The sequence below is a fragment of the Crocuta crocuta genome, unplaced genomic scaffold (assembly GCF_008692635.1).
Source record: "Crocuta crocuta isolate KB4526 unplaced genomic scaffold, BGI_CrCroc_1.0 scaffold546, whole genome shotgun sequence".
Classification (NCBI taxonomy): domain Eukaryota; kingdom Metazoa; phylum Chordata; class Mammalia; order Carnivora; family Hyaenidae; genus Crocuta; species Crocuta crocuta.
Window position 1 is genome coordinate 4,715,743 of NW_027527441.1, and position 67,241 is coordinate 4,782,983.

Below are 67,241 nucleotides of genomic sequence, written 5' to 3' on the forward strand. Positions count from 1 at the left end.
AAACATTGCTCAGCTAGTCATTCACCTCTTACAGCTAGGCTAGCTCAAATTTTGAGAAGGGCAGATGAAACATCATCTTTGCAGATTCTAGAGGAAGAAACTAAGGCCTGTCAAAGTATTCTCCCTTCATTTGTTGAAGCTTTTGAAAGAAAACAAGAATGTTCTCTTGAACAAATCTTGATTTCAAGAGAACTATTGGTAGAAAAAAACCTGTGGAAAAATTGCAGACACAAATTAAAACCGTGTGCTGTTGACTCCTTGGTAGAACTCCAGATGATGATGGAAACTATTCAATTCGTTGAAAACAAAAAAAGGCTCTTAGGAGGTGAACCAACATACCGAAGCTTGCTTTGGTATGATGAAACACTGTACAGTGAGCTGCTTGGTGGCCCACGTGGATTTCAACAACAATCCAACTTCTATCCTGCTTTTCAAGGAAGATTGAAATATAATGCATTCTGTGAGTTACAAAACTATCATGATCAGTTAATTGAATTATTTGAAGAAACCAAAAGGGAAAACAATTCATACTATACATTCTTAAAATACAAACGACAGATTAATGAGTGTGAAGCAATAATGAAGCATTGTTCTGATTGCTTTGACTTTTCTCTTTCAGTCCCATTTACCTGTGGAGTTAACTTTGGAGATAGTTTAGGAGACCTAGAAGCCTTAAGAAAAAGTACTTTAAAGCTGATTGGTATGAATGGGGACTCTCCTAAAGTTGATTCCTATCCAGGAAAACAAGACCATTTGTGGATTATCATAGAAATGATCACCTCAAAAGTTAATTTTATTAAGAGCAGTGAGGCAGTAAGTATTAAAATCTCTCTTTATGGTCTGGAACATATCTTTTTTGATGCTGCAAAAAGCCTTATTTGGAAAGAGGAGAGGCAATCTTTCAGCAAAAAATCTTCAGGAAAGAAGAATAAAGAAATGCTACTCAAAATGAATCAGTATGCTTTTTCTAGGTTGAAAAAGATATATGATACGTTGTCTAAGGATTTAAGCAGTGAACAAATTTCTAATATTGGGCTTGAGGATATGGAGATTGCTTCCAGAAAGTCAGATGATCTAATAAACAAAGCACCAATTACCCTAGAAAACTGTGGGTTTAATAGTACTTTGCTTTCACACCCAGATATCTGTTGTATTAGTGAAATATTAGATCAAGCTGAATTTGCAGACTCTAAGAAATTACAGGAACTCACTTTGAGATGTACCGAACATCTAGAAATTTTAAAAAAATACTTTCAGATACTGCAAGAAGAGAACATAGATAACATTTTTATCACAGAAGAAAACGTTTTGGACATGGTGAAAAACCACAACCATGGGGCCATAATTTTAAAGCCTGAAGCTGTTGAAACCTATATTGAAATCGTCATGCTTTCAGAAACTGTTCACTTTCTTAAAAACTCAATGGCAAAGAAACTAGACAAACAGAGATTTCGAGGTATGCTTTGGTTTGATTTGTCACTTCTTCCTGAGCTGGTTCACTGCCAGGAAAAAATGGCTTCTTTTTCATTTCTTAAGGGTAACTCAACAGATTGCCTTTGGAAAGTCATAGAGACTGCTATTTCTGAACTTAAGAAAGATCTGGATATTATTTACAAATATAGTGAGGCTGTTAATTGCTCATATGCTCTTCATTTGCTCTCAAGAGAACTTCACGAACTTACAGAAATACAAAAACTTGTAAAGAAGTCTCAGTATTCCGTTTCCACGTATATTGACTTTGTGCCATACATAGCCTCCATAAATTATGGAAGCACTATGACAGAGTTGGAATACAGCCACAACCAGTTTTCTACACTGCTCAAAAATATAATGGCTGCCCCTCGGAAAGATTTAGGGAAAATGGCCCATATTATGAAAGTCATGAAAACTATTGAACATATGAAGATAATATGTACTAAAAATGCTGAATTAACCATTTCCTTTATTCTGTGCCAAATGCTACATAACAGAAAGAAGACTTCCCAACCACAGGGAAAAGAAAAGACAAATGGGCATGTAAAACCTAGTAAGAGTATCAGTAAATCTAGTATTTATATGAAGGTGCCCTCACTTTCAGAGTGCATAATGAAAACTGTTTCAAATTCTTCTAAAAAGCGATCTATCACTGTAGACAAATGTGAAGACCCTCAGGAACAAGAGAAAGACACTACTGTTTCCAGCTGTAAAAAACAAAAGGTAAAAAATGTTTTAAAACGAGTCTATGTAAGTATTATTTTTGAAAACAAGTGTATTCTTCAAACAAGTAGTTTGCAGATTGATAAAAATGGAGAATGCTTTAAATGTTACCCTGCAAAATGAATTTACTAACTAAAGAACTGGATTAGGGGTGTCTGGCTGGCTTAGTCAGTGGAGCATTCACTGACCGTGAAGCCCCATAATAGGCATAGACTTTACTTTTTTAAAAAATTGGATTTAACAGTTTTTATTATCTTTATAAAGTAGTATGATTCTATATATGAGAAATACCTTGCAAATATTTACTTTTAAACTTACAATTAAATTTTTGTAATTTATAAAGCATTTCTTGGAAGAATATAAATTTATATAACTTTTTAAGGAGTAGTCCAATGTGAATGTGATTAAGTTAGTAATTTATTAGGTAGCTCAATAATATATAATATATTGTATATAATAAGGCTCTACTTAATGTAGTAAGTATTAAAAATTGGCTAATGGAACCTGTATTCTTGACCATTATCATCCACATGGAAAAATAGGACAGATTTTTTTTTTTAACTTTAGAGAGAGCATGCATGGGAGGGAGAGGGTCAGAGGGAGGGAGGAAGGGAAAAAGAGAGACAGAATCTCAAGCAGGCTCCACACTGATGTGGGGCTCAATTTCACTACCATGAGCTCATCATGACCTGAGCCAAAAAAGAGTCAGATGCTCAACCAACTGAGCCACCCAGCCACCCCAGGACAGATATTTTTAAATAGATGATTATGAAGGAGTTACAAGAAGTCCTACATAAACAAGTTTTATTTAACAAATTACAGAAAATATTTATTTTATACCTGACACTGTTCTAACGATTGCACAAATATTAACTCTTTATTCTTCACAAAATCTTTATGATGTAGGTACTGTTATTACCTTATGTAAAGGTATGAAAACAGACACATGGAAAGGTTAAATCACTTTCCTAGGATTACAAAGTTAGTAAATGGGTGAGCTCAGATATAAAATCAGGCACTCTAGCTCCAGCACCCATAATAAACTGATACTTGCCTCTACTCTACCCTCAGAGGCTTCTCTTAAGATAATTTTTTGTGAATTTCAGTTCAGAAGAGAAACCCATTTACAAAATGAAAAGTAGGATTTTTTTTCTCAGCTTACTGTTATTGTATTTGTTAAACCAGTTCTGGAAACCAGGAAACCAATCATTTATTTCACTGTGTTTATAGGAAACAACCAGTTTGTAAACCAGTTTGTAAGCATACTTCCAAAACAACAGTAATACTCCACATCAAGAGTAAAATGAGAATGATACTTTAAAAGGTGTTGTAAGTACTGAGAAGAAAAGCAACAAAAGAAACGTTTTTTTTAATTTCATGGAAGAGCATAAGCCAAAGCCTTGCCTTAGATTAGGAAAAATTGGTATCTGATGCAGGTTAAAATGAAGAGGGGTATCTAAGTTATGGAAAATAATACGAGCAAAGACACAATGTTTATTGACATTATTTGAGAAATGAGTTTCAAATTAAGTAACAAAAATTTAATGGACAAGTAGTAAGCTAAAGATGGAGAAGAATATTGTTTCAGATTATAGAATGTCTTTTATATAGGCAAAAGGAGTTTGAACTTTGTATGTATTGAAGGGTAATGTCCTGTGAAATGTGTTTTTTCAGTGATTTAAAGGGTAGAGATTCTGAGCACAGTTAGAAGTAGCAAGTCATCCAAGGCTTAGAAGAGAGTGCTGTTTTGCAGACTAAGAAAGTCTAGGGGTGCATGGTTGACTCAGTGTGTGAAGCATCCAACTCTTGATTTCGGATGAGGTAATGATCTCACGGTTCATGAGATTGAGCCCCATGTCAAGCTGTGCACTGGCAGCACAGAGCCAGTTTGGGATTTTCTCTGTCCCTCTCTCTGCCGCTTCCCTGCATGTATACTCTTTCTCTCTCTAAATAAATAAAATTTTTTAAGAAGTCCATATCTGATAATTATTTAACAATAGAGCTTAAAAACTAGTCTACTAAAAAGAATATATATTTTTTTAAAAATCAGTGATAAATGGGCCCCAAGATTTGTTATAAGATATGGGGATAAAAAATATTATAAATTGTTTATATCAAAAAGTTTCTCCAAACATTTAAGACATAGGGAAGTCCAGGGGCACCTGGGTGGCTCAGTCTAAGCATCCATCTTCGGCTCAGGTCATGATTTCGTAGTTCATGGGTTCGAGCCCCACGTCGGGCTCTGTGCTGACAGCTGGCTCAGAGCCTGGAGCCTATTTCAGATTCTGTGTCTCCCTCTCTCTCTCAGACCCTCCCCTGCTCACGCTATCTGTCTCTCTCAGATATAAATAAAAAATTAAAAACAAAAAAAGACTCAGGGAAGTCCAGCAGAATCACTGGTTTTTGAAGGGAGGAGGATCATTAATGAATGTTTTAGACAGTGCATTTTAGATGATGACAGAACAAGCCATTGTAAGTAGTGTAATGAAAATATATTTGTATTGTATTTTATAACATTACCAATGTCTTTGTAACTTTGTAACTTTTAAACATAGGTTGACATGAAAGATGTCACAAAAATCAACAGAGAAAAGGCAGCATTCAAGGATTCCAGGTAGGTTGCCAGCAGCCCTATATGAAGAAAAACCAAACAGAACAAAGCACATGTTAAGGAACACCTCTATTTATATACCTCATTGGATCATACATGTAACTCAGTGGACAAGAGTACAGTTAGGAGTAATATAAGGTTTCAGATTATACAGTGCTTTAAGATTTAAGGAGTTTGAACTTCATTCTGTAAGTATTAAAGGGTAATGTCCTGTGAAATGTATTTTTTCAGTGATTTAAGGCTAAGGAAGTTCTGAGTAGAGATAGAAGTAGTAAGTTAAAGAAGAGTGATTTTTTTAAAGAGGAAGAAAGTAAAATTCATACTTGACAGATATTACTTAAAGAATTGATGGGGATTGGTAACTGGTTGAATAAAAAGAGATAAAATAGGAAGTGATTAGATTGAATTTTTTAAACTTGTGTTACAGACCAATCAGATTTCAAAATTGATTAAAAGATAGAAATTGCTAACTTACATTACTAAGTGGGAACTTGACCATAAACAAGCATATGTACATACAGTACTGTTTCATGAAAGGATGCTTTAACACATAGGAAGAATAGGATTTCAAAATAAAGGCTAGTTCTTTAAATTATTTTTATGAAAAACTCACTGCGTTGTTTATATTTTTTCATTTTGACATGAAATGACCCCACTCAACATGTGGACCATCTCTTATTTCATTCAGCTCTGTAAGGTTTTCCATTTATAACAAGCTTCATTTTTTCCTTTTTTTCTGTTTTATGAAAGAGAATGAGTAATATGGAATAGAAAAGATGAACATTCTCATTTCTGTTTTACTTCGTTTTGCTTTTTTCAATACACATTTTTTTTAAATATTTTTTAAAATTTATTTCTAGGAGAGAGAGAGAGAGAGACAGCGTGAGCAGGGGAGGGTCAGAGAGAGAGGGAGTCACAGACTCTGAAACGGGCTCCAGGCTCTGTGCTGACTGCACAGAGCCCGATGCGGGGCTCAAACCCACGAACCGCGAGATCATGACCTAAGCGAAAGTTGGACGCTTAACCGACTAAGCCACCCAGGCGCCCCTTTCAATACACGTTTTATTTACATTTCTAGAATAGTTTTCTAGACTTTTTAAATAGTTGTGTAGTGGCATAAAGATGAATAGGTTTGTAAAGGGTTAACATAAACCACCTCTATAATCATCTTAGTTTTGGTAACTAACTATAGGTGGTATTTGCTACTCAGAGAATCAAACTTTGTCTCACATAGCAGAAAATAAGTTCAAAGATAAGGTTAATATAGGGTGCTGTCTTCATGGAAGAAGATCCTCAAATAGAGTGTATAAAAGAGTGACCATACAGGCTGCTCTCAATCTGTAGGGTTGAGACATCAGTGAAACATCATTGGAGTGTGATGTGTGTCCAAAGTGTACTCTGCAGAACATCAAAGTATGACATGGGATTGGATGATGGTGTAGGTTGTCATTCAAATGCCTTTGGGAGAGGCTGAATTAAGGAAAATATAGGGCTTTTAGCTTCATGAGTTGGATATATAGATTACAGGCCAATAATTAATTTCTCTTGACTGGGGAGGAATAATTACTTTTTTCTTCTCAACATGTTCTTTTCCACATGCAGTCGAAAGAATTTGATGAGACACCAAAAAATATAATTATCCTGGGGACTTATATTAACTATCTGACTCTAGACATTGCCCTAGAGAATGCTTCCTTGAGCCTGCTTGAAATTATCTAAATTTAGGCATAAATGTCAAGGATATTAAATTGGCATGATATTCTGGAGGTCTGTGTTTCCTATTCACGACCTCAAACAGACAAAATACCTTAGTAGCTCCTGATAACAACAGGTGGTTTTGGGGCAGGAGCAGGGCACAGCTGGTAGTTCCATCAGTTACATATAACCATTTACAAGTGAAGAAAACCATCAACAGTTGGATCTATATATATGCAAAACTACAGGAAAAATATTGGATATAGTTACCTACTTCTAAACGCCTCTGTCAGGAATTGTCCAATGCATGAAATAATTACAACATTGACCACACTGTATATATTTCAAAATGTATTAGAAATACATTTGAAATGTGGACTATATCACCTTCAGCAGGAAAAGTATCTAAATTCAAAGCAAAGGAGTAATACACATGTACTGCTGCTTATAGAGAAAATGTAAATCTTAAGAATTCTTCTAAATTAAAAAATTCAAATACACGTTTATATTAAAATTGGGGACTCTGTATATTTCAAGTTGTTTGTGTATATGTGTTACACTTAATAGGACTACAAGATCTCATCGTGAAAGTGAAATAGGACCAAGTTCATCTGACAATCTGAAAAGAAACCATGTATCTCCAAAAAAGGTTGAAATGGAAAGATCACTATCTGGCTCACTTTTACCTTTAAAGAACTTAAAAGACACTTGCACATCAAAGTCAAAGGGCAAAATAGACTTAACTAATATTTCATCCGATACTTCAGAAGACTTCACTGGACAACAGGGAAACTTAAATAGCATGAAGAAAAGGGATGTGAATTTTAGTGCTACTGAAGCAATGAGTGATAATAAAGATTGTTGTTTTGCAAGTTGTAAACAAAAAAGTGTAGATGGCGTCTTTAGGGACATCCCTACAAATTTAGAAACCAGTAACACTGTTTTTGAACTTCAAGATAATGACATATTAAATTCATCTATTAAAAATTCTGCATGCACCAATCCTTCAGAATCCAAATTCATCCAGGACAAATTTCCTGTTCTGCAAGTAAATAAAACACAGCCTGCAAAAACTGAGTTAAAAGAAAAATACATGAAGGATACATTGAGTCCCAATACTATACCTGTTGGAGCATCTGGGGACATAACCCTCAATGTAAATCAAACCGCAGAACACTCTTTTTCTGAACAGACTAATGAACATTCAAAAGTCATAACTGAGAATGCTGCAGCATGTAGGAATGAACTTCCACAGTCTGCATGTACCCCAATATATAACTCTTCTCAGCATCCATTTGGAACTTCATATCCTTACTACGCATTGTGTGTTTATCATTACAGCAACAGCAGTGGCAGCTCCATTACCCAGACATACCAGGGGATAACATCGTATGATGTACAGCCACCTCCTGCCATGTTGACTGCAATTGCAAGTAACGTCCAAAGTGCACATTATAATCTTTTGTACTCTCAATATTTTGGTTACTTTTCTGGGGAGCCACAAGCAAATGACTTTGTGCCAGTGAATGGGTATTTTCAATCTCAAATGCCTGTTTCTTACAATTTTCAGCCGCCGACTTTTTCACAGTATGCCCCCCATCAAGCGTTCCCACAAGCTGTATACCCTTATCCTCCTGACTCAGGTGTGCTTCCACAAGTTCCTTGGACTTACGGTGAGTTTTATAAGTTTTAATGCTCACTTTATTGAGTTTTTACTTTTATCTTTGTACATTTATGTAAATGGAACTTACAACAGATGGTGATATATATAGCAGTCATTTTTCTGTGCAGATTTGTAGACTTATTCCTATCTTAGGCAGTTCAATTATGTGGTCACATGGGAATCTAGTCGTCAAAGACTAGTAATATCACAAATAATGTCCTTTAGTAAAACCCAACTTTGGGAAATAGTTAAGTAAGTTATAGTTAATCCATACTGCAAAATACAATGCAACAATCACAGAGTTTATAAATATTTTTAGGGGCGCCTGGGTGGCTTAGTCGTTTGAGCGTCCGACTTTCGCTCAGGTCATGATCTTGCGGTTCGTGGGTTCGAGCCCCGCGTCGGGCTCTGTGCTGACTGCCAGCTCAGAGCCTGGAGCCTCTTTCGGTCTGTGACTCCCTCTCTCTCTGACCCTCCCCTGCTCATGCTGTCTCTCTCTCTCCTAGAAATAAATAAAACATAAAAATAAATCAATAAATAAATATTTTTAATGACAGTTTTAAAAACCATGTCATATAAATTTTCCTGTGAAAATAAAGAAATGACTAGGGGCGCCTGGGTGGCTCAGTCGGTTAAGCATCTAAGTAGATTTTGGCTCCGGTCATGATCCCAGGGTTGTGGAATCTAGCCCCATGTCGGGCACCATGCTGACAGTATAGAGCCTGCTTGAGATTTTCTCTCTCCGTCTCTCTGCCTCTTCCCCACTCATGGCCATACTTGCTCTGTCTCAAAAATAAATAAGCTTTAAAAAATGCCTAGAAATACTGAAATGAAATGCACCAACATTTTAATTTGTCTGCTTCTGGGTAATAAAATCAGGATTGTGGAGAGTGCTTTTTATATTTCCCAGATTTCCTACTCTGAAAATACATTGATAAGTAGAGGAAAAAAGTAAAAAACCAGTTTGGAAAAGAGATTTCAATCTGATAATGCAACCTTTCTCTTGGTTTGATTTTGTTTCTGTTTTTTTGTTTTTTGTTTGTTTGGGTTTTTTTGTTTGTTTTTTGTTTTTGAGAGAGTGAGCTCTGGGTAGAGGGGCAGAGAGAGAGAGAGAATCTTAAGCAGGCTTCATGCTCAGCATGGAACACGACACTGGGCTGGATCCCATGACCCTCAGATCATAAGCTGAGCCAAAATCAAGAGTTGGGACGTTTTATCACCTGAGCCACCTAGTCGTCCCTCTTTCTCTTGGTATTCTAATATAATATTTGGGCATAAGTGAATGAAACAACTTAGTAATTTGCCACTAGAAATTGAATTTTTTTTCTTTTAAGCACAATTCTGTTTATAAAATGTCATAATTAGGGGTACCTGATTGGCTCAGTGGGTTTAGCGTCCAACTTCGACTCAGGTCACGATCTCAAGGTTCTCATGAGTTTGAGCCCCACATTGGGCTCTGTGCTGACATCTTGGAACCTGGAGCCTGCTTCAGATTCCTTGTCTCCCTCCCTCTCTGCCCCTTCCCCACTCACGCTCTGCCTCTCTCAAAAATAAACCAAAAAAAAAAGTTTTTAATGTCATTATTAGAACATAAATTTTTTAATGAATTTAAAATTTATATATACCAGTATTAAATCAAACTTTAAAAACAATGATTAATAATTCTGCAAAAACTAAATTATCCACTAACACCCCAATATTCTACCATCAGAGGTAATGTATATCATAAGTAAAGTTAACCATGTTTTAAGGTCTTAAATAGAGAAATTTTTTCAAATTAAAAAGTTATTTCTCAGGGCTCCTGGCTGGCTAGTCAGAAGAGCATGCAGCTCTTGATCCCAAGGACATGAATTCAAGCCCCATGTTGGGTGTGTAGAGGTTACTAAAAATAAATAAACTTCAAAAAACTGATGATAGGGGCACCTGGGCGGCTCGTTTGGTTAAGTATCTGACTCTTGATTTTGGCTGAGGTCATGATCTTATGGTTTGTGAGATGAAGCCCTGAGTCTGGCTCTGTGCTGACAGCACAGAGTCTGCTTAGGATTCTCTGTCTCTCTCCCTCTCTCTCTGCTCCTCCCCCCTGTGCCCTTTCTCTCTCAAAATAAACTTAACAAAAATAAAAGAAAAAAATTTTTTAAACTCTGACCACAATACTACATTGGAGTTACCACTGACAATCTATGACCCATAGGATAAAATCCAAATATTTTAGCTTGGAATGCAGGGTCCTTCACAGTGTATGCAGCCTCATCTCCCACCACTTCCACCTTTGTGTTGAGACCAAATTGAACTTCTTAACCATTCTCCCATGTGACTGTTCCTCTTGTACTATTTGTACATGTTTCTCACATGATATGGCATGGGAGTATTATTTGGTATTATAATCATCTGTGCGTCTTTCCCTTCCCACCTGGCCCACCAAATGAATTTAAACAGGACTGTAAATTGTTCACCTAAAACAGAACCTGAAGAGAAACTATAAAGGAGAGGAGAAAGAAATAGGAGTGGAAGTGGGGAAGTATATGACTGCCCTTCCCCCCCCCTTTTTTTTAAATGTATTTTGAGAGAAAGTGCACCCACACAGGGGAGGGGCACAGAGAGAGGGAGAGAGAGAATCCCAGGCAGGTTCTACACCATCATCACACAGCCGGACACAGAGCTCCATCCCATGTGAGATCGTGACCCAAGCCAAAATGAAGAGTCAGTGCTCACTGGTCTGAGCCACCCAGGCACCCCATGTACTTTTTCCTTTTTGATTAACTTGATACACTCCTACTGCTATAATGATAAACATGCAAAACATAATAGCTGTGGCAAACCTATTATTAAAGTAGGAACTTTTCATTTCAGAAGTAGAAAATCTTGAATTTCATAAAGGTTCTCAGTTTGAGCTTCTGTGTGTTCTTTTAAAAAAAAATTTTTTTTAATATTTATTTTTGAGACAGAGCATGAGTGGGGAGGGACAGAGAGAGAGGTAACACAGAATCCAAACCAGGCTCCAGGCTCTGAGCTGTCAGCACATAGCCCAATGCGAGGCTTGAACCCAAGGACCATGAGATCATGACCTAAGCCGAAGTCGGGTGCTCAACTGACTGAGCCTCCCCAGTGCCCCAAGCTTTCTTGTGTTCTTAATAATTAAGCTGTTTTTGATGATTAAAAAGATATCTCTGGAATCAAGTCCAGTTTTGATTCTCAGAAACCTTCATTGTTAACCTCCTTGGTTATCTTAATCAAGTGAAAATTTAAAAAAAGAAACAGTTTATCTACCTATTGTATTATTCAAAAGTAACTCTAAAAGTATTAGGCAATAAACACATCACTCAGTTCTCATGAGTGCAAATAATCTATGGAGTTCACCTTTCAGGCTTTCAGGAACTACCTCCTTCTAAAGGTATGAAAAGCCTGTGACTTATTTATTGATGTTTTTGCTCATGATGCTTGTATTCAGCACCATAAATTGAACTACGGGAAGGGGCTAAGTGAGCCCTGGGTGTGAGGCACAGGACTCCTTTACTCCATTTAAATCTCCGAGAATATCTAAGAGGGATGTAGAGATATTACTGTTCTTTTACAGATAAGGAAAGTACTCCTTGGAGAGCCTTAAATAACCTTTTCAGGATCCCATGGCTATTAAAGAGCAGATGTGCAGTTTGAACTCTTAATATCTTGGTTCTAACTTAACTCAGGTCTTCCACTATACTATTATGTGCCATTAGTCAGCAGGGTTAACTTATCTCAAATCTTTGTGGTTTGTTTTTTCCAGTTCCATGGCAACAAGAACCCTTTCAGCCAGGACAGTGAAAAAAAGTCTTCTGCCTACTGAAATAAAGGGGATTTAACAAGTTTTTCCAAGCATTTTTTACTTACATTTTTTTATATTTATAAATGTGGTAGGAAATATAAACCATATAGTCCTTTATAAAATGTTTAAATGTAACAGTGTATCATATAATGCAATTGGAAGTCAATTTCTAACATCTAAAATACCAAAATTATTTCCATGCAATATTTTAGTGAACTGTACTAGGCTATTTTCAATACCTATACTTTCAACAGGATAATGTTTCAATATTAGAAGCATTAACAATATTTTGAAATTTATATTTTGAAGTGTTCCTATGACAACTGTTAGCAGCTTATATAAAGGTTCTTTTGAGATTATTCTAATGTAGAGAGTAAATGTAACATTTAACATGATTAAAATTAAGCAATAGTAGTAAAATTTTTAAAATAAGATTTTTGTAAAATTTGATATTTTTTGATACATTGTTTATGGTAACATTGTGCTATTTAACTTAGACTAAAGGATTTTTTTTTACTTGAATTGGTTGATCAGACCAATAATTTTATAATTCTTGATAGTTAATGTGATTTACAATTCTGTGTCTAATGGGACAAATTCCTTTAATTTCAATATTGTCTAATTCTTACTTACAAAGTATATTTTAATAGGGAACTTGGTTTGCATATTTTAAGTGTTTATCCTTGACTAGAGATTTTTTAAGTTTTTATATTTGAAGTAGTTTTATATCGTATTGAAATTAAAGCACATTTAACACCTTTTCTAGTGAGCCCTTTCCACAAGACTATTTCTTTGTATTGTATTTCACAATTCAAACTTTTTTAACGTGATTTTTTGTAGCAAGTAATAAGAAATAATTTCTTTAGCTAAAGCCATTAGTGTAGTTGTATTTTAGTGATTTAAATAATGCAGCACTTAGAAGTTTTTTAATTCTATAGTCATAGATTTTTTTCTTTTTCCAGCATTCCACAAAAGCAAAAAATGTCTCAGTAATAATCGTCATAGAACAGGAGTGTAGTGTATAACTACGGTCTTCAGCACTCTCTCTGCCCACTGACACCCATTCCTGTTTTCTGTAAGATTCCAGCTAGAAAGATCCTCTCAACCCAACCTAGTGCTAGTGGGCCCAAAAAATGTGCCATGAAATTTACATTGGCTAAATCTAAACAGATAGCTAGCAGTGCCTTAGTGTTTTCTCAAACTTTCTATGTTAGCAAACTTTTATGCTATCTAGCACAGGCCTCCAAAAAGAGTACAATTCAGCCAAATTTTTTGTAGAATAACTAATTTTTCAATTTAGAAAAACACTAAGAACTCCCAGGATAAGCCCTTAACTCACAGTAACCAAATAGGATAGAATTCAGAATACTTAGTGTTCTTCTGTAACAAACAAATCTGTAAAAGGGAAAACTCCAGCCAAGACTGCAACTGAAAGAAATAAGGAATCTGGAGACTACAGAATTAAAGCACTATCAAAATAACACAGGTGGGGGGATGGGTGTCCATATAGTTGTTTTATTTGAAAATAGTCTAAAAATCCAAACTCCTGAATAGGTATTAGAACAGTCATACCAACTGTTACTCAAAAAATGACTTTGTCTCAGTGATTTGGTTTATGCTTGGTTATGGAAAGATGTTACAAATTCATTATTAAAAATGTCTCTATTAGGTAAATGAGAAGTTAAATGTTTAAAGGATGCTTTCTTGAAGCAACGTTCAGATTCTTTTGATACTGTCTGGTGATATTTTTATTTCATGATTTTTAATTTCTTCCAAAAAAAATGAAAAACCTGTATCGAAATATTCAGTTACATTTTAAAATCTGCACTTTGAAACAGAACATGAGAGACTGGAGCATTTTCTTTTTTCCCCCTCTCAAATATGTGTTTTGGTCCTAAAAGTAAAAGAACAAATTAAAATTTGAGCAAACATTATAAACAAACAAAAACCTTTGCTTATTTGTCAATAGTATTGTTTTGGAACTTAAGAGTTACTGAATAAACTGAATTTCTTCTAGTTTCAGTGTGTTTTTTTTCTTTTGTGTTTCTTGACTAATGAGCAAATACATGAATGGTTCTTGCTTTACACATACCCATAATGTGAAAAACAGCCCACAGAGAACTGACTGAATTAGATGACCAAAATGCTGGAGCCCTCCGTCCACTGCAGTTGGTTTTGCCTTCATCTCCTTCATTCCTTTCCCCTCACTCTACGAACTTCCTTACTGCCTGGAGTTTTATAGGACAAACCAGAGTCCCTGCCTTCATGTGGTTCTCATGCTATTCAAGAGACACAAGTAATAAACGTGTAAGTCATCCCTTTCACATCATGAGAAGTAATATGGAAAAAGCAAAGTAATGGAATAGAGAATGACTGGATGATACATATGTAAGCTGAGATGTTCAGTGAGGCAATCAAACTAACTTCTATGTTCTTATGTTTTAATTATATCACTCTGCCTTCCAATGATGTAAAAGTGCCTCTACAACTTAAGTTCTGAATCCAGCTAAAGATAAGACTGTACCTGCATTTCCCTAATGAGAAGATTCCCAAAGGAATTTTTAGTGAACTTAAACAAATATATAAACTTTTTAAAGATATCGATACATGTTTAAATACCAATTGGATGTTATATTAAAAAATTTAAAATGCTTTTTAAACTCATTTTGTATAACAATTTTCATTGTATCCTGTCATGTATCTTTGACATCAATGCCTTTGCCATCATTAGAGCCTTTTTGAGCCCTATGACAGAATTTTCCAAGGCAAATCATCCTTAGTGACAAGTTGTTTGAGGTGTATGCTTTTTAAATCTGTGTACATATCAAAATTACATGTCACTGTGGCCATTTCAGACTAATTTCTTCCCCCAAGACATTGTTTAAGGTAATGACTTAAGGCTCCATACATACTCCTTTCGATGGGTGTATTCTTAGGAGAAAAAATGTGTTTAGGTATAGGCAGTATTTTAAAACTAATCTTTTTTTTACAGGCATAGTTTGATTTCGATTTTGACAATACTGACAGTGCTTGAGTACCATGATAAACTCCCAGTTTTTCATGCAGCTTGAAAAATAGATTGTGGAGGAAGATAATTAAATTATCTTTATAAGACAAACACTATTTAAAATTCTGATGCATATAATTGTAAGAGCAGTGACTATAGATTCCTAGTAGCTAATGACAAGAAACTGAGAAGTTGTTGCCTAGTAATGCAATGTGGAAATAAGATTTAAAAGAACTCATTAGAGATTAAGACAGGAAAACTTTGTAAAGCTATAAATCCTACTCATTTCTTGAGGTTTAAACTCTGCTGTCTGCTTTATTGTTATTATCTTATTTCTGAATCTGGTAACCATTAAAGAACCCCTCTGGTTCTTTAATTTGTTAAGAAGCTTCCTCTGAAATATTCCGTGGAACTCTTAATTTCATAATATACTGCATTCTAATTTGTCACAGGAAGCTGCATATATCTTGGGATTTGTAACTCCTTTCATTTTTAAAATGTATCTTCCTTTATTTGATAAGAATAACACTTGTCTATGACAGATTCATTTTTTTATGTGAAAATAATTGTTTTGGGAAAACTAGTCAATTGAACACGTTTGGTTAAAGATTCCATTTACATTTAGTCAACATTACTGATCATATGACTTGTGCTAAAGGTATGCTATTATGTTTTGTATGTGCATCAACTAATCTTTATATCAATCCCATGGAGGAAAGCATTGCTTATTTTATAATGCATTCATTCCGAAGACCCGTCAAGATATTTTCATATCTCGAGTCATCTTTGTGAACATCGGTTAAAATTTTCCAGTATTGTTGGGTTAAAAGAATATAAGATCTGTCTTAAATTCCTTTTCTTTGACATGTTACTTGCTTTTTTAATTCCAGACATCAATTTGTGTACCTAATTCATAATCCCTTCTTTTAAATTTTGAATTATAGAATATGCAAAAGGCATTACAGTAATTTTAGATTTTTGCACATTCGATTAAAAAATAATTGCTCTTTGTGCATACATTCTAGTCCTTTGGCTAATATTATGTTAGTTCTGTTAAGAAGTGAGTGGGTTTTTCATGTTGGAAGTTCTGCTAAATCAAGTAACTGATGACTTCTAATCCACTGATTCCCAACCAAGATGTTTTGAAACCATGTCTGAATATTAATGAAAATATTACACTACTAAATTGTAAAGTTAAAAAATGGTTAGGGTGATAAGTTTTGTTGTGTATTTCACAATTTAAAAAATAAAAAGGAAGAGTCCTGCCAGGAATACTTTAACCAGGGATGTGTTCTATAGGGTATGTCTGTACTTCCTTCCACTCCTGTGGTAAACCAAGGGTTCTGCCAACGGATAATGCCAAGGTACTGTGCTAGATTGAGATCTTGTCAAGGATGTAAAGTCTCTCGTTCCTCTTTGTCAACTTAAGTCATTCCATTGGAGATTGATGGTGTGATGTGTATCCCTCCTACTTCCCCATATTGCATACACCCACACAGATAATGTCTGTGGAGTGCTTTAGGTTATAATGCATTCACGTATGTCTCCTCTGTCTAAAGACCTCTGTCAGTTGAGCGTCCGACTCTTGATTTTGGCTCAGGTCATGACCCAGAGTTGTGGGATCAAGCCCCGCATCAGGCTCTGTGCTACGAGTGGAGCCTGCTTGAGATTCTCTCTGCCCTTCCCCCCCTTTCTAAAAATAAATATAAAGACCTCTCAACTTTTCAACATGTATAACTCAAAAAACATTGTTCAAGACTCATCTTCCAGTTGCCTTACTCTTACAAGTATTCCTAAACCCCAGTAGCATGAATTATATAGTCTTCCTCTTTAAGACCTATTAACACCAAGTAGAAGGGCATTTTTCACAGTATTTACCGCACTTTGTTTTAATGGCTGGTTTCTTTCATGCCTCTCCCACTCTTACAAAGACTGTTAGCTCCTTCCACACCAGAAATGTCTCATTGAGAGAAAGAATGAAATCTGGCCATGTGTAGCAACATGGATGGACCTAACACCTTGAGGGTGTTAGGCTGAGCGAAATAAGTCAAGCAGAGAAGGACAAATATCATATGTTTGCACGTATAGGAGGATTAGGAGGAACTTAACTGAGGAACAAGGGGGAGAAGAAGGGGGAAATGGTGGGGGAAAGGAAGAGAGGCAAACCATGAGAGACTCTTGAATGCTGACAAAAACTGAGGACTGATGGATGTGGGGGGGAGGGGGGATGGGCATGGAGGAGGGCACTTGGAGAAATGGCAGTCCTACAATATTTGTCTTTTTTTTACTTACTTCACTTAGCATAATGCCCTCAAGGTCCATTCATGTTGTAGCATGTGTCACAATTTCCTTCTTAAGGCTGAGCAGGATTCCATTTTATGTAATACTTCATTTCATTTATCCGTTCATTCCTTGAACATTTGGGTTGCTTCCATTTTTTTGGCTATGATGAATAATACTGCTGTGAATATTGGTGCACAAATATCTCTTCAAGACTGTTTTTAATTGTTTGGATGTATACCCAGAAGTGATACTGGTAAATCACATTGTAATTCTATTTTTAATTTTCCAAGGAACTACCGTAATGTTTTCCATAGTGGCTCTACTATTTTATACTCCAGTGCAAGAGGATTTCAATTTCTCCATATCCTCACCAACACTTGTTATTGCTGGGTTATTTCTTATAGTAGCCATCCTCATGGATATGAGATGATATATCATTGTGGTTTTGATTTGCATTTCCCCAAAGCTGCTGCTCGGCTTGTAATACCCCAAATTCACTATACATACTACGTATGTGTATGTATATATCTTGATATATTTTCAGCCAGTTGAATATTGGGAAAAATATGTCCCCCACACTTGATGTATACAAAAGTCTTACGACATTCCAAATGCATAGACAGAACATTATGGTGTCAAAAATAGGATAGGTGTGTTGATATCACAGCTAATGCTCAACGTGAAACTTTTTCTCGTATTTGTCCTAAAGGGTTTTTTTCCACATTTATCTTTCATGTAGGCCTTGGTTTTCCTGTAATGTCATGAGTCCCATGCCAGATGGGAGCATATTGAAGAAAATTATAGATACACGAGATAACCACCATGTACAAAGCTACTGTTTATTAAAACCATTTTGTTTGGTGATCAGAAAGCCATGTTTTAAGCATTTTATACTCAAAACACGGTAGCTTCTTGTTTGTACATGAGTAATTGGTAATATTTTAGGAAATTGGAAATTTGGGGTTGGCATGTGCATTTTTCCTATTTAAAGAATTGGGAAATGGGTTCCCGTTGATGCAGTATGACCTTGTTTTCAGGTAGAGGTTACTGATTTTACCTCTATTTGAATCTGAAGAACAACAAAAAAAGTTTCTGAAACAGTCACAAACTTTCAGAAAAGTTGAAAAAACTTTTGGACTGTTTAAGGTTAAGTTACTGACTTGATGCTTCACCACTCCTGAATACTTCAGTGTGTGTTTCCTACAAAGAAGGAAATTCTCCTACGTAACAGTACAATCATTAAAATCAGGAAACTAACACCAATACCTTATTACCATCTAGTTCTTAGATACCATGTAATTCTCACCATTTGACCCGATAGTGGGTCTTAACAGCAAAAGACTACAAAGTTAGAACCACATATTGTATTTCATGGCCAGATCTCTTTAGTCTGGAGTGTTTCATCAGGGTTTCCTTGATATTTATATCTTGACACATTTGAAATTTATAAATTAATTTTACAGAGTCCCTCAGTTTGAGTTCGTGTGGTGTTTCCCCATGATTACATCTTTGGCTAGACCCTGGCTTTTCACATACTAAGAACTAATAAGCTAAAATGTAGACATAGGAGTAAGAAATGATTTAAGACCCAAAAATCACAAAAAAGGAAAACAAAAATGGATTTGACAACTGTTTCTATTCAAAGAACTTCACAGAGAGATGACAGACTGAGGGAAGTTACTTGACACAAGTAAATCTAGGGATTAACGTATAGAACATACTTCTGGGAGTCAAACAAAACAAGAATATTGAGCCTGCTGCGATTTGAATAGGCAAATCACAAAGGAAATCCAAATGACTAACAAATGTGTAATGAGATGTTCAAACTAACTAGTGGAGGGAAAATGCAAATTACAATCAAATACCACTTCATACTTATCAACATTGCAAAAAAAATAAAAAGATGGATAATATCATTAAGGAAATGGATAAAGTGCATTCATACAGTGGAATACTATATATTAACATTTAGAAGTGGGCTGCCCAAGTCGCTCAGTTGGTTAAGTGACCAAATCTTGACTTCAGCTCAGATCATGTGAGAGAGCCCTGTGTCTGGCTTTGCAATGACAACATGGAGCTTGCCTGGGATTCTCTCACTCCCTCTCCCTCTGCCCCTTCGTCACTCACACTTGCTCTGTCTCTCTTAAAATAAATACACTTTTTAAAATGTTAAAAGACATTAAATACAGTAATGGTCCTCTTTTAGTGAAGTTGGAAGTAAATGCATAGCACAATACGAATATGCACGTAAGACATAATACTGTATCACTTACATGGATAATATAAGGATATATGTCAAATACATTAAAAGATACTTTTCAAAGGAGAGAAATGAGATCCTATATCCAGGATGAAAGGGGAAATACAAGGATTTCACACAGACATGTTGACAATGTACTGTAAAATAAAAGGATTAAGTATACCTGTGCGTCCAGGAATCAAAAGAAAGTGGGGAGCTAATTTCCACAGCAAACTATGAAAGGATATAAATTATATCCATGAATTTAAAAAAGTATGTAACTATAGCAACTTTAACTATTTTTTAAAGTGTTAATAATAAGTTAAATATAGTTGTAACCAAGACAGTAAATTGTCATAAGTTCACCCATCAAAAGATGTATTAAGATAGGGGCACCTGGCTGGCTTAGTCGGTTGAGCGTCCGACTTTCGCTTAGGTCATGATCTCGCGTTTCGTGGGTTCTAGCCGCGCGTCAGGCTCTGTGCTGACTGCCAGCTCAGAGCCTGGAGCTTGTTTCAGAGTCTGTCACTCCCTCTCTCTCTGACCCTCCCCTGCTCACGCTGTCTCTCTCTCTCTCTCCCCTAGAAATAAATAAATAAATTTAAAAAATTTTTAAAAAGATGTATTAAGATAAAAACTTACTGTGTTGCACTGTTCCGTAACTGATTCCGTGACAGTAAATGGGTATATTGCAATTCATTTCAATTCTGACACTTAGCACAACCCTTACAACTAAAGTGCAAAGTCCTTCACAAGACTATCCCAACTTCCAGCTGCAGCCACAAATTTCAAGCGTACCCCAAGCAGGCTACAAATTCAGAGATCCCACAATCCTTTCAGGCTCAAAAATTTGCTTGAACAGCTCACAAAATTCACAGAAACACTGAGGTTACAATTATAGTTTGGTGACAAAGGATACAGTTAGGAACAACCAAACTGGGAAGTGTGCAGAGCAAGTTCCTTGCCAGCAGATGGGTATCCAGAGCTGCTCTGCCCTCTCTCCTTGTGGCATCCGGGCACCTCCTCCCTGCACATCGATGTGCTCACCAACTTGGAAGCTCTACAGAGTTTCAATACCCAGAGTTGTTTTGGGGGTTTCATTACAGAGCCATTTTAATCAAATCATTGGTTACATGGTGGAGCTCATTCTGAAGCTCCAACCTCCTCTGAGGTCAGGCTGGCCCAAAGTTGGCTAATCTGTCATGCGACATGTCTTTTGGGTGATCAGCTCCCTGTAGCTATTTGGGGGCCAACCATGAGTCACCTCATTAGTGTAACAAATATACTCTGATCACCCAGGAAATTCCAAGGATTTGGGAAGCTTTATGCCATGAACCAGGGACAAAGACCAGATCTATTCATATCTGATATGCAGGCACTCTCATACACTGTGGAAATGGTAAGTGGTACAATCTCTATAGAGCAGAAGTTGTTGATTCCTAAGGAAACTACACTACATATGCCTTTGTAACCAGTAACCCTACTTTCAGGAATTAAAAAAATTATTGTTTCGGTTTGTTTTTTTAATTGTTTATTTCTGAGAGAGAGAGACAGACAGGGTGAGCAGGGGAGGGTTAGAGAGAGAGGGAGACACAGAATCTGAAGCAGGCTCCAGGATATGAGCTAGCTGTCAGCACAGAGCCCGACCTGGGGCTCGAACCCACGAACTGTGAGATCATGACCTGAGCCGAAGTCGGAGGCTTAACCGACTGAGCCACCCAGGCGCCCCTAAAAAAATTATTGTTAAATAAGCACCATACCCACACTGAAATGAAGAGTGGGGAAAGGCGAAACTAGAGTAACTTGAACACAGCACTTTGGCTTATAAAAAATTCTTTTTTTTTTTTTTTACAAATAGTTTATTGTCAAATTAGTTTCCACATAACACCCAGTGCTCATCTCCANTATAAACAATTCTAAAAGGTATTTGATTGAATCTAAGATGTCATCGACTGTAGGATGGGACTTGATTTCAGATGTTATGGTATGGGAAAAAAAACAGTACCTTAGAATCAATGGAATATGATGTAATATGGGAAAATGCATATTAGAGTTAGATCAATAATCCAGATAACTCAAGAGTATTAGAATAAGCACCAAAAGCTTCCTCGAGTGTCAAGGTGAGGGCTCTTCCGAGGTTTATGATCAATAATAGTAGGGTGTATGTGTATTTTGGGGAACAACGATTATTGTTTAATTGGTATCGGATTACTTTTTAGGAGTGATGAAAAAACTCTGGAGGTGAGAGTGGTAAGAGTTGCCTGATATTGTGAATGGACCTACTGCCATGGAATTGTACGCTTAAAAATGATTATAATGGGGCTACCTGACTGACTCAGTCCATAGAGTATGCGGCTCTTGATCTCAAGGCTTTGAGTTCAAGCCCCACAATGGGCAAAGAGCTTACTTTTTTTTTTAATATAATTTATTGTCAAGTTAGCTAACATACAGTGTATATAGTGTGCTCAAAGAGCCTGCTTTAAAAACAAAACAAAACAAAATCAGGGGCACTTGGGTGGCTCAGTCAGTTAAACGTAGAACTCTTGATTTTGGCTCAGTTTGTGACTTCAGAGTTAATGGAATCGAGCCCTGCGTTGGGCTCCCCGGTGATAGCACGGAGCCTGCTGGCAATTCTCTCTCCCTCTTTCTCTGCCCCTCCCTCCCCTCATGCACCTGCATTCTCTCTCTCTCTTTCTCTCTCAAAAATAAGCATTTTGAAAAACAGACAAAAAACACTCTAAAATGGTTTAAATGGTAAATCATATATTTTACCACAATAACAAAAATCACCAAAAAAATTGTATTTGCAAGGAGATCTACAGAAATTATTTGGGTATATGAAATAAACAATAAAATATCCTTGTAATCTTGGGGCAGAGGAGTGTCTTTAAACAGCCTTAAGCAACTTACTGACCTGATCTAGGCTCTGGCTACCTAGCTTCCTTTCTCAGCTCCAACCGAGTGACCTGGGGCCTGATTTTCTCTACCTCAGGATCCTCATCTCCTTAATTAGAACAGTAATCATAGCACTTACCTCACAGGGTTGTAATGAAGGGAACAAATGAGGTAGTAATTTAAGTACTTAGAATACTGCCTGAAATGAATATCCTTACTAAAACAAAATAATGTTTAAATTTTTGCATCCAAGTAACATTCTTTGTAAATATTTGAAACATGCATATCAGACAGTCTGTAAATCAGTAATAAGGAAGTGAAAAGCCCGATAAAATAATAAACACTCAAGGGGCGCCTGGGTGGCTCAGTCAGTTAAGCTTCCAGCTTTGGCTCAGGTCATGATCTCACAGTCTGTGAGTTGGAGCTCATCGTCAGGCTCCATGCTGACAGCTCACAGCCTGGAGGCTGCTTCAGATTCTGTGTCTCCCTCTCTCTGCCCCTCCCCCTGCTTGCGCTCTGCTCCTGTCTCTCAAAAACAAACATTAAAAAAACAATAATAATGAACACTGAAATCACATACACAATCTAAATGTCAAAAAATATGAAAAATTGCTCAACTTCACTAATTGTCAAAAAAATCATGATTTTCCACCTATCATTTAGTCAAAGCATAAAATGAGTAGTATCTGTATGTATCAGCTAGGTTTGCATTTAGCTGTAACAAAACCCCCAAGTGAAGCTTAAACAAATATGAAGGCTGTTTTTTGGTTTTTGTTTTTTTAGAATAAGTTTGGAAGTAGGCAGTCCAGAGCTGCTATTCCGGTTTCACATTGCCATTAGGAACCCAAGTTCTTTTTATCTTTCTTCTTAGCTGTCCCTAATGTGTGGTCTTTCATCTCTTGCTTTTTTCTAGTGGCTTCAAAATGGCTGTTCTATCTCCTCCAATGAGTTTCAGGCAAGAGCATTTTGAGTTTACTCCTTATGAGCTTTCCTAGGCAGCCCCTCTCAGCTATTACTCTCTTTTGCCAAAATTACACCACACACCCACTCCTAGGTATTTTTTTTTTTTTTAGGCAGGGCATTTTTTTACTCAAAACAGAATTGTACAGTGGGTATTAGCTAGACTACAGCAATCTCTGCTATACCAGTGTTAGCTAGAATGAAAACTATCGTATCAAAATCATAATAAGAACTGTGATCCTTTTATTAATAGTTTATTAATGGTGATGTGTAGTTTTTAAATTTAAATAGAGCATTTCCAACTTGACTTTATCTTTTGAATTTCATCATAATTGATGGAGATTCTGACCCAGAATTCCCTGTGCCAATTTCCACAATACCACCTTCACATTCCAATCATCAGAAAGTCTTTTATAACTAGAAGTAAAGATACTTACTTAAGCTTTTGAGAATTATGATGGCTTACAAGAATCTTTTTTAGAACAATACAATGTATAACTTTACATGTAGCATATAACTTCCCGGATATATTACAAAATATAGATATAAATGATTCATATTAAAACCATTTAAATAAAGAAAATTATCAATATTTATATATTTTAAAAGAACTTAATCAGTTGTGTAAGAAAAAAAATCTAACATGTAATCTTTTTTTTAAGTTGGTTTATTTTGAGAGAGAGAGAGAGAGCAGGCGGGGAAGAGGCAGAAAGGAGGGGGAGAGATTGAGAATCCCAGGCAGCCTTAGTGCTCAGCACAAAGCCTGACACAAGGCTCTGAATCCATGAACCATGAAATCATGACCTGAGCCAAATGCAAGAGTCAGATGCCCAACTGGCTGAGCCACCCAAGTGCCCTATATCTAACGTAATTTTTTTTAATGTTTGTTTATTTTTGAGACAGAGAGACAAAGTGCAAGCTAGAGAGGGGCAGAGCAAAAAGGAGACACAGAATCTGAAACAGGCTCCAGACTCTGAGCTGTCAGCACAGAGGCCAATGCGGGGCTCAAAGTCCAGAACCCCAAGATCATGACCTAGGCCAAAGTCAGACGCTTAACCAACTGAGCCACCCAGGCGCCTTGAACATGTAATTTTAAGCCAATGGATCTGCTGAAGTCAATGATTTTAAAATTCTTTGATCAAAAGGAAAAAGGTAGGAATTCCTGGGTAGCTCAGTTGGTTAAGTGAACAACTCCAGTTCAGGTCATGGTTTTGGGGTTCATGAACCCGAGCCCCACATCGGGCTCTGTGCTAACAGCTCAGAGCCTGGAGCTTGCTTCAGATTCTTTTTTTTTTTTTTNGGCGCCCCTTTCAGATTCTGTGTCCTCCTCTCTCTCTGTCCCTCCTCCTTCCCCCTTCTCTCTCTCTCTTGAAAATGAATAAACATTATAAAAACCGTTTAGGGGCACCTGGGTGGTTCAGTCAGTTGAGTGTCCAACTTTGGCTCAGGAAAGGATCACCTGCAAAGTTTTTCCTCTTCTTCAGGCAACTTCAAGGTTTTGCCCGAGGAAACGTTTCAAACCTCAGTTTAAATACCACCTTCCNTTTTTTTTGGTAAAATTTTTTAAGTTTATTTATTTATTCTGAAGGAGAGAGAGAGACAGGAGTGGGGAAGGGGAAGGGACAGCTAGAGAGAGAGAATCCAGAGCAGGCCCTATGCCGTCAGCACAGAGCCCAACATAGGACTCGAACTCACCAACCTGTGAGATCATGACCTGAGCCAAGATCAGGAAGTGGACGCTTAACCGACTGAACCACCCAGGTACCCCCAAATGCCACCTTCCTAAAGTTTTCTGTAACTGCTGCCCAGCGGGGAAATGGCAATTAATATGTCGCTCCCTTAAGTACTATTGGATAGGCACTTGTAAAATGTTTCTTCACAACTTGAAAAGGTAGACCTTACTGAGCCTTTCAAACAGATGAGGACTCTGAGGCTGGGGGCACTTGAGTGACTGCCCAAGCCCACAGCTATGAAGTTGGCAAAGCCAAGATTGGAAACTTGCATCTTCTCTTACTTGAGTTGAGAGGAGGTAGTACGTGCCTTCTACGGAGTCAGTATGGCTGTTTAGCGCCTGCCATACAAGGGAGCTGGCAGTTAGCAGTTGCTCAATAAATATTTGTTGAATGTACAAATCATTAGAACTCAGAAAACAATGCAGTAAATGCAGTAAAGAATGCCGGAGCTGGAAGGGACACAGATTGTTGTCATACAAAAAATTCATGAAAGGGAGGCTTGGAGATGGTAGAGTCCACAGCTACTTAGTGGCAGAGATAAGACTAGAAAGAATTCATTTATACACCCAATAAATATTGAATGCTTGCTATGGGAGAGTGCTAGACTCTGGGGAGACCCTGCTGCCGAGGAAAGGCACAGTTTTCCCAATTCCTCTCCAGAGCGCTGAAACAGCCCTGCAGGAGACTAAGGGGAATCTAAGTTCCCAGAGAAAAAGATGTGAGGTAAGAACCGGGAGAGATTGGTCCGGACCCCAAGTGGGGAAGGAAGATAGAGAAGGGAGGAGGGGAAAAGAAGAGCCAACTTTGGCCCCCACGGGCCGTTTGTCCGCCGAGCCACACGGGGGCGCTGCACCCTCCGCGCCCCTAGCCCCGCCGGCGCCGCCTGCTCGCCTGTTCCCGGCGGAAATGCCCAGGCGATGACGGAAACCCAGAGGGAGGGGAGAGAAAGAGCCAGAGAGGGGGCGAGAGAGCCGGGAGGAACCTGCGGGCGGGAGGCGGCGGCGGCGGCGGCGGCGGGGNAGCTGGACCAGTGGGTCGAGCAGCTGAACGAGTGTAAACAGCTTAATGAGAACCAAGTGCGGACGCTGTGCGAGAAGGTAAGAGAGAAAAGGAGAAATGTGGGAGCGCTTGGCTGGGTGGGGGCGGCCTGTCCGCGCTGTGCCCCGCGTAGCCGGTCCGGGTCCCCGCGGGGCTGCGTCTCCCGGCTGGACGTCCACCTGGGCGGCGGGACGGGCCCTTGCACGACCAGCCCTGAGGGGGCCTCCCTGGGCGCCGCCGCCTCCCCTCTGGGCCCACCCTGCGGCCCCATCCGGAAGCTCACTTCGCTGGCCTGAGGGGTCCGGTGTAGGTGGGCGGGGAAACGTGGCACCGGGAATCCACGCCCTAGATTTTATTGGGGTCACCGACGCCCTGGTGGGGATTACTGACTTTACCATTTCACGTGAAGACTGGCGATCTCGGCGATTTAGAATGCGGGCAAATTAATGTCATGCAGTCTCTTATTTGAAAATGCACCGAAAGTTAATCTGGGTGGTGATAATATTAATGAACTTGTTAACAGACGGAAGATTCTTCTCAGGTAAATCGGGGCCTTCAAAAGTCACTAACCTGGGATGTGTCACGCATTTGTTTGTAGAGGGGTGGGTGTAATGGCAGGCTGATATTTTAAATAGAGGTTGACTGTGGTTGAAACAGATGGTGACTGGTCTTCGCACAGAGTGGCTCTTGGAAGCAAAATGTTTATTGTCAAAAACAAGACCGCGTCTAAAGTTTGGCAACAGTGATTACTTGAAATGATAAATGGGTACATGTTTTGGTGCACAGTAGTCCTTTTCAAAAAGTTATTTCCGTTCTAATTCTGTCTAAAGTGTTTTGGGTTTGTTTTTTGGTTTGGTTTGGTTTTTTTCCTACCCAAAGAATAATGAAATATGCAGGTGATTAACTGCTGACAGTAGTTCTTGATTGGGTGACCTTGGCAACTTTCCGAATTCTGTATTCATTGTTTTCTTAACCACTGGGATTTCTTCGCACTCTGCATCTTACTTTAAAGTCTGGAATTTTTCTCATTCAGTTTTTGTAATCTGGACTAAATATTCACACATTTTTATGTAGAAAAGCCCTAATGCTGTTGGATTTGTATTTTTAAGGCATAATCTATAAGAGTTGTTTGATCATTTGTGTTTGGAAATTGGGATGCCTCGGAAATGCATTGGAGAAGGAAATAATAGGACACTCTTAAAATGGTGCAACTTAGGGATGGAGGAGTAATAGCTAATATTAATCTAGAATAGTGTTTTTAACAAGCAGTGTTGCCAAGGACTGTTATATATTAAATAACTATAACTCTCTCTTTTTTTTCTTTTTTTTTTTTTTTTTAGTTTATTTCTAGGAGAGAGAGAGANCCACCCAGGCGCCCCTAAATAACTATAACTCTTAACACAGGAGAATTTCTGTAAATAGAATTGCCAACCCAACGGTGTTTTTTTTTTTCTTTCTGAAACAAACATTACCTCTAGCTTCAAGTCGACATTGTTTTCTTGTTTGATAACCTATAATTTCGTGAGTCTTAAAATTTACGCTTTAAATTGCACTCTCAAGGCTGAGTGTTAAAATTCAATTTTGAAATACCTAGTTTTGAAATTAGTTGAGTCGGTTAACCCTGATGTGAGTATTAGATACAGACTTGAAGTTGTGAACCAAGTTGGTGTTGACTCCGTTTTTCCCTTTGACTCTCAAATAATTTTAAGATACATTCTTAGCGAAGAGTATTGTACCACTCCTCAAACACAGTTAAGTTGCTTTTTAAATTTTTTTTTCAATTTTATTTATTTAAGTAATTTCTACGTGCAGCGTGGGACTCCAACCAACCCGAGATCAAGAGCTGCAGGCTCCCCTGAGCCAGCCAGGCGCCCCTCAATCAGCTTCAGTCTTAATCGCTTGAGGAAGCTTTCTGTATTTCTTAAGAGAAATTATCTGTAATTTAGCACTTAAATAAATTGGACTACAAGTCCCTAGAACCTTATAGGTATATTTAAGCTTATATGTTCCTCTTTAAAAATTTTTTTTTTATTTAGAGAGAGAATGAGCACGTGGGCAAGAGGGAGGGGTAGGGGAGAGAGAGAGGAAGAGAGAACCCCAGGCAGGCTCCCTGTTGTCATCATAAGCTCAGTATGGGGCTTAATCCATGAACCGTGAGCTCATGACCTGAGCCATAATCAGAAGTCAGATGCAGAACTGACTGAGCCACCCAGCTGCCCCCCTACTTAAAAAAAAAAGTGTGCATATCCACTAAACCTGAATTTTTAAGTGAAAATATCCCAGCCATTTATCTTTGGCCTCTAGCCCTTAGATGGAATTGCCAGTGGAATGGAGAAGTGTAATAGAATATTTCTTTCTCACCACCTTTTTGAGCAGTGCTTAGTTTTACAACCCTTTGCTAGCCACTGTGGTATTTCTTGGTGGCATATGTATTCTGTCTTCTAACCTTAGTCTTTGGTTTCCACTTTATATCTCTACCCCTAACAATGGACTCTGGTAGTCAGCATATATGAGTTTAAACCCAGTCTCTTTGACCCTCTAATTCTTTTTTTGTAAGACAGGAGTAATATTAAGATACTACCTGTATAAAATACTGACAAGCGATAAGCCCTCAGTGAGTCTTAGAAAAAGCCAAATAAAAATGGCCATTTTATCTTGTTTTATTTTTTGTTTATGTTTATTTTTGAGAGAAAGAGTGGAGAGAGAGAGAGAGAGAGACAGAATCGGAAGCAGGCTCCCAACTGGGGCTTCAAAGTCAGAAGTTTAACTGACCAACCCACCCAGTTTCCCCGTTTTATTGTGTTTTAAATCTGTCATCTCATTTTCTTTTGGGAAAAGAGGCAAATTAAATAGCTGTGTTGATGTGACTTCTCTATGGAGAATGTACTTCTAAAGAGGTTTTATGTATGGTGGTTGTATATAACCCTGAAGAGTATAGTTTCAGTATTTCATGGAGTCCCTGTTATCTGAAGCACAAAGTACAAGGATTAGTAACAATTTTGTGAAGTAACTTTAAATTTCTTGCCTGGCCTACTTAATACTTCCTCTGCCTTTCCAGGTCAAGAATGGTAGACATAAAGAAAGAATATAAAAGAAAAATAAAATGTTAAACCTAGTTATAAACATCATCTATTTGTTCAAATCTTTGTGACTATCTGGGGTTTTTTTATTTAATAACCGGATTTTTGGGGAGTCTAATGAAAAGACTACTCTATAGGACATTGCATTATATGGTGGTGATTTTTTCCCCTAAAATTAAATTCCTGTTCTAATTCAGGTTGCCTAAAAACTGAAGGAGTCAGCTGGAATTGAAACCAAAGTGGGACTGGTAAAAGCCCTATTTTGAGATAGTGGCAAAAGTAAGATCCATCCATCCTAATGCCAAATGGGGAAGAACTACAGAAAATATGAGTATGAATGGACTGGCCTTTCAAGTTCATTTCTGTGTAGAAAAAAATTAATGGCATAAAATAATAAGTAAGGTACATCTTCTGAGAGGACTGGCCCTTAAATTAAACAGTCCAGCTTTTGAAGCTAATTGCAGATTTGACTAATGTGTATAGAGAATCTGTTCTGTGATTCATTTCTGCAACAGCAGTGTGTACAGTAATTTTAAAAGATAGTGTGCCTGGAGAGCCAGTCTGGCGCTGTTCAGGACATTGTGTGACTAGAACTATTTTTAACTCTTGGTAGCATCTCAGGAAGAGAAACTTTTTAGGCTCTTTTACCCAGTAAACTTTATTTTATACTGAAGAACCTTGGCAATGATACTATAAGTAGGTAAGGAGATTTAGCTGTGTGCTAGCAGATCTTTATTCTGATGATTACAGAGTGCCTCCTTGGAAAAATTCTGAGGCTTGGGGTACCCCGTTGGCTCAGTCAGTTAAGTGTGGGACTCTTGGTTTCGGCTTAGGTCATGATCTCCCCACTCGTGAAATCAAGCCCCACAGAACACAGGCTGTGTGCTGACAGCAGGGAGCCTCCTTGAAATTCTGTCTCCCTGTCTTTGCCCCTCCCTCTCTCTTTCAAAATAAGTAAACTTTTTTTTTAATTTTTGAGATTTATGTGGGAGTGTAAATATGTAAATTTTGTGTTAGACTAATGGATATGTTTCTGGGTTGTGGCTTCAGCCTTGAAATAAACAAATATCAAGAGGTTATTACTTACCTCATTAATGTGAAATAGCATACTTAAATTCCTGAATGCTTAAAACCATCTCAGTGAAGATTAGAGTCTTGTAAAAATGAATGATTTTTGTGAGCCAAGAAAAATCTTTTGGATTACTTTTTTCTTTGAAAGCTTGTAGCTAAAAAGTTGTGGTTTTAGTAACCAGAAACCCTAACTGGTGCTTCATTTTAACTTACCTTAAGCTTTGGTGGTCCATTTGATAGAGTCTAAAATGCAGTGATGTAAAAAGTAGCTCCTTCCCTTCTAACTGTAACACAGAATGACCTGATTACAGTGGAATATGAGGTTAAAACCCAGTTTTGCTGACTTGAACCAGTCGTCATTTTCCATGCTTACCTAAGCCAACCTCTCATAGCAGGCAGGTAGAGAAACCACACCAAACTAGATTAGCACGAACTGCTAATGATTAGAAAGCACACTTTTTAAAATCAGTTCATTTCTCAACTTTATATGATGTGTAAAATCATATCTGTAGGTAGATAAAATGAAAATGTGTACAGTATATATATTTTTTTCACATGGAGTAGTTTTCTTTGTCATAGATGCCTTTTATTCTAATTTGAAAAGTTTGCAGGAATTTTTTTTCTTCACAGTCTTTTCTTCGAGATAAATACTATGAAGGACTTGCTCAATGAAGTCCTTCTTTGGTAAAAGGAAACCAAATACCAGAAGTTGAAGATAAAATTAATGCCAAAACAATCACTGTGTTTTAAACTATATAAACTATATCTATTTTCTGAACTTAGTTTTTCTAAGAATGACATTAAAGTCATAGAACTAATCTATTGCGTGTAGGAATTTGAGTCTACTTTAAATAGGAATTTGAATTGTTTTGAACTGATTTCCTTATAGTTTTGATTCTCCTTCATGTAAATGTAGTTGAATGTAAACCTAATCTTGGTTCTTTAAAATGGCTTGTATAAAGAGAGATATTTTCTTCCACACTATTCCTTTACTAATGATTAAGTCTTGTCTACGCTTCCTGTACCTTACTTTTCAAGTCTCCATTTCTTTAATAATTGTAATAGTCTAGAGAATGAGGTCAGTTTATTATAGATTTGGTTTCTTTTCTATGGAATGGTGGGGAGCTTAAGCTTAGACTTGGTTTGCTGTCTCTTGTAGTCTGGGACAGTTTATTGTGCCTTGCAAACTGCCCTTTGATGGAAATAACTTTTTTGAGCAGAAGAATGAAATGATAATCTTGAGGTGCAATCTGTGGTAATTGACTTGTGCTACAATAGCACTGTGATACGGTACAATGAAAGCATGCAGAGTTCCATTGAAGATCTGTTAAATAATATTTTATACAAAGGCATCACTTTATTTTGGGAATGGGATGGAAGGTGAGAGAGATTGTGCCCTTACCTGTTCCATCTCACATGAAACATTGCTTGACTATTTAGCATATAGTTTTTTAATGTACCAAAGTAATAAATGGCCTATACTTTAATTTTGCTCTTTCCATTTCATAGAGAGGGAAATGCTTAAAAAGTGTCATCTACCATTGAAAGATTTCCCACCTGACCTGGACAAGGAGCAGAGTCGGCTCTGCAGTCTTGCCTTTGCTTTAGTAGCAAGAGACAGAATGGTCGAGTAAATGCTGTCATTGTGTTTTTACACCGTAGATTCAGCAAATTTTAGTTGCGCTCCTATGTGCCAGATGCTGTTCAAAGTGCTGGAGATTCAGTGGTGAACAGAAGCAGGGACTGATGATAAACAGATTTAGTAGAATGCCAGACAGTGATTCTTGGTAGGAAGAAAAGCAAAGGATAGAGAGTGATGGGTTTGAGCTTTTAACAGAGTAGTCAGAGAAAGCCTTGCAAATTATTCATTAGGTGGTTTACTTTTGTGATGTGAGAGTGTATTGCAGGAGTTCGAGGGCGCAGTTCCCAAAACTACCCTCGTGAGACACCACTTGCATGTCCAGTGGGTTCCACAGCCGCTCTCTCAGGGTCAGTAATTCACAGGAAGGCCTTGCAGAATATGCTTGTGATTGCAGGGGAAGAATACAGATTAAAATCAGCCAGAGGAAGAGACACACAGGGCAGATGCCTTCCATCTCCAGGGGCAGAACTGGCACTGTGTCACCCAAAGCCCTCATTGTAAGTCACTTTGTTAGACTGTCCAGTGGTCAAAGCCCCCAGGCAAAGACCCTCTCATGAAGCAGGACATTCTGGGGCCTAACAGTCACCTCCCAGTAGGCAAGAGCCCATGCCAGGCCTCTCTTTGGGAAAGGTTCTAACATACACAGGTTTTTACTTCATAACAAGTTTTAGGTGACAAGAACTTGTAACATAATTAAGGTGGGAAAATGCCAAAATACATGAAGAAAGCAAGGTAGATGTATCAGAATCAGAGTGTGTAAGATGTGAGGTTATTTTCCCGCAAATTGAGTTGGTATATTCTTTGTTGTAATTTCATAACATTTTCTTTTCTTGACTCTTTAAACTCTATGAAAATGCAGAATGTTGACCATTTAATGTTTAAAGTAATATTCTTTCCCTATTCTTGTAATTTTTACTGGACATTTTAGCATTTTTGCACAAAGTGTACATAAGAAACACTTGGAAAAGAAATTTTTAAAAAATCAGATTCCTTAATTCCATCCCAGAAAGTGTGTCTTGGCAGGTGCAGATCTGCATCTGCATTTTAAAAATTCTTGTTTTTTGTTTTTTAAGTTTATTTGGGTGGGGGGTTGTGGCTCAGAGAATCCAAAGCAAGCTTCAGACTGACTAACAAACCATGAGATCATGACCTGAGCCAAAGCGGGATCCTTAACTGACTGAACCACCCAGGCACCCCTGCATTTTTAAAAATGTTTATTTTTGAGAAATTGAGCGAGTGCGAGTGGGGGAAGGGCATAGAGATGGAGAATCCGAAGGAAGCCTCCACACTGTCAGCACACAGACTTGAGTTCTTATGTTTGGATCGGCTACCAACATGTTTTCCTTTGTGTTTTCAATGTTGCAAGGTGTCTCTGAGAGCTGCTTTACTGTGATATTTTTGCCAGTGTCACTTCCTCTGGAATATCTTCATTTTTCATCAGAATCACTTTCCTCATATATATCAATAAGTTTCCTTATTTATTTATGTCTCTGAGTCTATTTATTTCCTGGCTGTGTATCTAGAGCCTCTCCAGCAGCAGCAGTATCCATATCCTGCAGCCATTTCTTCTACGTATTTTTATTTGAATTTCATTTTAAGTTTTACCACTTTTCATTTCTTTGCTGAATTTTCATCATTGTTGACCAGATCCCTCTCTTTGAGTATCCATTTTTGTAAAATGTCATATGAGTTCTGCTAGAAGATAAGGAGGCGACGTCGCTGTACACTTTGCTGTCTGGGTGTATACACATAACAAATGTGCTGACCCATCCCTAAAAGTTTTGAAAGAAGTGATGTGATTGGTTATTGATCACGATGCTGCATCTCTTGTTTATATAGTAACTTGTATACCAGCAGCAAAATAATAATAAGCTTATTTACTTATTTTGAGAGAGAGAGAGAACACATAAGCAGGGAAGGGAGAGAGAGAGAGAGAGAGAGAAAGACCGACCCAAGCAGGCTCCTCATTGTCAGCAAAGAGCCTAGTGCAGGGCTTGAACATACCATGACATGACCTGAGCCAAAATCAAGTTGGATGCTTAACCAACTGGGCCACCCAGGCACCCTGCAAAAAAAAATTTTTTTTAAGTAGGTTTCACACCCAGTGCAGAGCCCAGCGTGAAGCTTCAACTCATGACCCTGAAATCAAGAGTCGGCTGTTTAACTGACTGAGCCACCCAGGCACCCCAGCAGCAAAATTTTTAATTACAGTAAATATAACTGTGATAACTTAAATTTGAACCTTGTTATTGGGGGTCTAATTTAACCAAACCTTGGTGACTGAAATTCATGCATATAGGAACTAATACAAAGTGAGAATTGTCTATATTAAAGAGAAATGATTGGTTAGGATTCAAATCCACTAAAAAAAAAACTTTGTTCTAACTCCATTGGGCTACAGCAGTATTTCATACATTTTCATCACCCCAGAAAAGAATAGGCCCATTAGCAGTTACTCCTCATTTTCCCCTTCCCCCATCCCTTGGCAGCCACTAATTTACTTTCTCTATAGAGTGTCTTCATTTTATATAAATGAAATCATCCAATATGTAGTCTTTTGTGTCTGGCTTTTTTTAAGTTAGCATAAAATTTTCAAGATTCTTCCATGTTTTAGCATATATCAATACATCATTCATTTTATTGGCTGAATAAAATTCTGTCATATGGACATAGCTCTGTGGTTTTCATAATTAAGTTATTGCCATCTGGATTTTTTTGAAGTTCAAAATTTTTTCAGATTTAAAAAGTAATACATAGTTTTAAAAAATTTAAACATAGAAATGTAGGGGAAACACAAATGCTCTTCACTGTTGCACCCACCTTCCCCTTCCACTTCCCTCCTACCTCGGAGACGTAGTTTTCCAGACCTTGTTGTTGATAGGCAAAAAACATTTGGGGGGGAGGGGGGTGTTTGGGGTATAATGTTATTAAAATGTGATCATAGGTATAACATCGTAAATTTTTTTTACTGAGCAATATACCATGACCTATATACATACTCATGACCTATATACATACACATACATCATTATTTTTATTTCGACAGAGTATATGACTTATTTTTTTATGTGTTTCCAGGCTTGAAATTGCTTGGTGTACACACAAATTGTTGCTGAACTTAAAGAAAAAGTTCATTTCCTTTTACTTAAAAAAGAAAAATCAGCTGTCATTTATCATTTATGGAAGAAGCTTGTAACTATATGGCTAAAGCCAAAAACACAAGAAATAGCAAGTGTGGTGAGGGTGTAGAAAGGAACCCTTGTGCACTGTTGATGGGAGTGTAATTGATGCAACCACTATGGAAAACAGTATGGAGTTTCCTCAGAAAATTAAAACTAGAATCGTCATATGATCCAGTAATTCCATTATTGAATATTTACCCAAAGAAAACAGAAACACTAATTCAAAAAGATATATGCACCCCTGTATTTATTGCAGCATCATTTATAATAGCCAAAACAGGAAAGCAGCTAAAGTATCTATCAATAGATGAATAGTAAAGATGTACGGTATATCTACAATGGAGTATTACCCAGCCATTAAAAAGAATGAAATCTTGCCATTTGCAACAACATGAATGGACCTAGAGGGTAATGCTAAGTGAAATAAGACAAAAACAAATACTATATGATTTCACTCATATGTGGAATTTAAGAAACAACCCAAAAAATGAGACAAAAACAGACTCTTAAATACAGAGAACAAACTGGGGTGCCTGGGTGGCTCAGTCAGTTAAGCATCTGACTTTGGCTCAGGTCATAGATCCCACAGTTCTTGGGTTTGAACCCCACGTCAGGCTCTGTGCTGACAGCTCAGAGCCTGGAGCCTGCTTCCAGTTCTGTGTCCCCCTTTCTGCCTGCCCTTCCCCCACTTCTGCTCTGTCTCTCTCAAAAATAAACATTAAAAAAAATTAACAAAAAAAGAACAAAGTGATGATTACCAGAGGGATGGGTTAAGGGCATGGGTGAAAGAGATGAGGGGAACTAAGAGTATACTGAACATTGAGAGATGTGTAGAATTGTTGAATCATTCTGTTATACACCTGAAACTAATATAGCACTATGTATTAATATACCACTATATATTTGAATAAAAAATAGGTCAAATGTCATTTATGGAAGAACCTTGTAACTAAAGGAGGACAGGCACCCTGCTTATATTAACTTAGCTCTGTAGGATTTTTAACTTCATGTAATCTCTCTTTCATAGATCAGTCTGTTCTATAGCCTTCTTCAGATGGATTTACCTATAATGTTGTAGAGCAGATTATTTATGTGTAAATAGAGGGGAAAAATTTTGTGTACTGACTCTACCAAAACCAAATAGAGTAGCTTTCCATTAATATGGCTCTGGTGATGGGCACCAGCCCAAAAATAGAAATAGAATGTCTCGTGTTGGGCAGGGATTTTAGTACATTTACGTATTATGCATTCCTAAAACAGGTAGGAGGAAAAATATTTTGTTCATCCTATTTTATATAAATGTCATTCCAAATTTTTGTTTTTTCTGTTCTCTTCCTAAGATAGATTTGGTTCATAGCAGCAAGAAAGAATAGGTCTTAAAGGGGTGAGAAAGGAAACAAGTTTCAGTGGATGGGCATACAGCATTACGTGCAGCAGTAACAGCTTCCTGCCAAGTGACATTTACCATCCCCATAGTTATTCACTTTACAGGTTTAAACTTGGTCTTATCCATGTCCTAGAGATAATTAAAGTTTGGGTGCTAAGTCACATTAAAAATCACTCGTGAGGGGCACCCGGGTGGCTCATTCGGTTAAGCATCTAACTCTTTATTTCGGCTCAGCTCATGATCTCATGGGTTCGTGGGTACGACCCCTGCACTGGGCTTTGTGCTCTGGCAGTATGGAGCCTGCTTGAGATTCTCTCTCCCCCTCTCTTTCTGCCCCTCCCCTGCGTGTGCGTGCTCTTTCTCTCAAAATAAATAAATAAACATAAAAACAAAAATCACTCATGAGAGTTACATATACAGTCACAAGGTGTATAAAGAGTTGACACAGCAGTCCTGAGACTGCTGTCTGTAGAAAAGCCTCATTTCAGGGTTGTTGTTGTATAGTGCCTGGGAACTTGAATTTGGGGAGAGTCCCCACCATCTCACTATGCCTAAGCTTTGTGTGGAAACGGTATGATTTATACTGAGCGCATGCTTTCTTCACTTTGGTGTATGCTTGGCATAGGGTACCTATGTGACCAGCTCCCAAGTACAGATCCTGAGCACTGAATCTAATGAACTTCCCTGGTAGACAGCATTTCACACTTATTGTCACAGCTGATTGCTTCAGGCATTCAGTGCACTCTGGGCTGGGAGGGGTGTCATAGAAGCTTGCACCTGATTTACTCAGGACTTTGCCCCCGTGTGCCTTTTCCCTTTGCTGATTTCACTTTGTATGCTTATGTTGTAATAAATCATAGCCATACGTGTGACTGTGTATTAAGTTCTTTTGGTCATCTTTGTGAATCACCACCAAACCTGGGGATGGTATCAGGGGGCCCTGACACACAAAGGTTTTTACACAGAGAAGTTTAAATATCAGGTGACCTGTACACTTCTGCCAGTCCAACACATAATTTCTCTGAAGGCAAGCCAAAGTGATCTTCTAACAATATGATCACTTGGTGAGCCAGGAATCCTGAAGAAAGGGTGTGAGTTAAAAATCAAGAGTTTTAAAAAACATCAGGGAATCTGTCCAATGGAGATAAAAATTGGGAGGTGGGATGGATATCACACTGACCTGAGAAGTACTTTCTTCACTATTAACGAAGTTAGAGGCTCAGGGAGTATTATTGTGAAACATAGACACATTCTGTATCATATCTCAACTCACCCAGGTAATTTTGTGAAACCTTTGCTGGGTTAAGATACCCATATATCCTTAAAAGAACAATTGAATAAGATAATACTTGTATTTTGGTGCTTTTTATTTCTTTTTTTAAATTTATTTTTATTTTATTTTATTTAATCTACATCCAAGGTAGTTAGCATATAGTGCAACACTGATTTCAGAAGTAGATTCCTTAATGCCCCTTACCCATTTAGCCCATCCGCCCTCCCACAACCCCTCCAGCAACCCTTCTGTTCATCATATTTAAGAGACTCTTGTTTTGCCCCCTCCCTGTTTTTATATTATTTTTGCTTCCTTTCTCTTATGTTCATCTGTTTTGTAAAAAGTCCTCATATGAGTGAAGTCACATGATATTTGTCTTTCTCTGACTAATTTTACTTAGCATAATACCCTCTAGTTCCATAGTGCTTTTTATATCTATATTTAAAGTAAGACAGTAAATGATAAGGGTTGCATATCAAAAAATTCCTTTTTAGAGTTGGAACCATCGACCGAGTATTGATTTTTTTTCTTTAATAATAGTAATAAATAGAAGACATCAGCTCCGAATGAAGATTTTTAATGATTTGTGCTATTCAGTGTGATTTTTCTTTTCCTGAACAAAATTGGAAAGCTGTCTCATGGAGTATACTTCAGAAAAAGGTGGTTTCATTTGTGATTTTAGACATTTTTGAGCTGTCAGACCCCATGTAGGAGATGATTGACAATTTAAAATTTCCTTCAGTTGTAACTGGAATTACACCATTTAGTGACTCTACCCTCATTCTACTCACATGCCAGTGATGGATTGGGGTAGCAGGGAACATGTGTCTCACCTAGCCAGTGAGGTGTAATAGAGCGGCTGGGTGGGACTTCTGAGAAAGTTTTGTAAGATGGATAGACTAGGCTAGTATGTACTCTTTATTTAGTCTTTTGTCCATTTGCCTTCTTGCTGAAATAGGGCACCAGATACAGTGACTAGAGATGCGCCACCGTTTTGTTACCACGCGTGACAGTTCTGTTCACTGCGGGTCACAAAGAAGGTAGGTGGAAAGAGTCTGCTGCCCTGGTGACCCTTGAGAAGCACTCCAGGGTGCTTGCCTCTAGGCTTCTTGTTTACGTGAGAAAAATAAACCCACAGTTTGTCTACTCCCCCCCACACTAAAAAGATAATATCAGTATATATAATGATAATAAAATAATGTATTTACCATACAGCTAAAAATCAACCCCTAAAGAATATCAGTTTGGAAAAGGATAGCTATTTCCAGATTACACATGTAGAAGACTGCATATTTTTTTAAGTTGAAGTAATCTCTGCACCCACCATGGGGCTTGAATTCACAACCCCGAGATCTTGAGTCCTATACTCTCTGACTGAGCCAGCTAGGCACCCCAAGACTGCATATTGTAAAGATACGAATAGATACCTTGTCTAAACAAAGAAAGTGAAAAGTATATAAGTCTTAAGGTTACACAGATTTGAACCAGAAGGGGAGTCCCTGTTTCCTGGAAGATTTCTATACATGTAATCTCACTAACTAACTATAGGCAATGAGAACAAAGAATATGGGCTACATTGTTCATAACTGTTGGGAAGGTCTACCAGGCTAATATAAGCAGAAACAGTAGTTGGTAGCCTAGAATCAAAAGGAAACCTGGAGAGGGGCACTGGGTGGCTCAGTTGGTTAAGCATCTGATTCTCGACTTCAGCTCAGGTCATGATCTTCTGGTTTGTGGGATCTGGCCCCATGTCAGGCTCCGAGATGACAGGAGCCTACTTGGGATTCTCTCTCTCTCCCTCCCTCTCTCTCTCAAAAGTAAATAAACTTTAAAAAAAAAAAAAAAAAAAAGGAAAGCTGGAGAACCCAGCTTGGAAATGTTGAGGAAATTAACAAAGAATGGAGCCACAGTCAAAATCATACCTTAGAAATGTTTTAGAACACTGGAGAGAATTGCTTTCTCTTGGAATAGAACTTGATTGTCCTTAACTGGTTAGAATCACGTCAAATTAAAAGTCTGGGCAAGATGCATCCAATTGGCATAGATGAATCTGGAGATAGACTTTGTGTTTCCTACAGTGTGTTTGCAAACTTTCATTGCAATTTGTTTTACATATTCTAACATCAGTACTTATGATTAGTGTAATAGGACACTAATAGTCACTGAAAACAAGTTGAAGTGAATGAGATGCATGTCTTTGTAGAAATGTGAACCTGCTTACCCTTACATGATTTCTCTCTTTCATCTTACATGTAGGGCAACAGAAGCATTAACATAGCCTTTTTTAAAGCTTTTTAGTTTCTTGACTCCTTTATACTCTTAAAATTTAAGTTCCAAAAAGAGCTTTTCTTTATGTGGGTTGTATGAGTGATACTTTATTAACAGTTAACACTGAAATAACAAAAAGTTTCTTCAACATAGTCTCAATACTAGTTTCTTCAGCATAGTCTGAATATTACATGTCTTTACACTTTCTTTTTTTTTTTTTTAAGAACATGTGCAAGAGGGGAAGAAGGGGACAGAAAATCTTAAGCAGGCTTCACATGTAGCAAGGAGCCCAATGCAGGGCTCGATCCCACGACCCTGAGATCATGACCTGAGCTGAAATCAAGAGTCAGACACTCATCTGACTGACCCACCCAGGTACCACACAAGTCTTAAAACTATGAAAGCCATCAATATTACAAAAATCTCTTTCCCTAGACTTAAAAATAACTTTTTTATGTTAAAATACAGAAAAGTATAACTTTAAATTACATTTTAAGTCAATTACTATAAAAATAGTTAGAAGCCCACTTTCATTTAACAGTTGAAACAAGGATCGCTAATTCAGAGCTTTATATTCCCAGACACTGTTATATAGTTTCTTTGAGTTTCTCAAAAATATGACCTCTTAATATTGACTCAATTAGTTTTTTTTTAAGACATAGTTCTTCATATATCTTTAGATGATGTCAATAGGTTTCTGTTATCTTGTGTGCTATAAATATTTTCCCTGGCTTCTCCTTCTATTATTTTTTTGTATAAGAAATTTTTATTCGGTTGAGCCCATCTAAGGCAGCCTGTTGATGAGTAGAGGGTTTATCTGTTCCTCTTTTTATCTCTAGTGCCTGGCCTACAACACACACTTCACAAATGTGTGTTACATGTATACATGAACATTACTCTTCAGGAATATTTTGACGTGTCAGGTGATTGTGTATGGTATACATCAAATTGAATGGTTTGTCATTCTAACGAATGTTGTCCTATTCAGTTATTATATGTTAAATAATTTTTCCTCTGTTTTTGGTAATGTTTCCTTTAGTAGATTTGTTTATGTGATTAGCTTGTTAAATTATTAATGTTACATGATTTGAGGATTTTAACTCTGCAAAATATTGGTTACCTGCTCCTATAACTTGAAAAGCAAATTACTTGTTGCTTGCTAAGTAAATGACAGTGATTTTCTCAGTTGATAGTTCCATTGTAGACAGTTATGTTGTTTTGGAAGGTCTTCTGCTGATTGTTTTCTCAGTCTTCAGCTGTTTTACTAGGATCTTGTTGACTCTGGGATTTGGCTCTTGTAAACTTGTTCTTATATTAAGGACTTTTCTTCTTTATGCCCCTACTCCTCTGATGTGTTAGTGGTTTCACTGGACTTAGGTGACTTTGCTATAAGGATTTTGCCCTTGTGATCTAAACCAGCTATTTGGAGAACCTAACATATTTAAAAACTGGCAGAACAGCTTCTTGGAGTGGAGCTCCTAGACTGTTTTCCTTATTTAGTAGGTGGCCATGTAACAGTTTTAGGACCTATCTTTTTCATTTATATATCAAATATCAGCATTGGGTTTCATATGTGTAACAAAATCCAAAATAAAGGTTTAACCAAAGTAGCAGTTTATATTTTTCTTCTGTAAAGACAAATTTGAAGGTGATATGGTAGCCCTACAAAATTACTAGAAAACAACAGACACGTGCTGTATTATTTTTCGGTGGCTTCTGTAACAAAATATTACAAACTGGGTGGCTTAAAACAAATATATTCTCTCACAGCTCTGGAGGCCAGAAATTCAAAATCAAGATGTTGCCAGGGCCCCACACCCTCTGGAAGCTCTAAGAGAATCTGTCCCTTGCCTCTTAACAGCTTCTGGTGGCTGGTGGCATTCCTTGGCCACATCACTTCATTCTACCTCTGTCTTCATATGGATTGGGTGTGCACATGTCTGTCTGTCTGCCTCATTTAGGGCCTGTCAAAATAATCTAGGACAAGTTCCTCCTATCAGAATCCACAGTCACATCTTTTTCATGTGAGGGTAATATTCACAGGTTTTGGTGATTAGGAAGTGAATGTATCTGTGAGTGTTTTTTTAGCCTTGCCACATCTTCAGCACTCTCCTTTCATGTTACTAGGCAGCACCTTTTGTCCTTGTGGTCTGAGGTGGCTTTTGGAGTCCAGCCATCACATAAACATTTGAGGAAACAGGATGGAGAGTGATGAAGGGCATGCTCCCTTTTTTTTTTTTAATAGTTTATTGTCAAGTTGGTTTCCATATAACACCCAGTGCTCATCCCAACAAGTGCCCTCCCCCGTGCCCATCAGTTTGTTCTCAGCATTCAAGAGTCTCTCATGGTTTGCCTCCCTCCCTCTCCCCCACTATTTTTCCCCTTCTTCTCCCTCATGGTCCTCTAGTTCTAGGTTTGAAAAGAATGCTGGTGCAGTTTTGATTGGGATTGCATTGAATGTGTAGATTGCTTTGGGTACTAATGACATTTTAACTATATTTATTCGTCCATTCCAAGCATGGAATGTTTTTTCATTTCTTTGTGTCTTCTTCAATTTCCTTCATAAGTTTTCTATAATTTTCATCATACAGATCTCTTCTATCTTTGGTTAGGTTTATTCCTAGGTATTTTATGGTTTTTTGTGCAATTGTGAATGGGATCAGTCTCTTGATTTCTCTTTCTGTTGCATCATTATTGGTGTATAAAAATGCAGCCGATTTCTGTATGTTAGTTTTGTACCCTGCAGCTTGCTGAATTCATGGATCAGTTCTAGTAGGCTTCTGGTGGAGTCTGTCGGGTTTTCGATGTAGAGTATCATGTCGTCTGCCAAAAGTGAAAGTTNCTTTGATGATGTTTAAGTAAGTTCCTTTTATCCCGGCTCAGTCGGTTAAGCATCTGACTTCGGCTCAGGTCATGATCTCACGATTCGTGAGTTTGAGCCCCGCATGAGGCTCTGTGCTGATAGCTAGCTCAGAGCCTGGAGCCTGTCTTGAAATTCTTTGACTCCCTCTCTCTCTGACACTCCCCTGCTCACACTGTCTCTTTCTCTCTCTCAAAAATAAATAAAGAAGGGGCGCCNTTTGTCAGATGCTTTTTCTGCATCTATCGACAGGATCATATGGTTTTTATCCTTTTTTTGTTGTTGTTGTTAATGTGATGTATCACATTGATTGAATTGCGAATATTGAACCATCCCTGTAACCCAGAATGAATCCCACTTAATCATGGTGGATAATTCTTTTTATGTGCTGCTGGATTCGATTTGCAAGTATCTTGTTGAGGATTTTTGCATCTGTATTCAAGGATATTGGCCTGTAGTTCTCTTTTTTCTTGGGTCTCTGTCTGGCTTGGGAATCAAAGTGATGCTGGCTTCATAAAATGAGTCCAGAAGTTTTCCTTCGATTTCTATTTTTTGGAATAGCTTGATCAGAATGGGTATTGATTCTGTTTTAAATGTCTGGTAGAATTCCCCAGGGAAGCCATCTGGCCCAGGGCTCTTGCTTGTTGGGAGATTTTTGATAACTGATTTCTTCACTAGTTTATGGGTATGTTCAGATTTTCTATCTCTTCCTGTGTGAATTTTGGTAATGAGTTTGTGTTAGGAATTTGTCCATTTCTTCTAAGTTGTCCAATTGGTTGGCATATAGTTTTTCATAGTATTCCCTGATAATTGCTTGTATTCCTGAGGGGTTGGTTGTAATAAGTCCATTTTCATTCATGATTTTGTCTATTTGACTGCTCTCTCTTTTGAGAAGCCTGACTAGAGATTTGTCAATTTTGTTTAGTTTTTCCAAAAAACCAACTCTTAGTTTCATTGATCTGTTCGACTGGTTTTTTGGTTTCTATATTGTTTATTTCTGCCCTGATTTTTATTATTTCTCTTCTCCTACTCTGTTTGGGGTGCTCTTCCTGTTCTCCTTCTAGTTCCTTTAGGTGTGCTGTTAGATTTTTGTACTTGAGTTTTTTCTAATTTCTTGAAATAGGCCTGGAGTGCAATGTGCTTTCCTCTTAGGACTGCCTTTGCCGCATCCCATAGAGTTTGGATTGTTGTATTTTCATTTTCATTTCATTTGTTTCCATATATTTTTTAATTTCTTCCCTAATTGCCTGATTGGCCCATTCATTCTTTAGTAGGGTGTTCTTTAACCTCCATGTTTTTGGAGGTTAAGCAGTCTTTGCCTTAGATCACTTTACATTTTGTTAGCTAATGTCAGTTGTTTTCCAAAGATGTATAAATGTTCATTCTCACCAGTAGGGTATGAGAATAGGCTTGCTAACAGTAAGTGAATGTCTTTTTTTGCCAATCTCATGAATGGAAAAAAAGTGTATTTTTTTTTTAATGTTTTTTATTTATTTCTAGTAGAGAGAAAGGGAGAGACAGCGTGAGCAGGGGAGGGTCAGAGAGAGAGGGAGTCACAGACTGAAACAGGCTCCAGGCTCTGAGCTGGCAGTCAGCACAGAGCCCGACGCGGGGCTCGAACCCACAAACCGCGAGATCATGACCTAAGCGAAAGTCGGACGCTTAACCGACTAAGCCACCCAGGCGCCCCAAAAGTGTATTCTTTTAAGTTTTATTTATTTTTGAGAACAAGACAGTGTGAGTGGGAGAGGGGCAGAGAGAGAGAGAGAGAGCTTTCATTACAGAGCTAGACACAGGACTCAAACTCATGAAGCATGAGATCATGACCTGAGCCAAAGTTAAAGGACAGAAAATAATCAGTAACTAAAAAGAAAAGAGGCACAGCCCAGGGCTGTAATCACCAAGTGGCACAATGACGTGCCACTCCTAACTATACCCTGCCACTCCAAGCCATGAGTGAACCAGCAAAACCCAGAGGATTTCCATTGATATCCTCCATCTCTGAAAAGAGACTGCTAAGTGGTATCTTAGTCTTGGCCCTCTCTTGTCTGAAAAATAGCGGAAATGGCTATTGGAAAGAAATGGGCAGTGAGCAATGGGCCTGACAGTGACAGAACTGAATGCATCATGGCTGCCCAAACTAAGACAAGGCATTGATTGATTGGGAAATATGTCCAAAGCCTGAGGGGGTTCCCATATGGGAATGGAGTGAGCCCTAAAATAACTCAAAAATGTATGCAGTTTGTAGGCATTCCAGACCCCACACGTCCTCTTGTGAGCCCTATTACGTACTCTTTTGACTACAAAAAAAATTGAAATTAACTACCTCAACTTTAAACCTATGGTTCATGGTGCCTGGCTGGCTCAGCTGGAAGAGCATGCAACTTGATCTCAGGGTCATGAGTTGGAGCCCCACATTGATTGTCAAGGTTATTTAAATAATTCTTTTTTTTAACTTTAAACCCTTGGTTCGTTGGGGAAAACAAACCAGTCTCATATGTGGTGTAGAGTGGGAGTTAATAAATCACCCACAATGTATTGGCATAAGTAGAAGGCTTAGACCGATTGCCACAAAGTGAGAATAACATGGCATGCAAATTACAGCAAGCAAGAAAGGAACATAGCTTGAGAAACACTGTACAAAGAACCCAAAGTAAAAATAAAAACAAACCTTATCCCAAGGAACAGGAAGAAATTACCCAGATGTGCTCATTATAAAACAACTGACTATGATGTGGATTAAGTAAAAAGCTCAAAAAACAATAGCATAGCAGATGAATAGAGATTTAGGAAACAAGTTGAGGGCAAAACCTGTAGTAATGATTAGTAACAAAAGAAGCAGAATAATAGATGTAGCAGGAAAAAAATCTATCTGCCTCCAGAAAGTTAAGATAATCACAAAGAATGCAAGTGACAACAAAAAAGAAAGACAACATGATTAAAAATAATTCAAGTAATTAATTAAAACTTCTTTTTAATTTTAAATTCCAGTCTAGTTAACACAGTGTTATATTAATTTCAGGGATACAATATAACGATTGAACAATTCCATATGTCACCTGGTGCTCATCACAAGTGTACTCCTTAATCTCCCATCGCCTTAAAACTTCTGAAATAGGAAATTGAACAAATAGAGCAGATTCCATGCCATGACAAGAAAATTTCCCCTAACTTAAGAAATTATGAGATTTATAAGTCAAAGGAGTGTAATCTTACTGTTTCAGGAAATCTTACTGTTAGTTTTCCAGAACTGAGAGAAGGAAAATTCTGTTGTTTCTAAGCTATTCAGTCTATGGCATTTTTATTACAGCATTCCAGACAAAGACATTAGTAATTACAGGATTTATAAAGAAAAAAATTGACATTCTGAAGTGTAAATGAAAAATCCAAGAGAATCTATAAACTATTTAAAGTTTTAAGTATTCTGGGGTGCCTGGGCGGTTCAGTTGGTTGCCAACTGACTGAAGCTCAGGTCATGATCTCCTGTTCTTGAGTTTGAGCCCCACATCCGGCTCTCTGCTGTCAGTGCAGCAGATCCTCTTCAGATCCTCTGTCTCCCTCTCCCTGTCCTCCCCCACTGTGCTGTCCCTCTCTCTCAAAAATAAATACACTTTTTTAAATTTTTAAATAAAGTCTTAAGTATTCTAAGTTATAAGAGTATTATGTAAAAGTCTGGCATAGGAGATATTTTTAAAATCCCAGCATAGTATCAAATATAGATGACCTCGGATTACGTATGACAGCTGCAATAAAACATAGACATTTTTAGAAAATTAAAAGAAACCTGACTGAGGAATAAAAGAAATCTAATTGTCAATACCATATTTATCAGTGGAAAACTTTAGTATTCTAAAGATGTCTACTATATAAACTCAGTGTAATTTGAGTCAACATCTCAACAAAATTTTAATAGGCCTTGACAAATTAGTCTTAAAATTCATATAGCAGGTTTAATGAAAAGACCAAAAACAGATAATTTTGAATAAAAGAAATGAGGAAGAGAGCCTCACGTCTCTATTACTGCCATTTCTCATAGTAAATAAATCAGTCTGTTATTAATATAGGGGTAGTAGGCCAGTGAGAAGGGAATCTGAGGCAAGAATTAAGATACTGACAGTTGATTCAGGGACTGTGCAAGCCCAAGTAGCCCAAAACTGTGAAGCAATGTGATATATGATGCTTTACCTTGGGAGGTGGGACTTCTGCCAAATCCAGAGAAATCATACCTCAGAGAAGTGTCCATGAAAGGAAAAAACAGGCTGGCAGATTATTTCCGTGTTCCCTTCTTTACTCCCTCTTCCCACTGGTCAAGGAAGATGACTCCAGATAACTCCCTTCTATTTCCAGATTGTGCATCCTGCCTTCAGCATCTGCTCAAAAAACCAGCTCCCACATCTCCACCATGCCTGGAAGTAGAGGAGCAACTTGGCATAGTTAGGACTCTGCGTGAGGGCCAACTAGGTCCACAACTTCAGCTTAGATTCTAGCCACCTCGGGGCACCGTCAGTGGTGACAGCAGTACAGTGCAGAAGACAGGCAGCTCCTTTTTTTGTAATATTTTTTTAATGTGTTATTTTATTTTTGAGAGAGAGCGAGCAAGCACAAGCAGGGGAGGGACAGAGAGAGAGGGAGACATAGAATCTGAAGCAGGCTCCAGGCTCCAAGCTGTCAGCCTAGAGCCCAGTGCTCGAACTCACAAACCATGAGGATCATGACCTGAGCTGAAGTTGGACGTTCAGCTGACTGAACCAGCCAGGCACTCTGACAGGCAGCTTCTTAAGAAAAAGAATTATAAAGTAATCTGAGAAAGTATACAGGGCAGTTTCCAGTACAAATAAGAAATCCGGAAACAGAATGTTGGTTACAGAAGGATGGCATTATATAAATAAATAATGCTGGGCTAGCTGACTAACCACTAAGAAAAATAAAGAAAAAGTTCACCAGAGCACATGGCTGGCTCAGCCAGTAGAGCATGTGACTCTTGATCTTGGGGTTGTGAGTTTGAACCCCATTTTGGGTGTAGAAATTACTTAAAAACAAAATCTTTTAAAAAATGAATCCCTACATTACCATATAACAAATTCCAGCTGAATTCAAGATCTGTTAAATAGGAAAAACCAAACTGGGATAAAAATACAGTAGTGCTGTCGGGTCTGGGGGACTCAGAGCCCACGTCAGCTCAGGTCTTGATCTCAGGGTTGTGAGTTCAAGCCCAGTGTTGGGCTCTGCACTGGGTGGGAAGCCTACTTAAAAAAAAAAATACAGGAGTGCCTTTTTACCTATATGTGGAGAACAGTTTCTAAAATAAGACCCAAGGAACAGAACCTGTAAAGGACGGAGAGTGATAAATTTGGTTGCCTTCAAGTTTTGAAACAACAAAGGAAACTTAACTAGTGACCCTAGAAGCAAAATAAAAACACCAGCCCAACTGAGAGAAGAGATATAAAAATGCTTAAGACCAATAAAAGGTAAATATTCATAATTTTAAAAACAACTGGTATAGCTCTATAGGGAAAATATACATAACCAAATTGGAAAATTAGGCTAATTTTGTGAGTAGGCATGTCACCAAAAAGAAAAAGAAAAAAAAAAATCCAATGACCAGTAAACATAAAAAGCTGCTTTAAAAAAAAAAAGGTGTAGGGATTAGAGTTGCAAATCAAAAGATACTATTTCACACCTGTTGGCAAGACTGTGAAAGTCTGTTGACAGATGCCAGAGCCACAGGAACTTCTTCATCAATGTTCAGAATCCATGTTTGTAAATGCTCTTGAGGTGATCACATCTGCAAGGCAGAGAAATGTCTGTCCCTAAAATTCTACTCTGCCAGCAGCCTTAAGCTCTCCTCTGCCGGGTCCCACTTTAAGCTTCATTCTTTGTGTTGCATTTTGTTGCTATGTCATTTTCTCTACCTTCACCTTACTTTGTATGTCTTCATTGGTCCAGGTCTTACCTCTTATTCTTCATGGTTTTCCGCTCTTAATCTGCCATAGATCTAGAAATTCTATAAATAGCTTATTAAAATTTTGTACATAGTTAAGTAAATAGGCCCAAAAGAAGTCCTAAGAGACTCTTCTGGCAGGTTGGTGGGGAGGTATGTAAACTTTTACATATCTGTTTTATTACTTAAGAGGCCTTTTTAATTTTCTCTGATTCAGGGCTCATTTTCTATTAGCCAGAGTTGCTGAGTAGATGAGATGTAATGAGCTTTAATTTAGTCTGTACATATATTTACATATTTTGTCATCGTTTATGTATAAATTCTTTCCTTCAGGGCCTTCTAATGCTGTGTTTTGTTTTGTTTTGTTTTAATCTTTATTTTTGAGAGAGACACACAAGCGTGCGAGGAGGGTAGGAATAGAGAGAGGGAGACACAGAATCAGAAGCAGGCTCCAGGCTTCGAGCTGTTAGCACAGTGCTTGACGCAGAGCTCGAACTCACAAACTGAGATCGTGACCTGAGCCGAAGTCGGACGCTTAACCGACTGAGCCACACAGGTGCCCCAACTGATGCTATGTTCTGATTTGACTCAAATATAAAATAGTTGGAATAAGGAAGTTGAATGTTAGCCTATAATTTGGTGTAAGAAATACAAAATATTTGAATAACTGGTTTGTAGCTTTTCTTTATTGACCTTTTTAAAAATGTAAATAAGATTTTTTTTTAGATAAAAGCTTTTTGAGATGGAATTCCTATAGATATATTCCTGATAAATACAGCACATTCAGAATATACAGCCTACTGGCTTTTAGTATATTGCAGATATACTAAATATTACAACAATATTAGTACATTTTCATTCCCTCCAAAGGAACCCTGTACCTCTTAGCTTTTTTCCCCTAGTCCTGTCAGCCTTAGGCAACCACTAATCTTTCTGTCTCTGTATATTTGCCTATTAACGTTTCATGTAAATGGAATAATACAACATATGGCCATTTGTGACTGCTTTCTGGCACTTAACATGTTCAGAGTTATGACATGTATCAACACTTTTTATTGCTGAATAATACTCTGTCGAACGAGTAATACATTTATCCTCTCATTTACTGGACATTTGGGTTGTTTACACTTTTTGGCTGTTATGAATAAAGCTGCCATGAACACATGGAAACTTAAGTTTTCATTTCTCTTAAGTATATATCTAGGAACAGAATTGCTGGATCACATGGTAATCGTATGTTTAACATTTTCAGGAACTGCCAGACTTTTCCATGGCAGCTGTGCCATTTTACATTCCCACGAACAGTGGGGAGAGTTCTGTTTCTCCACATCCTCAGCAACATTTGTTACCTTTGATATTTAGCAATCCTAGTATGTATAAAGTGGTGTCTCATTGTGGTTTTAGTTTTATGATTTTCTGAGGCTCATTTCAGGTATCTTTCCCCACATATTTTAATACACAACAAATAAAAAGAGAAATGAAATCATTAAAGGCATTTTTTTTTCTTTTAACAGGCAAAGGAAATTTTAACAAAAGAATCCAATGTGCAAGAGGTTCGTTGTCCTGTTACCGTGTGTGGAGATGTGCATGGTCAATTCCATGATCTTATGGAACTCTTTAGAATTGGTGGAAAATCACCAGATACAAACTATCTATTCATGGGCGACTATGTAGACAGAGGCTATTACTCAGTGGAGACTGTGACTCTTCTTGTGGCATTAAAGGTATGATTAATGAAATTCAATTCTTTTTTTTTTTTTTTTGGTCAAGCNAGACGAGCATAACAGTATTGTATATCATCTGCTATATTTTAGTCTTTTCAGTTTATAGCCTCTTAAAATATGATCGTTTCATATCTTATAAAAGAAAGAAAAATGAAAATGATAACCTTGAACTTGTCCTGCCTGCTCCTGGTAAATCATAATCCACAGCTAAAGTCTTGGAATCATTTTTTACTTAGTCAGGTATCCCTCATAATCAGTCAGTCATTTTTAATTCTTGCCTTGAGAAGTTTATTATTCCTGTGTCTGTTTTTTTCTATCATACAATACATATTTTCCTCACTTCATAGCTTCAGATAGTGTGATAACTAATGTTTCTGACCTCTCCAAATGTGCCTTGCATATGCTTTGAGATTAAATCTGTCATTTAGCACTTGGTCTTGTTATCTTTGGCCTCAGACACTTCAGAGATTCCATGTTGCCTACAGAATCAAACTCCTTGGGTGGCCCTCTGTAGTCTAGCCTGAATTTACCCTACTAGTAGTTGGTAGCATAAACTCTGTATTTCAAATCAGAGTTTCAGAACACTCTGCCTGTCTCATTATTTCCTTATCTAATTTCCCCACAAGATGACTCTGATTTCTTAACCCCCGTCTGCCAGGAGTCAGCTTAAATCCTACATTTTCCTTGAAGCCTTCAACCATTTTTAGCCTTGTTCCTTCTACTCTCAAGTACAGGGCAACTTACTCTTTCACTCGTAATTTATATTACATAGTGGCTTATTGCCTTGTAGTATTTACATCTCATGGCTCCTTAGTAAGATTAGGCTGTAAACAGCATAAGTCATGTATTACCTTTATGTGGACCTGGCACCTACCTTCAAATACTGAGCTTAATTTTGGACACATAATGGTTAGTTAATAAAAATATAAACTGAAGTATGCATTTGCTTTTTGGTTAACTTGGTTTATAAAATCTGATGCTTTTTCATACTTCTTATCAGACACATTCCTAACTAAACTATGCTTATAAGGTATGTCTCTGTGTTTTGTTATGAAAAGGAGGCTATAAATACATTTGAAATCTTGTCCAGATTTGAGAAGGGCCTATTTTTGTGTTTTTGTTAGCAAATAGAGTCTTTCTGTGGGAAATAAAAATTGAAACAGAGAGAGAAGTTGCTATATAGAGTAGTTTGTCTTAGGTCCAAATAATTGACCTTTGGTATCCATTTAGCAGTAAGATGCCATAGTATGCTGGAAAGACCTAGAAGACTGGTGATTATTTGAGGATGGAAGAAGACATTAAATACCAAGAATCAGATATAATTTTAATAACAATGATAACAGTTAATAAGGGTTCCATTGAGGGTGGTATAAAGAGTAATGAAGGACTGTAAATATTTCAAAGGTCAGTCGATGAAGAAAGAAAATGTTTAACTCTTAAAGAAATAGGTCAGAAATTTGCTTAACATAACACTAATACCATGAATTTTTTTGGTTTTCCTCCAAGGTGCGTTATCCAGAGCGCATTACAATATTGCGAGGAAACCACGAAAGCCGACAAATTACCCAAGTATATGGCTTTTATGATGAATGTCTACGAAAGTATGGAAATGCCAATGTTTGGAAATACTTTACAGATCTATTTGATTATCTTCCACTTACAGCTTTAGTAGATGGACAGGTGTGTGTTTGCTTATATGGTGGGCGGGGGGGTGGCGTGGAGAGGAATAGAAATAAGAAAAGCTATTTTATTGTTTTTCTGTTTTAAGATTTTCTGGTAGTAATTTAGGGTTCCGATTTATATGACATGCTACCTACATCTCCTTAGCTTTTTCTGCCTCTTTTCCTTAGAATTAAAATTTCAGAATATGGAATTGGGGATACTTTTTATGCATATTGGACCCAGCAGATTTCCCTGTTCTCAGATGTGTAAATATTTTAGCCAAAGAATTTGCCAGTATGCTTCTTTTATTATAAATACCATAAATAAATGCTTAAGACCTTGATGTTAATACTAGTAAAGCAAAGCTGTTTTTTAAAACTAGCTCCACACATATACACAGTTTGCTGATTACCATTAACTTTTTATTCCTATTTTCATGGTAATTGCAGGCAGTAATATTGTATATTACACCTTCACTAAGAAGGGCATGCTTTCCGGCACTTGGGTAGCTCAGCTGTTTGAGCATCTGACTCTTAATTTAGGATCAGGCTCAGGTTATGATCCCAGGGTCGTGGGATTAAGCCTTTAGTTGGGCTCCATACTGACTGTGGAGCCTGTTTAAAATTCTTTTCCCCATATGTCCCCTCCCCAGCTTGCACACACGTTCTTGATTTTGGCTCAGGTCATGATCTCATGGTTTGTGGGATCAACCCCCATGTCAGGCTCCATGCTGATAGCGCGGGGCCTGCTTGGGATTTTCTCCCCCTCTCTCTGCCCCTCCTTCACTTGTGTTCTCTCTCTCAAATAAACATTAAAAATATAAAGATAAAAGCAAAAATGGATACAAAAAACACTAGGGAATGAGAAGGCATTACTATCGATGTGGATGTGGTTACTTACATACCACAATAACATAGGGTACAGCTTTATTCTATTGAACTTGAAAGGATAGATGAAATTTATTTTGGCAAATTAGTTTTTAAAGAAATTATGCTAGTGTAAATAGACTACCAAATTTAGAAGAAATTGGAAAAGTAACCAGGTGTCTAGATAATTGTGTAAGCAAATTGTACCAAACTTTTAAGAAACATCTGTGTTCCAAAGTTTAGGAAAAGATGGAGAGCTTCAAAGTTCATTTTTTGAGGCTAGTATAATCTCAGTACCAAACCAGACATGGCAAACACCAAAAAATAAAAGTTTAGTAAAATAAAATATTAATTGAATAAAGAAACTTGCATTGACTATACTTAGTCAACAAAACATCAGAAATCTCATCAAAATCAGGACAATGATGCTCTCTTAAAACTTGCATTATTAGCTCGCTGATCCAGAATCCCTAGAGGATGGGTCTGGGAATAGATATTTTACCCCCCCCCCCCCAAAATTTTTATTTTTCAGTTTTGTTTTGGAAGTTCTAACCAGTGCACTGAGCAATAAAAAGAACTAAAAGGAATAAACATTGAGAAGAAATTAACACATATTTTTGCTAACACAATTATGTACTCCCGAGAACTCTTAAGAAAGCTGAAAAACGAAATTGAGCGTCTTTGCGATAAGAAAAACAAAAAAAGTTCTATATGTCAGAAAATGTAATGATGAGTCACAAGAATGGAAATCATATTCACTAGAGAAGGGGAAAAAAACAATACAAAATACTTAAGAATATAAGAGCAAAAACTTTTTTTTGTTTATTTGAGGAAGGTAACGTGCATATACCACACATGTGTATGCATCTGAGTTGGGAGGGGCAGAGAGAGAGGGAGACAGCCAATCCCAAACAGGCTTCGTGCTGTCAGAACATAGGCTGACTCGGGGCTCAATTTCAAGAGCCAGGAGATCATGACCTGAGCCAAAACGAAGTCAGATGCTTAACCAACTGAGCCACCCAGCCACCCCAGAAAGAAATAGTATCAGTAGCTCTCTCTGATGTGATTTTTGTTTCCTTTTCCGTTGTATTTTATAAACTTTCCAAGTGAGTATTATCAAACTTTATTCTGAAAAGAAGAGCTGTGAGGATTGACACGTATAACCATTATTGACTCTCTGTTAACTTTCAGCATTTAACAAGACAAATTTTTTCTTTTTTTTAATTCATAAACAGATATTCTGCCTTCATGGTGGCCTCTCTCCATCCATAGATACACTGGATCATATAAGAGCCTTGGATCGTTTACAAGAAGTTCCACATGAGGTAATATTAGCTTTAATTTAAAAAGAAATACGACCACACTGTGGTAAAACTAAAGGAGTTAAACTTAACTGTCAGTAATTTATAACGTATGCTTAATTTTCTTGGCCAGGGCCCCATGTGTGATCTGTTGTGGTCAGATCCAGATGATCGTGGCGGGTGGGGCATTTCACCACGCGGTGCTGGCTACACGTTTGGACAAGACATCTCTGAAACATTTAACCATGCCAACGGTCTCACACTGGTTTCGCGAGCTCACCAACTTGTAATGGAGGTATGTGCTTCTCCTACAGGATCTTTATTTCTAATACATCTGTATCTCTATAATAAGGCTTCATGAAATATTCCTGCCTATTACCTAAATGAATAAAGAAAGTCTTTGGCTGGTTTTAGCAGGTAGAGAAAGCACTAGTTGGCCAGAGAAAAGTTGCAAAAATATGACCAAAATTTCCTTGTATCTTTCCCTCAGATTCCTCAAATACAAGCTTTTATATTTTCATCATTGCTTTATCATTCTATTGCTACCTTCTAGCTTCCCTTCCTCCATGCACACATTAGTTTTGAATTTATTTGAATGCCAGTTGAAGACATGGAACTCCTTTATCTCCAAATTTCCATGTATATTTTGCAAAAACAAATATTTTTCTCTTATGACAGTATAGTTCTTACAGTCCAGAAATTTGCATTGATATATTACCATGATCTAATCTAGACACTTCATTTGAATTTTTTAGGATATCACTAATGTTCTTGATAGAAAAATTTAATTATGTATTTGCATATTTAATCCAGGATTATGCTGTATTTGGACTCCTTTGATGTAGAAATAATTCCTCAGATTTTCTGTTTTGCATAATGCTTGTATTTTTAAAGACTACAAACAATTGTATTTTGTAGAAATATCCTTCATTTGTCTTCAATGTCCTTATGATTCAGGATATACATTTTTGGCAGGCATATTGCAGAATAATGTGATAATGCTTCCCTGCTTCTCAGTGCATCATATTAGGGTCACGGAATCTGTTTATCCTATTGTTTGTTGGTGGTATTTTCCTGAGTCACTTAGTTAAGGTGGTGGCTGCCAAACTTCTCTACCATGATGTTACTATTTTATAAATACTAAAGGAATAGAAATAGAATTTTATCCTTTCAGTCAGTAGGCTTCAAGATGTTAGAGAAAATTTAAAAAAAAGTTAAAGAAAAGTTCAGACCAAGTGAGCTAGGAGGAATGAGAATATGGTTAATAAGTAATATAAATTCATATGCTAAAGATAAACCTAATTCTGTCAGTAGTTATGAGAGATATGAATGGATGAAAATTTTTACTTCCCTAAAATACTGAGACTCTGAAGTAGATAATCAAAATTCAGCTGTTACTTGGGATGAATCTAAAACAGTGAAAAAATAAAAAGTAAAACAGGACACTGCAGCCTACAAATAGAGGGAAAATGGGGGCGCCTGAGTGGCTCAGTCGGTTAAACGTCCAACTTCGGCTCAGATCATGATCTCCCAGTTCGTGGGTTCGAGTCCCGTGTCGGGCTCTGTGCTGACAGCTAGCCCAGAGCCTGGAGCCTGTTTCAGATTCTGTGCCTCCCTCGCTCTTGGACCCTCCCCTGCTCACGCTGTCTCTCTCTATCAGAAAAATAGATAGATAGTATATTGGTATGTCAGTTAGATGGTTATCCAAAATACAACTAGTAATGTGAATCAAAATAGCCTGTAATATAAAAGGTATATTTAGAAATAAAAAGAGGTCATTACTGATGAAAACTGGCCCAGTGATCTAGGAAAGAAATAATTCTAGGTTTGTGTTTACCTAGTAATAAATAGATTCAAAATATATAAAGCAAAAGTTGATACAATTTATAAGCAAAAGTTATGTGAAATCTTCCATCATTGTAGGAGAAATTTTAATACACATCCAAGCCAAGGGCTGAAGCAAGAACTAATTAGAACAGCACCATTACTGAGCTTCCATGTCACAGAACCCTGTGCCCAGCAGTTGAGTATTCAGTGCAGGTGCCCAGTGTCAAGGATGGATACCATATGAGGTAGCATAGAAGACTGCGTTTCCACCAAGAATATTTATCATCTTTGAATTTAGTTTTCGAAACTTACTTGCATCAAGATTATAATTTTATAGTGAAATGTTTTGTGTTTTTTTTTTTTTAATGCTGCAGGGATACAATTGGTGTCACGATCGGAATGTGGTTACCATTTTCAGCGCACCCAATTACTGTTACCGTTGTGGGAACCAGGCTGCTATCATGGAATTAGATGACACTTTAAAATACTCCTTGTAAGTAATTTAATGTTAAATACAGTTTTTAAATTAGTGTATAATTGCTTTTAGAAGGAAAAAATTAAATGTAGACAGAGGGTTTCTGGGGCTCCTGGGTGGCTCAGTTTAAGTTCTAACTCTAGATTTGGCTTAGGTCATTTTCTCACATTCTTTGGATTGAGCCCTGTGTCAGGCTCCGTGCTGCCAGCTTGGGATTCTGTCTCTCTGCCTGCCATTCCCCTTGCTCGCACATGCTTGCTTGCTCTCTCTCAAAATAAATAAACTCTAAAACAAAAAAAAGTTAGAGAATTTCTGCTTCTGGAATGGTGGAGTGAAGAACCTGGCAAATCTCCCCAACAGATGCAATCATTTAACTGGAAAAAGGGATTTTAAACAATTACTAAATGTTTTTGAATATTGTTCTAAATACATACGGCCCGTATGCATTTAAACATTCTAAAAAATCTAAATCTCAGTAGTAACAGCCAATATGTGGGGTTTGAGCCATAACATGTTCCCTCCCTCTCTTTCCGGATCCCTTGTTCAGAAACTTACTCCACAGTCATTCTACCCTGGACCCTGCTCAGGTTTTTTTCTTGTTTTAATCTTTTAGTCTCTATTAACTACACAACAAAGTTATTTAGAAGTTCCCTCTCTGTAGGCACATGCCACTTTGTGGTCAGAGGTTGTGCTGAAGCCTCCTTGGTCAGTAAAATTTTAGGGCCCACCCTGACCTAGTAAGATGGCTGGTAATGTATGTAGAAGTTGCTGTCAAAGTTGAAAGAATCATCTTGGCTCACATTTCAGCCAAGCACCAATGTTGGGAGTTTGTTTGATTAGTCCTGAGAGGGCACAACCTTAAGGATAGCACATAATGTAGTTTTCCAGTAGTTTTGTAGTTTTCCTCTCTCAAAAAATAAACTTTAGGGGCGCTAGGTGGCTCAGTCGGTTAAGCATCTGACTTTGGTTCAGGGCAGGATCTCGTGGTTTGTGAGTTTGAGCCCTGTGTTGGCTCTGTGCTGACCACTAGGAGCCTGCTTCAGATTCTGTGTCTCCCTCCCTCTCTGCTCCTCGCCCTTGCTCATGTTCTCCCTCTCTCAAAAATAAATTAACAATAAAAATATTTTAATTTAAAAACTTTCTAAAAAGGTGAGGTTTTAATCTAAATACTCTCCTCAGCTTCTTTAAGGACATGAGATTATATGAAATTGTAATTATGACAATGCATTTTGGGGATTAGAACATAATATCAGTACCAGAAAAAGAGCTTACTCTATAGTAGTAAATGTCTCTTAATTCATAGAATTTATAAATTATAGGTAGATTCCATAAGTTAAGTGATGGAAGTTCTAGAGTAACCAATAATAAAATAATTTTGGAAAACTAACTAAAGTTATTAAAGGAATTTAAATGGCACACTAGAAAATGTTTTTTTTATTATTATTAATTTATTTAGATAGAGGAGGGGCATAGAGAGAGGGAGAACCTCTGCACTGTCAGCGTAAAGCCTGACATGGAGCTTGATCTCATGAACCATGAGATTATGACCCAAGCCGAAATCAGGAGTCTGGTGCTTAACTGACTGAGCCATCCAGGCACCCCAAAATATGCTTTAATAAAAAAAGTTAAAGTAGGAACCAAGAAAACAAGACCAAAAAATGGCAGGTATAAATCCAGTCATGTCAGTATTAAACGTGAATGAGTGGTTTAAGTAATGCACTCAAAAGGCAAAGATTATTGAATTTTTTTAAGAAGTTTTATGATATCTACAGGAAACATAATTTAGATTAAAAACAAATAGGTGAAAAAAGATATACCATACTAACAGCAACCACATGACTGCTGAACTGGTTTTACTAGGATCAGACAAAATAGATTTCAAAATAAAAATTGTTACACAAAGACATTTCACAGTGATGAGATTCAAACCATTAAGAAAATATACCAGTTAAAAACGTATGCACTTAACTATGGAGCAAAAGTGAACAGAATCGAAGGGAGAAGTAGACAGTTCAACAGTAGTTGGAGACTTTATTATGGCACTTTCAATGGTAGAACTAGGCAAAAGGTCAGCAATGAAATAGAAGACTGAAGAAACTATAACTTAACAAAGGGAACGCTCTACCCAAATGCGCTAAAACTCAGGGGATTCAATGAAAGCAATGTTTGCAGGGAAAGAAATAACTGTAAATGCCTATGTTAAAAATTGAGATCTTTCTAAGACTCTAACTTAACACTTTAAAGACCCTAGAAAAAGAAGAGCAAACTAAAGCCAGAGCAGACTTATGGAAGGAAATGAAATAGTAGACAAATGGGGGGTGGGGGGAGCAAAACCAGAAAATTCTTTTTAACAAAATTAAAAAGCCTTGACTGGCCAACCAAAAGTGAATAAAGATTCACATTACCAAAAATCGCTGCAGACTGTACTGAAAAAGAATTAAGAGACTACAATGAGTAACTATATAGCAACAAACTAGGTCAAATGGACAAATTCCTAGAAAGATAAACTGCCAAAATTGACTGAATTAGAAATAGAAAGTCTGAATAGTTGTCGACAACATATAGTAAAAATGGGAAATCAGCACTGCTCTACTCCAGTGTCATCTTTATTAATTTGCTTGCAAATTCAAATCCTTTAACTCTTTGCTTTCTTTTTTGCCACCTGTAGCCTTCAGTTTGACCCAGCACCTCGTCGTGGAGAGCCTCATGTCACCCGGCGCACCCCAGACTACTTCCTGTAAATTCCTCCTAGGAAAAACCTGCCTTTGTATGTGGAAGTATACCTGGCTTTTTAAAATATATATATATTTAAAAACAAACACAAAAAGCAACAGTAATCTATGTGTTTCTGTAACAAATTGGGATCTGTCTTGGCATTAAAACCGTATCATGGACCAAAATGTGCCATACTAATGATGAGCATTTAGCACAATTTGAGACTGAAACTTAGTACAACACTATGTTCTAGATCGGTCGGTCTTAACAGTTTGCCTGCTGTATCTGTAGTAAGCATTCTCCTCGGGACTGTTTAAGCAAACAAGGTAACTAACTCCTTCATCTCCTTTTGCACTTATTTGAAAATTTTAGGTCTAGTGTTTAACTTGGCATGGATTGATAGAGTTGGAGTTTTATTTTTAAGAAAAATTCTCAAGCTAACTTCCACTTAATCCATTACCCTTTATTTTATTGAAATGTATAGTTAAATTAACTGAAGAAAGATTCTTGGGAGTGTGTTGTCATAACATTTAAAAAGGTTTCCCTTCATTTAAACTAAATTACTGTTTTATGTTGATCTGCATATTTCTGTATATTTGTCATGACAGTGCTTGCATCCTTTTTGGTGTACTGAGCAAATAAACTTTCCATTTTAAACAGAAACAAATTGGTTTACTGTGGTACACTTTAAATGAAAGTTCTGCTTTTTTGACACTTAATAAAATCTCTTGACCTGTGATAAACAGTTGTGTTGAGGTAATTTAAGTGTAGTGGTCTCTGTAGAAGGCTTATTTTCAGAAGAAAAATAGGGATAGTAGGCTGCTATCTTTTAGACCATAGAAAAGCCATTTTTATTTCTAAACATAATTTCAATAGGTAGTTTGTATTAATGTATTGAAGTATGAATTGTATGCTAAAACTGTAGGATATTCTATAGCTAGGAAGAATCTTTGAAAAAAAACAAAATATAGGGCACCCTGGGTGGTTCAGTTGGTTAAGCATCCCACTTCGGCTTAGGTCACAATCTCACGGTTAGGGTGTTCGAGCCCCACATCAGGCTCTGCCCTGACACCTCAGGGGACCCTGGAGTCTACTTCAGATTCTGTGTCTCTCTCTCTTCCCCCCCACCACCCCGCTCTCTTTCTTCCCCCNAATAAACATTAAAAATAATAATTTAAAAAATTAAAAATACATGGGCACCTGGGTGGCTCAAGTCTGTTAAGCATCTGACTCTTGACCTTGGCTCAGGTCATGATCTCATGGTTCAGGAACTCAAGCCCTGCACTGGCCTCTGCACTAACAGCACTGAGCTGCTTGGGATTCTCCGCCCCCCACCTCCCTCCCTCTCAGTCCTTCCTCCGCTCATGGTTGCGTTCTCTTCCTGCTTCTCAAGAATAAACATTTTTAAAAATATAAACCAAACATATGTTACCTTTATTTCTCTAGAAATTATTTTCGTCTCCAAAATATTTTAGTAGAAGGAGTATAGTAATAGCCGCATTGCTAAATTTCAAGTACTGGGGAAGTCCAGAGTCCGTGTTGAGTGAGTGTGGGAGGATGGAAGACAGAGAAACAAAATTTTTTGAGTTCTCTAGGTGAAAGACAAAGGGTCAAACTTTTTTTTTTTAAATCCAGCTATATCGTGTTTACAAGGCACATATCAAAAGCAAAGTCAGATAATGTTGAAAATAAAACGATGAAATAGACCAGGAAGATACTGGAATAGCTATATTAATGTTAAAATAGACAAAATTTAAGAATAGAAGATCAATACAAATAGTTAAATCACAATTCGAAACTTGTATGTATATACCAAAAGCCTCAAAAGTTAAAAGCAAAAATCCTTAGAAATCAAACTGACAAGTTTTCATTAAAACAGGTTTCAACTCCTTATTAAGTCAAAGATGTAGTGTTTGAATAACATACCTTAATAAGATTGCTATAATAAATATGTAGATCTCTGCACCCTAATAATACAGATTTTTATCAAGTTTATATGGAAAATTTATTAAAATTGGCAATAATTAGTCCCTAAGTCTTAAAAGTTTTCAAAATATTGACAGGACACCAAATTCTGACCACAATGCAGTTTAGAAAGTAGCAAAAATAAAACAACATGATACTCTATGTAGATAATCTGAAGACTCCACCAAAATATTGGTGGAACTAATGCATGAATGCAGTAACATTGCAGGATACAAAATCAATGTACAAAAATCTGTTGCATTTCTGTACACCAATAATGAAGCAGCAAAAAGAAATCAAGGAATTGATCCCATTTACAATTGCATCAAACCATAAGATACCTAGGCATAAGCCTCACCAAAAGAGGTCAAAATATGTACTCTGAAACCTGTAGAACACTTAATAAAAGGGACACAAAGAGGGGCACCTGGGTGGCTCAGTTGGTTAAGCATCCAACTTCAGCTCAGGTCACCATCTCATGGTTTGTGGGTTCGAGCCCCGCATCAGGCTCTGTGCTGACAGCTAGTCAGAGCCTGGAGCCTGTCTTCATATTCTGTGTCTCCCTCTCTAGCCCTCCCCTGTTCATGCTGTCTCTCTCTCTCAAAAATAAACCTTAAAAAAAATTTTTTTTAAAGATGACACAAAGAAATGGAAAAACATTCCATATTCATGGATTGGAAGAAAAAGTAATAAAATGTCTATACTACGCAAAGCAATCTACATATTTAATGCAATCCCTATCAAAACAGCACCAGCATTTTTCACAGAACTAAAACAATTGTAAAATTTGTATGGAACCACAGAAGACCCTGAATAGTCAAAGCAATCTTGAAAAAGAAAAGCAAAGCTGGCATCACAATTCTTGACTTTAAATTATTACAAAACTAGTGACCTGGCACAAAAGCAGATCAACGGAACAGAATAGAGAACGCAGAAATGGACCCACAAACAAATGGCCAACTAATCTTTGACAAAGCAGGAAAGAATATCCAAAGGAATAAGGACTGTCTCTTCAGCAAATGGAGCTGAGAAACCTGGACAGCAAACAACCTGCAGAAAAACGAACCTGGACCACTTTCTTACACCACACACAAAAATAAACTCAAAATGGATGAAGGACCTAAATGTAAGACAGGGAGCCATTACAATCCTCTAGGAGAAAGCAGGCAAGAGCCTCTTTGACCTTGGCTGTAGAAACTTATTCAACACATCTCCAAAGGCAAGGGAAACAAAAGCAAAAATGAACTATTAGGACTTCATCAAAATAAAAAGCTTCTGCACAGTGAAGGAAACAATCAGCAAAACTAAAAGACAACCAACGGAATGGGAGAAGAGATTTGCAAATGACATCAGATGCAGACTTAGAATCCAAAATCTATAAAGAAATTATCAAACTCAACCCCCAAAGAACAAATAATCCAGTGGAGAAGTGGGCAAAAGACATGAATAGACACTTCTCCAAAGACATCCAGATGGCCAACAGACACATGAAAAAATGCTCAACATCACTCATCAGGAAAATACAAATTAAAACCACAATGAGATACCACCTCACACCTGTCAGAATGGCTAACATTAACAACTCAGGCAACAACAAATGTTGGCGAGGATGCGGAGAAAGAGGATCTCTTGCACTGTTAGTGGGAATGCAAACTCATGCAGACACTCTGGAAAACAGCATGGAGTTTCCTCAAAAACTTAAAAAAAGAAATACCCTACAACCCAGCAATTGCACTACTAAATATTTATCCAAGGGATAAAGGTGTGCTATTTCGAAGAGGCACATGCACCCCAATGTTTATAGCAGCACTATCAACAATAGCCAAAGTATGGAAATAGCCCTATGTGTATCTACAGATGAATGGATAAAGAAGATGTGGTGTGTATACACACACATACACACACACACACACACACAGTGGAGTATTACTCAGCAATCAAAAAGAACGAAATCTTGCCATTAAAACTAAATGGGTGGAACCGGAGGGTATTATGTTAAGCAAAATTAGTCAGAGAAAGACAAATAAAGAATTTCATTCATATGAGGACATTAAGATACAAAACAGAAGAACATAAGGGAAGGGAAGCAAAAAATATAAAAAGAGGGAGAAGGACAAAACATAAGAGAATCTTAAATATAGAGAACAGAAGGTGCTGGATGGGGTTGTGGGAGGGGGGATGGGCTAAATGGATATGGGGAATTAAGGAATCTACACCTGAAATCATTGTTGTATTATATGCTAACCAACTTGGATAAATTAAAAAATTTTTTTTAAGTTAAAAAAATTTTTAAAATGAATTCAAACTTAAGTGACCATCAAGTTCTTATAGACTGCTATATACATAGGATGTTATACATAAACCTGTTAGTAACCACAAATCAGAAATCTGTAACAGATATCCAAAAAATAGAGGAATCCAAGCATATCACTAGAGAAAACCATCAATTCACACGGGAAGAGAGCAAGTGAAGAAAGGAACGGAAAAGAATTACAAAAGAATGACTTAAAATGAACAAAATAGCAATAAGCATGTATCTATCAATAGTTATTTTGAATGTAAATGTAAAAAGACATAGGGTGACTGAATGGATAAAAAAGCAAAACCCATCTGTATGCTGCCTACAAGAGACTCGTTTCAGTCCTAAAGTCACCTGCAGATTGAAAGTGAAATGAGGGAAAAATACACAAGCGGAATAAAAAAGAAAGCAGGGATAGCAGTATTTATATTGGACAAAACAGACTTTAAAACAAAGACTGTGACAAGAGGCAAAGAAGGACACAATAAAGGGAGTGGCACCTGGCCAGCTCGGTTGGTGGAGCTTGTGACTCTTGATCTCAGGGTTGTGAGTTTGAGCCCATGTTGGGTGTAGAGATTACTTAAAATCTTTAAAAAACAAACAAACAAAAAACTACACTAATAATAAGGGAACAGTAAGAAGATACAACTATAGATATTTATGTACCCAATATGAGAGCACACAAATACATAAAGCATCTGTTAACAGACGTAAAGGAAGAAATTGATAGTAATACGGTAATAGTACAGAACTTTAACACTGCCTAACATCATGGATAAAGAAAAACAATAAGGAAACAGTGACTTTAAATGATACATTTGGGGGACTGGCCAAGCTGGTGGAAGAGAGCAGGAAAACGTGGGGGAAGTGCTGGCGAGAGAAAGAACTTGCGTGAGGAGGAGGAGAAACCAAATGTAATACTTGGTGTGGAAATAGGATTTTGACTTTTATTTTCCAGCATCTTCAAATCAAGAAATGTGAAATTAATCAACATTATTCTACCTCCCGTTGACAAGTGAAGATTGCTTTCTCCCTGGGGCTACCTCAAGAAACAAGCCAAAGTACACATGGTGGGGAGTCCCAAATACCACTACGAGTAGGGAAACAAAATAACCCAAGTCTCAACAAGAGAAACCAAAGACACCATTCAAAGAACACTTATGAACGGACAGGGCCTGTACAGTCAAAGAGCCCTCTTTAATTCACCAGAACCTGCAGGGGCAGAGTGCACAACAAGCTTTTAAAATTAACGAGATAGAAAGCTAACCAAAATGACAAAACGGAAGAACTCTCCTCCAAAGAAATTCCAAGAAGAAATGACAGCTAGAGAATTGCTCAAAACAAATATAAGCAACATGACTGAACAAGAATTTAGAACAAGAGTCATAAAATTAATCGCTGGATTTGAAAAAAGCATGGAAGACATCAAAGAAGCTACTGCTACAAAGACTATGGAGCTCAAAATAGTTGTGATGAATTAAATGCTATGAATGAGATACATAATAAAATGAAGGCGTCCAATGCACAGATTGAAGAGGCAGAAAGGAGAATAAGGGATTTAGAAGACACAATCATAGAAAAAGAGGAAGCTGAGAAAGAGATAAACTGATCCAGGAACATGAAAGAAGAGTTTGAGAGCTCAGTGATACGGTCGAACGCAACAATATCCGCATCATAGGAATCCCAGAAGACAAAGAGAGAGGGAAAGGTGCTGAAGGAGTCCTTGAACAAATTATAGCAGAGAACTTCCCCAACCTGGGGAGGGAAGTAGATGTTGAAATTCAAGAGGCACAGAGAACTGCCTTCAGACGTAACTTGAATTGATCTTCTGCACGACATATCATAATGAAACTGGCAAAATATAAGGACAAAGAGAGAATTCTGAAAGCAGCTAGGGAGAAAAGGGCCCTAACATACAAAGGGAAACCTATCAGAGTGGTGACAGACCTATCTACTGAAACTTGGCAGGCCAGAAAGGAATGGCAGGAGATCTTCAATGTGATGAACAGAAAAAATATGCAGCCAAGAATCCTCTACCCAGCAATCTTGTCATTCAGAATAGGAGGAGAGATAAAAGTCTTTCCAAATAAATAAAAATTGAAAGGATTTGTCACCACTAAACCAGCCCTACAAGAAATCCTGAGGGGTCTCTCTGAGGGAATGTTGCAAGGAACACAAGATACCATAGACACCACCACCACAAGCATGAATTCCACAAAGGACACAATGACTCTAAACCCATATATTTCAATAATAACACTGAATGTAAATGGGCTGAATGCTCCAATCAAAAGACATAGGGTAGCAGAATGGATTAAAAAAACCAAAATCCATCCATTTGCTGTCTACAAGAAACGCATTTTAGGCTAAAGAACACCTTCAGATTGAAAGTAAGGGGATGGAGAAATATCTATCATGCTACAGGAAGTCAAAAGAAAGTTGGAGTAGCTATACTTATATCAGATAAACCGGACTTTAAATTAAAGACCATAATAAGGGATGAAGAAGGGCATTATATAATAATTACATCTACCCATCAGGAAGAACTAACAATCATAAATGTCTACGCAACGAATATGGGAGCACCTAAATATATATAACAATTAATCACAAACAATCTTATAGATAAGAATGTGCTAATAGCAGGGGACTTTAATACTCCACTTACAGCAATGGATAGATCAACTAGACAGAAAATCACTAAAGAAACAATGGACTTGAATGACACATTGGACCAGATGGATTTGACAGATAAATTTAGAACACTAGATCCCGAGGCCATGGAATTCATTTTCTTCTCAAGTGCAGATAGCACATTCTCCAAGATAGATCACATACTGGGACATAAAGCAGCCCTCAATAAATAGAAAAGAATTGAGATCATACCATGCTATGCTAAGCATACTATGTTTTCAGATCACAATGCTATGAAACTTGAAATCAATCACAGGAAGAAGTCTGGAAAACCTCCAAAAACACAGAGGTTAAAGAACACCCTACTAAAGAACAAATGGGCCAACCAGGCAATTAGAGAAGAAATTTAAAAATATATGGAAACAAATGAAAATACAACAGTCCAAACTCTATGGGATGCGGCAAAGGCAGTCCTAAGAAGAAGGTAGGTACATTGCACTCCAGGTCTATTTCAAGAAATTAGAGAAAGCTCAAGTACAAAATCTAACAGCACACCTAAAGGAACTAGAAGGAGAACAGCAAGAGCACCCCAAACACAGTAGGAGAAGAGAAATAATAAAAATCAGGGCAGAAAGGAGGGGCAAGATGGCGGAGAAGTAAGGAGCTCCGTACTTGCACTCGCGCCCATACATCACACGGAAAAGATCTGAAGCCATTGGAAACCTTACAAAACCTGAGAGATTGGGAGACAAAGGACGCAGAATCCACTGAGAGAGCCTTCTAACGTGAGTGCGAACCGGGGAAGATAAAATCGGGCCGGGATCGGAGACTCCAGGGTGGGAGACGATCCCCCTCTACCCTCTACGGGGAGTGAGAGGGGAAAAGGAGAGAGTCCGAAACAGAAAAACCTCCGCTCGGGGGAGAAAAACCTCCCCTCGGTGCATAGA

At 37.5% G+C, this 67,241-nt stretch overlaps 2 protein-coding genes across 2 annotated transcripts in view; both read left to right on the plus strand.

Moving 5' to 3' along the window:
* The window catches only part of TEX15 (testis expressed 15, meiosis and synapsis associated), a 57,226-nt gene extending 45,214 nt beyond the window's left edge, over positions 1 to 12,012 (plus strand). The window contains exons 7-10 of the mRNA XM_077760944.1: positions 1 to 2,196; positions 4,752 to 4,810; positions 7,070 to 8,175; positions 11,929 to 12,012. The exon at positions 1 to 2,196 is cut by the window's left edge and continues 3,307 nt beyond it. Coding sequence (XP_077617070.1) covers positions 1 to 2,196; positions 4,752 to 4,810; positions 7,070 to 8,175; positions 11,929 to 11,966 — 3,399 coding nt within the window. The 3' untranslated portion in view covers positions 11,967 to 12,012. The remainder of the gene's footprint in view (positions 2,197 to 4,751; positions 4,811 to 7,069; positions 8,176 to 11,928) is intronic.
* A 14,085-nt stretch (positions 12,013 to 26,097) lies between these two features.
* On the plus strand, positions 26,098 to 60,063 carry PPP2CB (protein phosphatase 2 catalytic subunit beta). Its single transcript, XM_077760874.1, has 7 exons — positions 26,098 to 26,181; positions 50,341 to 50,550; positions 52,057 to 52,230; positions 54,314 to 54,403; positions 54,513 to 54,674; positions 56,581 to 56,699; positions 59,350 to 60,063. Exons 2-7 carry the CDS (start codon positions 50,434 to 50,436, stop codon positions 59,420 to 59,422), a joined length of 735 nt encoding a protein of 244 aa, XP_077617000.1. The 5' UTR covers positions 26,098 to 26,181; positions 50,341 to 50,433; the 3' UTR covers positions 59,423 to 60,063.
* Positions 60,064 to 67,241: the final 7,178 nt, after the last annotated feature.

Coding starts and splice junctions, on each gene's coding strand:
- PPP2CB (XM_077760874.1), top strand. CDS start 50,434: ATGGAACTCTTTAGAATTGGTGGAAAATCACCAGATACAAACTATCTA. Junction 52,231..54,313: donor CAGCTTTAGTAGATGGACAG/GTGTGTGTTTGC, acceptor ATTCATAAACAG/ATATTCTGCCTTCATGGTGG. Junction 56,700..59,349: donor GACACTTTAAAATACTCCTT/GTAAGTAATTTA, acceptor TGCCACCTGTAG/CCTTCAGTTTGACCCAGCAC.